Source organism: Rhincodon typus, chromosome 10, assembly GCF_021869965.1.
Source record: "Rhincodon typus isolate 14 chromosome 10, sRhiTyp1.1, whole genome shotgun sequence".
In the NCBI taxonomy this organism is placed as follows: domain Eukaryota; kingdom Metazoa; phylum Chordata; class Chondrichthyes; order Orectolobiformes; family Rhincodontidae; genus Rhincodon; species Rhincodon typus.
Window position 1 is genome coordinate 64,266,463 of NC_063341.1, and position 72,089 is coordinate 64,338,551.

A 72,089-nucleotide genomic window follows, 5' to 3' on the forward strand; every position below is an offset into this window, starting at 1 on the left:
TGGAGTCACATGTAAGCCAGACCAGGTAAAGATGACAATTTCCTTCCTTAAATGACATTAGTGAGCCAGATGGGTTTTTCCTGACAATCAACAGTAGATTCTTAATCCCAGATATTCTTTTTTGTTGAATTCAGATTCCACCATTTGTCTTGGCAGGATTTGAACCCAGAACATTAGCTCAGTTAGTGATAATACCACTAGGCCATTGGCTCCCCTTAAATGTTTGCATAAATGCTAGGGTCTTCTGGATATTTAGTATAAGGTGCATATTCTCTTATATGCCTTTGTGAATGCATCAACAATGGTTTGGAGCTGGGCCTCCGAGTGTGTGCACATGCAAGTGTCTTCAAAATATTGTCACTAAATGGACTGAGGTTCAGTAGGGGGCCTTGGTTCTGGGCTCAAGGTGGTGCAAGTTGAACAGTTTCTTGCTGTAGATTAGCCACACACCAGTAGAAAGCTTCACGAATAGGGGGTGGAGTGTTGTGGCAAGTAAGGTGGAATAACATAAGAACTGAAAGATCATGGTCAAGGCAGGGTCACAGTAATGAGAGATGGCAAGAACTGCATGTGCTGGAGTCAGAGACAACAGTGTGGAGCTGGAGGAAAACAGCAGGCCAGGCAGCATCAGAGGTACAAGAAAGTTGATGTTTCGGGTCAGAACCCTGCTTCAGAAATGGGGAGGGACAAGGGAACTGGGAAGTAAATAGAGAGAATAGGGGTGGGGCTGGGGAAGATAGGTGTGATGGGATAGGCGAGTGCAGGTAGGGAGTGGTGGGGATTGGTCAGTGGGAATGGGAGGGGTGGATAAGTGGGAGAAATTATGACCCCACTCCTGACCACCAAACCATCATCTTTCAGACCATTCATAACTTTGTCACCTCAGGTTGCCTCCCACCCACAGCCTCCTACCTCATCGTTCTCCAAACCCACACCACCCATTTCTACCTCCTTCCCAAAATCCACAAACCTGACTGCCCTAGCCAACCCATTGTCTCTGCCTGCTCCTGCCCCACTGAACTCATTTCTGCTTACCTTGACTCTGTTGTTCCCCCCCACCCCCGGTCCAGGAATTCCCCATCTATGTCCGGTCCACCACCCATGCCCTCCATCTCCTCCAAGACTTCCAATTCCTTGACATTTCATCTTCACTGTGGACATTCAATTCCTGTACACTTGTATCCCCCATGCAGAAGCCTAAAAGCCCTCCACTTCTTCCTCTCCCACAGGCCCAACTAGTCCCCCTTCACCAACACCCTCATCCACTTAAAAGAACTTGTCATTACCCTAAATAACTTCTCTTTTAACTCCTCCTACTTTCTACAGATTATGAGGGTGGCCATGGGCACCCACATGGGCCCAAGCTATGCCTGCCACTTCACAGGATACGTGGAACAGTCCCTTTTCCACTATTAGACAGGCATTATCCCCCACTTCTTCCTCCACTACATCAATGACTGTATTGGCCCTGCCTCGTGCTCCCACGAGGAGCTTGCACAGTTCATCAATTTTATTAACACCTTTCAACCCAATCTCAAATTCACCTCGATCATCTTTGATATCTCCCTCTCCTTCCTGAACCTTTCCATCTCCATTTCCATCTCTGGCGACTGACTCAAAATCAGTCTTTTTTTTCTGAAGGGTCTAGGCCCGAAACGTCAGCTTTCCTGCTTCTCTGATGCTCCTTGGCCTGCTGTATTCATCCAGCTCTACACCTTGTTATCTCTATTTCAAGCCCACTGACTCCCATAGCCACCTGGACTACACCTCCTCTCCCCTACTCCCTACTCCCTACTCCCAATTCCTCCGCCTCCGGCGCATCTGCTTCCAAGATGGAACGTTCCACTGCCTACTCTTCCCCAGCCCCAGCCCCACCCCTCCTATTTATTTCCCAACTCCCGTTGCCCCATCTCCATTTCTGAAGGGCCCCGACCCGAAACGCCTCCTCTGATGCTATCTGGCCTCTCATGTTCCTCCAGCTCCGTACTGTGTTGTCAGGGTCACCTCTGATAAGCAGCCACTTACAGGGGCGGGGCTAAGGGGTGGAGTTCGGGAGGGGGCGTGTCGGACCGTGACGTTGTAGGGGCGGGGCATGGATGTCCATCGGATAGCGGTCAGACTGGGGATTCAGATGTTACGGAAGGAGGCGGAACCAATGGTTGACGTTAGGGAAGGGGTGGACGCAGGTCGGGTGACTTTAAGGGAGGGGGCGTTTCCAGGGAACGGGGCGTTGGGGAAGGGGTGGATCCAGGGACGGGGCGTTCGGGGAGTGGGGCGGGCCCGGAGGGTAACTTTGTGGAAGTGCTCGGATCTAGGAAGACAACGTTAGGAAGGGGGCGGATCCAGGGGGCGACATTGGGCAAGGCTCGGCCCGGGGCGTGTGACGTCGGGGGGAAGGAGGCGGACCCAGGTGGTGTGACGTTGGAGAAGGGTGGGGATCCAGTGTTATGTGACATTGGAGAAGGGGGTGGATCTATAGTGGTGTGACGTTGGGGGGGAGGGGCGTGGCTCTCGTCTGTTGAGGCGGTTCGTGCCGGTCCTGAGGGTCGTCTCCGCCATGTCGGACTGTGGAATGCAGATGGAGGGCGGCAAGCAGCTATTTGCTCAGGCTTCAGCTGTCTCCATTCACACCGGGAATATCGTCAACTGGAGCCGGCTAAAGAAGAAATGCCCAACCTCGCCGAGCGAGGAGGTGAGGTACCTTAGCTCACGGGGGGTATCCCTCTCTGGTCTGTGCTGCTGTCAGCTCCTCGCAGGCCCTGGCCCGAACTTTAACCTGGTACTCTGAGTGTTCTGAGGAAGAGTCACTGGACCTGAAACGTTAAACATGATTTATTTTCTTCACAGATGCTCCCAGACCTGCTGAGCTTTTCCAGCAAGTTCTGTTTTTGTTCCTGGCACTCACTCACTCTGTCGTTTGCAGTTACAGGATTGTATTCGGGAGACTCTGGAGAAATGGTGCTCTCAAGTCAGCCCCGAGCTGCTGAAGGTGAGTGAGCCTTGACTTTATAATACCCAGTACCGAATCATACAGCACGCAAACAGACCCTTCGGTCCAACTCGTCCCCAACGACCAAACATCCCAATCGGAACGTAGTCCCATTTGCCAGCATTTAGTCTAAATCCCTGTGAACCTTTCCTATTCGTGTACCTATCCAGATGCCTTTTAAATGTTGTAGTTGAACTAGACTCCTCCAGTTCCTCTGGCAGCACATTCCATGCATGCATCACCCTCTACATTAAAAAGTTGCACCTTAGGTCCTTTTTAAATCTTACCCCTCTCCCCTTAAACCTGTACCCTCTAGTTTTGGACTTCCCCACCCTGGGGAAAAGACCTTGTCTATTTGCCCTATTCATGCCCCTCATGATTTCATAAACCTCTATAAGGCCACCCCTCAGCCTCTGATCTTGCAGGGAAAGAAGTCCCAGCCTAATCAGCATCTCCCTATAGCTCAAACCCTCCAGTACCAGCATCATCCTTGTAGGTCTTTTCTGCGCCCTCTCAAGTTTAATATCTAACCTATAGAAGGGTAACCAGAACTGTGTGCAGTATTCCAAAAGTGGCCTCACCAATGTTCTGTACAGCTGCAACATGATGTCCCAATGCCTATACTAAATGTTCTGACCTGCTTCTGAAAAGAGGTGGTCACTGAAATAGCTCCTTGCAGAACATGATCCAGGACGAAACGAAGCTATCGTATCTTCTTGTAGATGAAGGGTCCTGACACAGAACGTCGACTTTCCTGCTCCTCTGATGCTACCTGACCTGGTATGTTCCTCCAGCTTCACACTGTATCTTGTTGTATCTGTCTTTTGAAAGGACAATCCAGTTAGATCCACTCATGGTCATTTTAACTCAGGTGTAAGTACCTATTTCAAAGAGGTTGCACTTGGGATTCGTTAGGTCAGTGGTCTCCAACCTATTTAAACATGATTACTTTTTGAATTTAAGTGCAACTCAAAATCACAGCAAAGAAGACATAAAATAAAGTGTATATTTTTATGTAGCTTATATAAATCTAAAACCAAGCATATAGAGTTATTCATTTTGTCCTCTACTCAACAAATTTGAGTGACACCTGTGACATTATCTGCCAGTTCTTTGAAGTTTGAGACATGTACAGTTCATCAAATGGGTATCCAAGAGGCAGGTGTTATGTGTGGTCTTTGTTGACTTCATTTGAGAGAATGTTGTTTCAAGAAGAACTTGAAGTCAAAGTAAGCCTTCTTTCAAAGCACACAGTAGGAGTGGATATTTTTCTCTTTGAGTCTGCCACAATCTGACTTTTGGTTCAATGTAATTTTGCATACTAATTATCTCCTTACCAACTCCACTACTTTGTAAATCAAATGCTAAATAAATTTTGCAGCCAGCCAGCCAACCAACTAATATCTACTTGAAGGAATAGATATGAGGCAAACATGACTATTTGTTTCATCAAATCTAATTCCCCAGTGAACTTGCTCAGGCATGCACGGAAGTTTTCTGGATAGAGCCATTCTATTGTCTGATTTCTTTTCTAGTACTCTCTACAGACTCAAAGTTGGAGTAGTTTCTTGTTTTGATTTGGAGGACCACACTCCATTTCAGTTGGAATGCATTCATAGTACTGGGCATATGTGCTCAGTTGATCCTTTCCCTGCTGTTTACAGTTCAGTTCACTCATTTTTGACGTAAGAAATCCAAAGTTGAGCAACATTGTCTGTCAGCTCACTTAAAAACTTCATTCCTTGTTTTAAGAACAGTGATAATTTTAGGCATCAGATTTAAAGATCGTTGCAGGACCTTCTCTTGACTTAATTCCCTGTATTGATGTGAGGTTAATTCACCATTTGTAGCATCGAGTTCATTGAGTGAGGATTTAAATAAAGAATGCTGAAGGGCTTTGTCCCGAATCAAGTTTACCATCTTTAATTTCATTACATGAGAGATCCATAAATTCACTCACCAATGCTAGCTGATGAATTATACTGTGGTAATTGACAAAAGAGGGAAATTCAGGGCCAGTTCAATAAAACCTGCTATTGTGCCAAACATGATTGTTGCAACATCAGTCTGGAGCTATGCCTCTGGAACATCCAGAATGTTGCTGGCTGCTTTCAATTGTGGAGGCAAGGGAGGTCACTTCTGCTGTCACGATTTGTTTCCCAGGCTGTTTTGGCTTTCTTTACTCAGATATTGGATGTGGGGCTCAGCAGCATTCCCTGTAACTTTTCCTTATCTTGTATGGACCTATTAGATTAGCAACTGAAGAGAACAACCTATAGATCTAGCGTGGAATGGACTTGCTGAGATGTTTTTGCAGCGAGTCCACATGGATGCGATAGGCTGAATAGTGGCTTGTGTGTCTAATCTGTAATATACTGGTTTTGCACATGAGTTTGTAGAATATTTCATATTTGTTTGTTTGCAGTGCCACTGCAAAACTTACTTTATTCTGCAGCAATAGTCCATCTGAACCAAACTGAGACATGATTTAAAGTCTGATAAGAGCTTTGGGGCTTCTGGGAGTGGAAGTTATGCAACAGTGTGGTGATTGATGTGTGCATCGGATGGAAAGACAGGCATGCAGTGAGATCAGCTGCCTGCAATCAACCAGTCAATCATAATAATTGTGTTGGAAACCATAGTTTTAGTAAACTAGCCGAAGACGTAGTTCCTGAGTTGTCAGCTGTGACTAGGTTGGTAGCACCTGCTTTTGCCAGAAGGTTGTCGAAAGTTTCACTCCAAATGAAGGCTGACATTCCAGTATAATACTGAAAAAGTTGGAGGTGCTGTCAAGTTAAAAGCTTTTTGAAGTCTTAGTGTTCTGATGTACAGTTAATCTCCCCTGTGAGGTGTCATTACTGTGCACCCTTTTCAAAACTTTTTGTCTGTGACATTCAGGCGGCAGTAGAGGTAGGTTTGTAAATTTGAACAAATTGTCTGGATCCTCTGCTTATTGCAACCTGAAAAACAAGTCTTGGAATTGTTCACTTGTTGCAAAAGAGCCTAATCTTTCTCCTTCCATTCAGATTTTTAAACCAAATAGTGATTGGCAAAGCAAACCTGATTTTTACTTTTTTTTTATTTCCTCTGTAGTGTGGCCCTGCAGCCCCTTTTATTCACAGCCTCAAGCTGCCCGAAATTAGCTAATTTTGAATGTAGTAGCATTTAATTGCTGTGTTCTGCTATATCCCAATTGTTCACCAGTGCGATGAATAATTAATCATTGGTGTTTATATCCAAATATTGCAATAGTTGTGGATTATTTTCCATTGCCTTGCATGTTTTGGCATCTATATTTGTGAATTGACTGGAGAAATGATGTTAAGTGAGTTATAATCTTGTTAAAACCAGTTGTATTTTTCAGCACTTTTTTGTCTTTTTTTTTCTCCTTTTTACTTTTGCTGGTCATACTTGATGCAAATGATACATTCTTCGTAAAATTTGCTGTGTTGTCAAAATGGATTTGAAGTTATAAATGTGCAAGATACAACTGGGAAAATATAGTTTATATCCAGTAAGACAACTTGCTCTAGGAATTTCTTTAGTTTACTGGCAACGGCAGTACTCATTGCCAGTCCCTAGTTGTCCAATACAAGTTCTTCAACCACTGCAGTCTGCGCAATGAAAGTACAGCCATGCAGAGTACTGTGGGGGGAAATGTTCCAGGATTTTGACCCAATGACCATGAAAGAACATGAATAAAATTCTAATAAAAATAGGGCTATTAGCACATGTGGAGAGAGAAATGGACCATAGAACTTTTCTGATGAAAGATCACAGACCTGGAACATTAACTGCGATTTTCTCTACACAGACACTACCAGGTTTGCGGAGCATTTATAGCATTTTCTGTTCTTACTTCATATTTCTAAAAGGCAAAATACTGGCAATACTAAAACTTTCCAGTTCACGTCAGTGTGCAAATTGGAGGGGAATGTTTTGATGGTGCTGTTCCCATGTGCCTGTTACTCTCATTCTAGTCAGTAAATGTTTTTGGATAATCCTTGGTGAGTTTTTGTGGCGAATATTGTCATGCACATACATTTTGCTGTGGTGAATCAGTGATTGATGCAGTGCCAAAAGTATTGTGTTCTTTGTTTTGTACTATTCTGCAGAGATATAATGTACTGAATAACTGTGTGAAACAGGATTTGTTTCGAGCTTTGTTGGTTCAGTGTGGCTTAGACTGAAGTACCAATGCATATATCTTTTTCCAGGTGTCTAGGTTGTGGCACTACCTTAATCCCCTTAGTGTTGCGCTTTTGTAAAAAACAGATCTAGGGAAATATTACTCAAATTCTACAGAAATAAATCAGACACGTATTCATGTGAGTGTATCAAGGAACCTGACAAGGTTTCGATTTGAAACTCCAGTTTGTAATGGGCATTGATTCCACTGCTCTAGTTGAGATTGAATATATTCAATTGCATGGATATATTCATACAAAATAATGCTGCATTGATTTCATTTCATGTTTGTACATATAGATTCTGCTCACTTTTCAAAAAGTGCGCGGTTTGTGCAAAATTTAATGCATATTGCTCGCTGCATGCAACTTCTTAAATCAAGTTGAATTTCTTGGTTTAGCTGCATCATTTTGAGGTGAAAATTTAAAAAAAAAACTGTCATGTGCTGAAGGACCTGTCAGTGTCAGTTTACATAAAAAAAGAACAGAATCTTTGATCCAAGGATGAACTGTGAACCTGAGATGGGTCTGCTGAGTTGCTTAGATGGTGAGAGTATGGTGCAGAATAACACCTTCTCTAACACCTTACCTGGAATTGTATGGCTCCACTTGACTTTGTAGGAATTGCACTATGGAGATGGAAATATGCATATTTATGTAGATATCTATGTTCTTGTGTAAGTAGCTGCAATGTATGTCCTTTACCTGTTCCAGGAAGAAAAGATTGCAAGGACTTTGATCAGTTTATCATCTTTAGTGGTCATGTCTTTGTATCAGCAATAATATTAATTCCTGGGTGAGTCTAATTTCGCAATTTCAATTCCTCCCTTCTTGGTTTGTTGCAGGAACCACCTGCTACTCTGGAATGTACCATAACTCAGGATGTGGACTCCATAAGCCCCGAGGAGAGAGAGGAATTAAAAGTGTCAGGTAATGAAGCAGAGCCTAATATTTAAAGGAGGTTTGAGAAGCACAGATCAGTGGCTCAGAATGCCGAGATCCTGCTGAGTTCAACATGTGAATTTTTAAAAATTCCATTTCCTTTGTCACAGCCAACCAGATTAAGAGGCTGCCAGGTGGTCAAGTCTGCAATATAAAACAACAACAACAATTCCCAGCAATCAAGAAGAATAAGAATCAGTGGGCAGTGCTTGTTCTGAAGAAGAGATTGTGGGAGTGTTGGGAAATGGTGCAACTTTTTGGGAGTCTGGAGGGTGGGCGAGCACTCCTCATGAATTCTGATCATTTCTGAGAAAGCCTTTATTTACTTGATCTGGCAGCTGCACTCTTCCTTTAGATATCTCGGGTCCTGGGAAATTCAATCCATTGTCAATAGATTTGATTTCTATTTTGATGAAAGGATTGCAGCCTCATTTGTATATTAAAATAATAACACCTCTCCAGAGCAAGTTACTCAAAGCCATTGCAGTTAAACTGGAATTGAGCATGTTCATGATAGGATGGGTCCGGTTGCATCATTTTCTTTACCAATTAATTCCATTTCATTCCCTCCCTGACCTTGTGTGTTTCTCTCATGCTCTGTTTCTCACCCCGTCTCTCTACCTTCCTTGGTTCTTTTTTTTCTTTCATTAGACTGTTCCATCTAAAAAAAAAAAAAAAAAAAAAAAAATTGGCACAGATGAGCCTGCCAGATTCCTTAAATAACATAAGGAGTCATTGAGGGAAGAACTTCGGCAGTGACTGTATTTATTCCAATTGTGATCTATTCCTATTCTGATACTATTCACGCATTAGAAGGGAAGCTAGATTTTCACATGAGGGTGAAATGAACAGTAAGATGTACTGACAGATGTGGTGGAATGAGATGTGTGTGGAACATAAACACGAACACATTGCTGCTGGATAGAATGGTATGATCTGTGCAATTTGAGAGAAATACATGACACCTACATCTCAGTGCTTCCTTTCTCTGCCTGGCTTTTCTTATGTTACATGTGGTCACTGCAAGTCTGGTTGATCATCCTTCATATCAACTTTTTTTTTCTGGCTTTGGTGGGTGATTTTACAGCTGACTGCCCTACCTCTTGCTAACCCTTCCCATTTAACGTACAGGCTGGGGACCGGCATAGATACACGTAGGCTTGTCTACGCCATTCACTGGGTTCTTCTGTGTCAAACGAGCCATGGAGTGGGAACATCTGGCTGAGAGGCAGAAACATTTATTGCCCTTCCAGTGTTAATCCTAAACTTACGTTCCTCGTTACTAATTTGCTGACTGGTAGCAACTTTTCATTTAAAGTATTTACTCTCAAGCCTTATAATAATTTTTTTAACTCTTGATTTTGATTCCCCCTCGTCTTCCCTGATCCAAGTAATGCAGTTCTAGTTTTTTTCAAGCATCATTGTCTATATTTTGCTTATCTAGTGAATCTGTTTCTATGAACTGATTACTACAGTGCCCAATCCCATAAGCCAATGGATTCATCATTGTTTTAATACTCAATATCTCTGATTCAATACTCTTTTCCATTTCATGATTTACAGCTTTCAGTAGCATCTACATCCTTGAATTTCTGTTCATTTTGTTTAGGTTTTTAATACCATGGGTATATTTGTATTAATTGTTCTTTTCAATAAAATTTAACATTCTGCTACCCTTGCATTGAAAATGTAGTTTACTTGTCCCAAGTTGCAATTAATAATAGATTCTGACTTCCACTGTCCCAAATAGTAAAATAAACACAGACCATTTCATCTATAACAGAAATAGAACATGAAAAACTAAGTATTACATGTTAAGCAGATGCTTAGCAAAGCTGTGGCCTATATATCTTTTTGCAATTAAAGTATTTTGAATCCAGTTCTTTACTGTTTTGTTGCTGATGTGTTCATTCTAAGTATCTTTAGTACTTTTGTTTGTTATCTCCAATCTTTCATAACTTGTTTATTTAAGTTTATCAGAAACCTTATCTGTCACATCAGTCAATCTCTCAATATTTTTTATATACAGCAAAGCTTTTTCTCAGTGACCCTGACTCCTCGGGTATCAAGGATGCTGTGAAGAAAGGTAAATGCTAAAACAGATTTTCTTGTTTTGCTCTTCAGCATCCTTAATTATATTTGCATTCATTTTAAACATATATTCAGTAATTTAGAAACAATCTAATGAGCTACAATATTGCTGAGTATTTATTCAAATGCCTTGCTCAATGCTATTAGTTATGTTTTTAGGCAATATTTGTGGGCTCTTTGCTGTAGATGGGACTGCTCATGCGCATGTAAGCTGAGAGCAGCTTTCCCTGTTCTGTTGGCTAATATCCAGATTGAATTTCACTTTTACAAAGAAATTTGAAAACTTACCATGGCTATTTCAATGTAAACAATTAATTACACAATGCAAGCATATTGTGTGGCCTAAATTTATTGACGTGAAGGAATATCTTTTTGAATAACATACAAACTTCTGAATGGCCATTTGGTCTACCATGAGTTCGGATGGTTATATGCTTTTTAACCTTTAAGCACTGAATTAATTGGGCGTTCTATGAATGGAATATTACACTGGCCTTGTCATGATGCCGTGATAAGTGAACCAAATTAGAAGATATGTTTGAGAAACTTTGTCACTTGTGTTCTGGTCTGCTCCGTTCATTGTTTGTTTGAGTTTGATGTTGGAAGGAAGTCCAGGGGAGCACCTATATCCAGACAAGGAGCTTCAACTTTAATATTAACAATATTTTCTAAAAATGGTGTAAACCATGTATTGGTAATTTTTTTTAAAATTAGAATTATTGTTATGGAAGAGGTTAAAATAATGTGCAAGTCAATTGAGAGGAATTTCCTGTGTAATCATTCAATAATATTCCACAAACTGGATCATCAGTATGTGTGTTAATCATGGTGCATCAACAGTGATTTTAAAGGTGCTTATATAAATGGAATTTCTCATTCAAATGTGTCTCTTCATTTGCTGTACATTCTTAATTGTCTCTTCCCACTGTGAATTTAAAAAAAAAAAAAAAATGCTGTAACTACTTAGCAGGCATGACAGCGTCTGTGGGGGGAGAAAATCTTTCCAGAATACGACCTTTCAATTAGGACTGGGAAAATTTAGAGATGTAGTAGGGTTTAAGCAAATGCGTGATGAGGAAAAGAACAAAAGAGATGTATTTTTGAGTTGAGTAGTTTTATAAGTGCTCTTGGGGGGATAAAAAAAAGCTGCTTAGCTTGAATCTTTTTATTTTTGAGTGCAGCTTTATGGTTTTCAGGGGCTCCATTTTCTATTTGCCAATTTATGATTGAAGAGCTCCCATGAGCTGAAATTGGCCAGATATTCTATTTTGTGATGTTGCGCCCCCAACTGAAATGAAGGAGGAATAGATTTGCTGGTGTTTGATCATGCCACTGCTCTTTCACCTGATGGACTAGGCATAAGTGTAGGACGAGTTTGAGAAGGGACTCCTTTTCTTTTCCATCCTCCATTGGCTGGAACACCACTACATTCAACAATATTTTAATAGCCTTAAACCCAGTTCTCATTGAGCTAGGGGCACACCAGACGTACCAGTATATCTGCAGATTGTCAACCTCAGTTTGACTGTCATGTTGTGCCAATTGTTAGTCATTTTATTTGGAATAGTGTATCCCCAAATCAGCAAAAATAACATTTTTTTTTTCCCTTGTGTAATTTTTCTTTGACGTTGCACAAGGTTTCTGTGGCCATTGAAAGCATTAACAACATGCTGAACTGTTTTTCAGTGCCTATTCAACTAAGCATCAGAAAAATGCTGTGAAACTGAAATGAGTATTTCAGAAGTAATTGAAGTAACATCTCTGGCAACATCTCTGTGTTGTAACATCTAAGACAACCTGCAGCGTCTTCGCTGCATAGCTTCCCAGGAGCTTAAGACTTTCTTCATTAACATTTGGTTATGTCCTCCTGCAGCTTCCAAAGATCAAAGCTGCTGCTGTTGAGGGAGTTATTCAACTAGCAATGAGAAGAGAATTTAATCTTATGTCATCGGACACAGCCCTCTTTTGAATACATGATGCAACAATACAGCAACCCCTTCCCACAAAAAATAAAATTTGAAGGCTGAAGCTGCCAGTCCCAGTTTCCCCCAACAAGTAGTTTCTGTCCCAGCAATGAGGCAACAAAATTTCATTTTCAATGATTCTCTCACGTCAAAGTATGCTGCACTTGGCCTTGATAACCTGTGTACAATTTAACACATTGACTGCTGTCCATCAAAATTGGAGATACTAGAACAAAGGTAGTTTTCAAAGTAGAAAAACATGCATGGAGATACATGTGAAACCGTGAAAACATACTTGTTACTCCTTTCCCAGCCACTCCTCTCGCCATCTCAGAGATTGATGACAGTGCAGCTGAAAGTGACCTGCATGGCACCAGCCAGAATAGCTGCCCTTTGATTTCCAATTATAGGTTCCCTCCCTCCTGACCTTATTATTCCTGTGTTCATAGATTCTGTCGCTGGAGTGGAGTCAGTGGAGCAGTGAGCATAAGAGAGGCGATCTGAGATTGCAGTAACAACCAGCCTCCACACAGATTTTAATCTCAGGGTGGGATTTTCCATGCCCATTTTGATTTCTCATGGACTATCTGTAATTTAAGTGAATTTGCTTGTTTATTGAAACCTGACAGGGTGGAAGGAAGAGGTTGAATGAAGTAAGCATTGATGGTACAGTGGTATTAGAAAGAGAAATAGAGATGTTGGCAAATCTGCTGAGTATTTCCAGCATTTTCAGTTTTATTTCAGATTTCCAGCACCTGTAGTATTTGTTCTTTTCTGGGATCATCAGTATATTCATTTGTCTATATGGCTTTTAAATATTTGTCTGACATTTTGTCTGTAATATTATTCTGTACTAACGCAGTACAGTTACCTATTGCAAATATAGATGTTGTTTGTGTTTGGCACAGCCACTAAACCTAGCACAGGAATATTCAATTCCCAAATGGTTGTGTTGATGCTGAGGTCATTCCAAATGATGTTTTCTGGTATCCTTAAATTATTAAATTAATAGAGGCTGGTATTCTATCACCAAGTCACCCTTTATTTACTTGTACATAGTACTTGACACTGGTCTGGCTTCCGCAGAACCAGCTCTGAGTGAACAGAACCTCTGACATTTCTATTTATATCAGTTAGCCAGGGCTCCCTGAATTGAGCTGTTCACTTAGTCCGGGAACTCGTATTTTAAGGTCCACCTGGCTGATCTTGTTACAATCGCTGCATAGTCTGAGAGCATTTTCTATAAATAACAATTTGGTAGTATAACTGGGAGTAAATGTAAACCATTTGTCTAATTGAGTTATCTCAAATGCAGGGTCTTTTGAAAAAGTTTATACTGAAGGACACAATTCTTTTAGGATAGAGCCACTGCTAATAGGTAACATTATAACAGATATTGATTCCTAATATATAATTTCAGCAGATTACAAGGACAAGGCTATCTAGCTCTTGTACTTATCAATTTCTGTGTATTTATAAATGGTTTATTTTGCTTGTTCCTGTAATATTTACTTGTCATAGCTATCTTTTTTGAATGGCTTGACTGCGATTTTCTTAGTTTCTAGGGGTTTGCACTCCTTTCTTGTTTAGAAGTTAGCCCTCAATTAACCTTCTATTCATAGTCAAAACTTCCAGCATCTTTACCCAGGGATCTTATTCCCTCTCCAGAGATCAGTGCTAATGTAAATTTATTTATAAATAAAGCACACTTCCTCGAAAGTTTATTCTACTGAAAAGATTTCTCAAATGTTACTTTTTTTGAAGTGATCAGCTTTTGAGTAGGAGAAAAAAGTACTAATTAACATTAAAGATTTAAATTATGCCCAAGAAATAACCTGAATTTTGTATTTAATGCAGCTTGTTCAGCACTTGCAGTGTCACAGCTGGACTCTGTGATTATTGCTCCACCTCCACTTGAAGATGGCGCTAGCCTTTCTCTCTCGCACCTGCAGCCATATTGGGAAGAGCTGGAAACTCTTGTTCAAAGTCAGAGCATTGTAGCAATTGGTACATCTGATTTGGATAAAGTACTTTTAGAGCAACTCTATCAGTGGGCTCAGGTAATAGGTTGAGATATTCTCAGATAAAGTTCTATCCAGTGTTTCCTTTACACTGATTGGATGTGTAGCCATACAGTAATGTGGAATGTGCTGCACTGTGCAATAAACAGGCCATGCACAACAAGGAAAAATTAAAGTGAATATTGGTTCTGTGTATAGATGTGAATGACAGAATATCAAATGATTGAGCAGGTTCAAGGGACTGAATGGCCTACTCTTCATCCATATATTTGCATGTATGAAAGCTAATAGATTTGCTGTTTTTTAATTGTATTGCTTTTGGTTTTTAGAAACAGCCCTCTGGCTATGTTCTTCCTGCTTTTATGACTGTGCTTGACATTAAAATTGTACAAAATGAATACACTGTATTGAATTAGGGAAACTGGTCATGTTTCCTCATTCTTTTTCCTGTCCGGTGATCCCTGCTGGAAGTGTCCACACAAATCCTGATCAATGATAGAATCAGCTTGTCTCAATTCTCCCAGATTTAAGCCTTAATCTAAGTGGACATATTGATTTCAATTGGGGTACCAGTGAATGAGCTGCCACTGACCTCAAAGTGTCCCATACCATACAACAGGAGGAAAAAGTGGTCAAGATTCGTTCCTGCTCAGGATAGCCATCCAGTGCTTTGTGCTGGAAAATTTCTTCACAGATAAGATCAAACGTGTCCATGATATGTCCAAATGGAAAACTTCTCCAGCATGAGCCCAATGAAAGAATGACAGTTCCTAACAAGAAATGGTTTGGAATTGTTTCACCTTTTAGAAAGGGGAGAGTAGAGATTGATGTACAAAAATACTACCTGTTTGTGTTTTGGTTTTTTATGAATGTTGTACTTTTCTGATCTTTACTGCTGTGTTTTGATTATAATTGTAGCCAGTGCAACTCAATGGAGAACAGTTTAGTACACTGAAATGTAAATTTCAGTGTGTTTATCTAGTGTTCATCTTGTTTTCCTTCATGTATAGGTGAAACCTAGCAGCAACCAGGTAAATTTAGCTTCCTGTTGTGTGATGCCACCGGAGCTTACTGCCTTCGCTAAAGAATATGACATCCAGTTACTGACTCACAGTGATCCTAAAGGTGAGATGCTGTACAAGAATCTTTGTAATAAATTGTGAGAGAAATGGGGACTGGCTGTAGCTTGACCTTGAGGTGTGGAGTTCTGCTGGATAATTTCTCTCTCCACTGCTGTTTCTTCTGTTCTGAGGTTGTTAATACTGGAGAGATGTATTTCTTCTGGTATCCCCTAGATTTGGCTAAATAATCATGTGTGAGCCTTGCACTGTCTCAGTGGAGCATTGAGTATCAGGAGCATCACAGCTGAGCCCAGACCTTTTTGTAGCAGGCATTGAGATGTATAAAGCAGGAATCCTGTCAGAATATTCTTTGTGTGTTGGACTGCACATTCTAGTGCTTCAGGTGCATTTTAAAATGCATGCTGCGAAGAAAGAATTCAGTTTTCCTGATGTCCCAGCCAAAGCCACAAAAACAAACACATCATTTACTGCATCCTGTTGATGGAATATTGCTGTGCACAATAACAGGCTCACCACCTCCTTTTCAAGGGCGATTGCTACATGAGTGCTAGTCATGTTAAGAGCAATAGCCGCCATGTTACTCTGAAATGTAGTGATTTAATTATTTGTAAATCAAGCAGTTTGCATTGTTTTTAATTCTTTAAAATTTTTTTATTAAATGTCCCATTTCTGTCTTCTTCAAGAACTGATACCCATGTTAAGTTTCCAAGAAGCTGTGATAGCCAGCATTCAAGACAATCTGGCATATGAATGGATAACGAAGTGGGTTCTGCGCTATTCAGTAATTGTTAAAAGCAGAGGAATTATTAAGTCCAAGGGCTACCTGGTATATGCTAAAAGAATTCGTTATTAGGATCATCTTTGAGAGACCAACTGATTGGAAATGCACTTTTATTACACAATTTATGTATGATATGCAAAAGGAAGAAATCTTAGAAGCTGCACTATTGACCAAATGCCTTTTGATCCTTTTTGATGATTTATTACTGGGTCCAAGATGAATTTCAGAAAGGAATAAGTTCTGATTTGAAAAGTTTGCATTGTAAAACCAGATTGTGTTTTGTGTACTGCAGTGTTTCCACTTGTTGATTTAACTGGCAGTTCTGTTAAATTCCTTTTCTTTTCTTTTTAAGTATTTTTGGTTTAAAAATATACATATTGAAGATTTGCATTCACTTTTTGTAGTTCATTTTTTGGGGGAACAAGATGTGCATACTTGTTCAAAAGACACTAACAAATAATAACCCTAGATGGGTGCACATTTGTGGTCCATAACTTACCTGGACAAGCCTTTGGCTGAATCCTTGTTAAGTTACATGCACTTGGCAAATGTCAGAGTCGTTTCTATTTATACAGCTAAACCTTTTCCATTTCCAAATAGTTTTCATTGAAGTAATTCTCCCAAGTACTGACACCATGCTGTGGTGTCTAACATTATGAAATTTAAGGTTATAGTAACATTTTAAGAAAAAAAAGTTTTTTTTTTTTTGAAGATTTGCTGCTGTGTATCAAGAAAAACCTTGATGTACAGTCTACTGGTATTTGTGATGGAGTGAAACATTTCCAACTCTCCCACCAACCTGTCATTTTGCACTCTCCTCAGAACAGCTAAGAAGAATGTGTTTGAATGTTGAATTTCAGTGGCATGTAGAGAATAGACAAATGGACTCAGGTGAAATAAGTCCACAGAATAACAGCAGCACAGTGTTATTGGTTTTCAGCAAATCATCAACTTTGTGTATTTAATAAATGTCACTGGATTACTAATGTTTATTTAATTTGTAAATTAAGACATTGTATTGGTTTAATATGTGGGAACATGCCATCATAAAACATTCCCTGCCATGTAGCAGTCATTTGATAGTTGCTGAGTGCATTGTCTAGGTTGGCTGAGGTGAACATAATGAAGCAGTGGAGAAAAGTGCAAAGTTGGTTATCAAGCGATATACTAAGTAGGATAGAACAGTTACAGCAGGGGATCCACTAAAGGCTCCTTTTTGGGTTAAGTGCAGCATTGCTGTCCACTTGTTTTTGGTGAGATGGTGACCGTATAATGTGCTGTCATTCTGTATGCATGAGAGAATGTGATTTGGGGAGCAGGAGCTTTGAAGAAAATCCATTCAATTAAACCACAAAGTAACATTCAACCTACATCTTCATCTACTGGCTGTTTTTGAAGAAAGTCTTGACCATAAATCATGGGGATACCAGTCTGGAGCATGATCCTTAGCAAATCTTGATTGAAATTGTAACTTGGAGCCCCTTTTGGCTATAACTTATTGTTTTTTAAGTATCAACTTTGTGCTTAACATGTTTAGGCTGAAGTACTGTATAAGCTTGAATGTATAGTAGTTCTAATGAAATTATACATATCTGGAAATAGTGAATTTATGATAAAATGTTATATTTTGTTTACTTGGCTATGTAATGGATTTGAGGTGATTTGCACATTAAAAGTGTGAACTAAATGCTTCTGATTCTATGTTTTGCATTATGTTCAGAAGCTGACATTTTTAAAGGAACCTTTGTATGCTAGCTGCTAATTTTAAGGGTTTTACCATATGTTTTCCATGTGACTGATTAACAACAAGTGGGGTTTTCACTTATCTGATCTGGAGATTGTGGAACAGGCTTTACAATTAGATATACTCAATCATCAGTACTTGAGCCACCTGAACTTTCCAAAATATATTGCAGAGACAAAATGGCAGTCTGTCATGTAGCATAAGGCATCTTGGTGGGATTTAAAACATAAATTGCTTTTCCCCATTTGTTCATAGGCAAAGTTCTGTACAGTTATAGGTATGATGGCAAATTGAAATTCCGGTATTCTGATAACTGTAATACACAGCACTTCCAATTAAAAGCATCAGAGTTAGAACTAGTAAAGATTCATGTTTGAAATATAAATGGACATCTCTTGTTTGGGTCAGTAAACCCACTGAGACGTGACTTGATAGAAACAAACAAACTACTATATAACAGATAAATACAGAACTTCAAAGTATGCCCAAGATTCTTCACCAACGAACAGATTAAAAATTGTGAAAAAAGTTTTGTGAAGATGTCAGAAAGAACTGCTCTTATATTCCAAACCTCTTGAAATAAGGGCTAACATTTATTCCTTCCTGATTACCTGCTGTACCTGTGTGCTAGATTTGTTTTATGCACAAGTACCCCCAAGTCCCATTGTCCTGCAGCTTTCTCCATTTTAAATAATCTATTTGTACTTTCTCCCTTCCAAAATGAATGACTTTACATTTTCCCACATAATATATTTCCTTTACCAATGTTTTGCCAACTTACTTAATCTATCAATATCTCTTTCAATTGTTTGTATCCCCCTCGCAAACTGCCTTTCCACCTCTTTCACTGTCCTCCGCAAACTTGGCTAGAGTAGGTTCACTCCCTCCAAGTCATCAATATATATTGTAAATAATTGTGGTTCCAGCACTGATCCCTGTGGAACCCCACTGATTACAGGTTGCCAACCTGAAAACGAACGCTTTATTCCCTACTTGCTGTTTCCTGCCCATGAGTTGCCAATAATGTAGTTTGAACATTGTGGGGGGTCATACCTTATGACAACATTTTGTGAGGTCTGTTTGAACACCTTCCAGAAGTCCAAACACAACACATCAACTGGTTCCCCTCTATCCACTTTGGTTGAGACTTCCTCGAAAAACTCAGAATAGTCAGATGTTATTTCTCTTTCATGAGGCATGCTGACTCTACTTGATTAGTTGAGTTGCCAAATGTTCTGCTATTACTACTTTGATAATCGATTCCAATATTGTTCCAACAATAGATGTTAGGCATGTTGGCTTATAGTTTACCTGTTTATTGCCTCTCTTTTTGAATAGGTGTTTTGTAATCAAAGGATGTTTGGAAAATTACAACCAATGCATCTACGATCTCTGCAGCTGCCCCTTTTAGTCTCGTTCGTTTTTCTCATACTACTTTTAATGATGGTGATTGGTACTTAATTCCTCCCCCATATTCTTTTAATATTAATGGATTGTTCACGGTTTTAAAAAAACCGATGCAAAATATTAACTCCTATGCCATTTCCTTGCATAACCCCACCAAATGAATGTCGAGTCCATGTGCAACAAAGATGGATTTAATCAGCAGACCTAAACGTGACCTACCCGTTAATTATCCGTTCTGAACCGTCACCCAGATTATTACTGTATTACACTGTTACATATTTTATACCAATTAAAAATCAAATTGTTACAAATCTGATCCAAGAACAAATAAAAGGAAGGAGACTGCGTCAAACCAATCCGCCTGCAGGAGAGAAGTGCCAGTCTACCTTTGTGCCACCTCTTTGCAGAGGCTGAAGTCCATATTCATACAGAGAGCCGCAGTGTGGCCTGGAGAATGCTGCAATATTAAATGGAAAGGTTTGAAGCACGTTTATTAACCCGAGTGACCAACGTCAAGATTATGTATAATTTACATCTGTGAACGCTACTCATCCTTCCCGGGGCTGCTGTGCTGAGGCAGTGCGGACTGTTTGAACTCGGTACGAAGCGGACGCGATGCGAAAGTGGTGTCGGCCGGTTCGAGGCAGCACCGGGCGGAAGTGTCTGGGGGAAAGTCTCGGTGGAGCACCAGGCGGAAGTGGTGCGTGCCGGGCCGGCGGGATGGTGCAGACCAGGAGCGGACGGCGGACCCATACCGGGAAGGTATAACATCCCTGGGGGGAGAGGCCGGCGGGCAAGGAGTGTCTGACGTGGGGAGAGGAACGATGGATACGGGACTGGGGCGGGGGGAGGTGTTAAAGCGCCTCTTTCCCGGGACACGTGGAGAAGCTTGGCGGGGTGGGGGGAGAGAAGACCTGGTCAGTGACTGAGGCGAGAGGCCCTCTCGTTGTGGGTGAGGGGCAGAGTAATGATGAGAGAGTTCAGGGGTGTGGAAATACAGACTGAAATCACTATGGGATAAGTTGTGCGATGCAGAGGCTAAAGGAGGAAAAGGGCGGAACACTTTGTCAGAGAATTTTAAAGGAAGGGGCTGAGAGGGTTGGAAGCAAAGGGAAACCTTCAGGACGAGAGGAGTAGGGCAGATAGAGAGATATGTGACCCGGTGGTGAGGAGAGCCAGAGCTGACATGAACATATGAATTAGGAGCAGTAGTTGGCCATTTGACCTGCTGCGCTGTTCAGTTAAACAATGGTTGATTTTATTTGTGTTTTGATTTCCGCATTTCTGACTACCACCTTTCTGTCTACAACCTTTGATCCCTTGTCTAACAAGAATCCATCTAGCTCTGCCTTAAAAACATTTAATGACCCTGCCTTTTGTGTGTTCCAAAGTCATATAATCCAGTGAGAGAGAAAAAAATCTCCTGGTCTCAGTCCTGAAAGGACATCCCCTAATATTTAAACAGTGTCCTTTAGTTTTGGACTCATCCAAAAGAGGTAACAGCCCGTCACGTCCACCTTGTCAGCACTGTTGAGTATATCTTGTATATCTTGCTGTATTTGCATTCTAACATTTTGTGTCTCGTGCATTAGAATACCTGTAACCCTCAGCACCTTAGAATTTTGCAGTTGTTCTCTGTTTAAGTAATACATTGCTTTGTTATTCTTCCTGCCAAAATGAACAACTTCATATTTTTTCAACATTATGTTGCATGTCCCAGATTTTTGCCCACTCACTCAATCTACTGTATCTGTCCTCAATCTCCTTGCGTCTTCTTCGCTACACACTTTCCTACCTATTTTAAAACTTTTCTGCTGGTGCACACCTCCATCTCATTCACAACTACGTTTATAACTTTCCAGCTCTTCCAGTATAATACACCTACATGACATATTCTGTTTAGTCATCTCTGTTTCTGAGGAATCAACCTGCATTTATCTAGTCTTTCCTTGTAAATAAAACTGTAGTTCAGGCAATATCTTTGTGAATTCTGTACCTCTGTACAATCATTTCTTTCCTCTAGTGCAGTGATTAGAAGTGCAGGCACTGCTCTGATTGTGGTCTAAGCAATGGTTTATTCAGTTCTAATAAAACCTCCCAGCTCTTATTCTGTACTTTTGCTAATAAAGGCAAGTTTTGCATACGCTTTCTTTATCACCTTTATTCTTCCTGTCCATCCACTTTCTGAATGTGCACTCTAAGATCCCTCTGTTTCTGTATCCTCCTTAGTACCCAGTTATTCACTGTGTATTCTCTTCATTATCATGTCATACTTTGTCCAGATTGAATTCCATTTGCCACTGTCCTGCTCATGGCCATGTCCAGTAACTGGGATCAGGCAAGGCTCTTTTCTATATTTGTTGCAACAACACTGCTCTATATTCCTGAAGCTTCCCATTGGTGTGCAGCTAATCTACAGGGCAAACAGGAAACTGTTCAGCCTGCGTCACATGAGTCCAGAACCAAGAACATGCTGATGTCAAGCTGTGGTGTGCAGGCAGCACTTGCAGGTGTGCGCACACAGATCAAACTCCAAACCATCAAACAGCCAGTCTCAGACACATATGAGAAAAGGAGCCTTAGATTAAATATCCTGAAGACAAAAGTCCTCTACCAGCATGTTTCCACCATGCAACACTGCTCCACAGCTAACAAGATCTAGCCAAGTTACTAGACGATATGTATTAATTCTCATACCTTTGGATCCTCCTCTCAGGACAGAAATTGTTGAAATTTCAGATTGTCTCCTGTGTGTAACTTTTGATCATCTGAGTAACCGAGTATTTGGTGACAAAGCTGATAGCAAGCTCATGGTCCACAGAGCAGTAGAGTTACCAGGTCTCCTGTATGCATCAGTGACAGACAAGTACAGCAGACATGTCAAATCCCTTGAGAAATATTACCGGCAATACATCTGCAGAATGCTGCAAACTCACTGGCAGGATAGACACTGCAATGTCAGTGACCTATCTCAGGCCAACAACCCCAGTATCGAGGCACTGGTTACTGAGTTGGGCTGGTAATATTATCTAGATGACTAACACAGGACTACCAAAAACATGCTATCTATTCCGAACTTCGCAGTGGCAAGCAGGTACAAGTAAGGCAGGAGAAAACTGCAAGGATATACTCTCAGACTCGCTTTTTTAAAAAGTCATTATCCTGCCAACTCATGGGAATCATTTACCCCAAAACTGCCGGTGTTACAGAAGAAACATCTGTGAAGGAGCCAACCATTTTGGCTTTCTTTGACAAGCCCAGCTGGAGGTCAACCACAAATAGTAGGAGTTTGAGAAAATCTAAGCATTCCATCCACTCCCGCACCGCTTTGTACACCACCTGCCTCACTAGTGGTAGGATGGGAAGATCCAGCATTGGACTGTTTAGTCACCTCAGGCATCTCAACACCTGAGTGGATGAAAAAAATCCTCTTTCCTGAAGGACTGTCTAAGAAGGAAGGAGCAGAATCCATTGAAAACTTCCAGCAGTCTACAGCTTTCTTCTTCTTATCAACCACATGGCCAATCTCTATCATTCACAAACTCATTAATCATAATTCCTTCATTCAAGTCCAAATTGTTGGTATATACCACAAAACGCAAGGAACCTGGTCCTGAGAGTCCTGTGGAACCCCACTGCAAACACCTTTTGACTCATAAACATCTGTCGACCATTACTGTTTGCTTCCAGCGTCTGAGCCAATTTTAGATATAATTTATTGCTTTGTTTTACATTCCATGGGCTTTCACTTTCAGAACTGGCCTGTCATGTCAGACCTTATCAAAAGCTTTGTCAAAATTCATATAGACTACATCAAATTCATTAATCTCATTGACACTCCTTGTTATCTCCATGAAAAGTTTAGTTATGCTTGTTAATCATGACTTTCCCATTGCAATGACAGCTGACTGACTGATCTCCATTTAGAAATACATGGATTAATCTTATCCCTCAATCTTTTCCAGTAATTTTCCCAAAATCATGGTTAGGCTGACTAACTTATGCTTACTCAGTCTATCACTCTTTAAACAACAGATGGACATCAGCCGACTTAGTGTTTTGGCACCTGGAGCCAGAGAAGGCTGGAAAATGATGGACAGTTTCTTCTATTTCTTTTAATTCCCTTAACAACCTCGAGAGGCCAAATAGCCTACTCCTTTCCAACTCCTTATGGTCTTAATCCAGGCAGTGTTTTGTCTGGGCATAGGCATTTATTCATTTTCAGATTTTTAAATCCTTTATTACTTCGTTTCTCACTATATCAACTCTGTCTAATATTTCACACTTCTGAATTGCAAGGTCTTCGTTATCCCTCTCTTTGTGAAAACCGATGCAAGGTATTCTTTGAGACCCCACTCAATACTTTCCATCTAATCACCCTTTGGGTCTGCAATAGATTGGACTCTTCCTTCAGTTAACGCTTGCTGTTAATTTATTTGTATTTTTAAAAAAGACTCAGGTCTTCCTTGATTTTACTTACCAATATTTTTCCATGGCTCCTTTTAACGAAACCCTCACTATTGCACACCTGTATCTTTTCCTTGAACAGCAGATGAAAAACTTTTACACTCTGTACCTAATGTTGCAATAATTGTTTCAGAATCTGACTACCCAACGGTCAATCCACAGGTGTATAACCTTGTACGGTAACAACCCCACCAAACATTAAATCAATTGCTGCACAAAGCAAGGGTCATGAATTGAAGAAGAGTTACACTTTTGTTAATTAATTTCTTTCTTTAATGAGGGAAGACACTGGCCACTTTAAACCAATACACCCTGATTGTTGACCTCTCTGGAACACGGATCCTTCCTATTCAGAATAAAAACCAATAGAACTGCGGATGCTGTAAATCAGGAACAAAAACAAAGTTGCTGGAGAATCTGAGATAACAAGGTGTAGTGCTGGATGAACACAGCAGGCCACAGCATCAGAGGAGCAGGAAAGCTGCCATTTCGGGTCTAGACCCTTCTTCCTACTATCTCTGCTGGAAAAGCTCAGCAGGTCTGGCAGCATCTGTGAAAGAGAAAACAAACTGAGTTCTGGGGAAGGGTCACCGGACCCAAAACATTAACTGTGTATTTTCTCCTTCACAGATGCTGCCAGACCTGCTGAGCTTTTCCAGCAACTTTATTTTTGTTCCTTCCTATTCAGTCTATTCAGTCTCCTCCTAATTTTGTCCAACTCAATTAAATTTTCCCTCAACCTCCTGTATTCCCAAGAAAACAACTGGTCTTCCCTCTTAGCTAAAGACTTTCCAATCCTAGCAGCACTCTTGTAAACCTCCACTGTGTCATGAAGTGTGATTGCATCCTTCCTATAATGTTATCAGAACTGTATTCTAGCTGCACGTTAATTAATATTTTATGCAGTCTAGTTTAACCTTCCCGCTCTTATATTCTATGCTGTGGTTAATAAATGCAGGTATCCCATATGCCTCTTTAATCTGCTTTTCTACCTGACCTGCTTCCTTCAGGGATATGTGGAAGCAAGCCAAGTTGCCCTGTATCTACACTTCTCATTGTCTCATTATTTTTTATGTTTTCCCCTGCCTTGCTTGCCTTCCCCAAATGCTCATTGATTCACTGCCAGAAAGGCACCAATCCTTGATGTGAATGGCGTGATATTCTTGTTCTGAAAACAGCTTTTTGGTCATTTCATTCTGAGAGGAGTGACCATTTTGTTAGTTTAGTTCTTTGCTATTCAGTTTTCTGATCGATGATCTGGCTCATACAACCTAATAATAACAGTTTCAGCAGTTACACTTTCAGCTTTAACAGCAAGACTCATTATTCACTCAATCACATGAAAATGGTGTCTCTGGCAAGATACAAAAATGTTTATAATGAAGGAAAGTTCCAGAAATAGTGCAAATGAAAATTATTACCGAAGCATGTTTATAATAAATCAACTTCCAGCTTTACTGTAAAAGTCAATAAATACACTTATGCTTGTCTTTTTTTATTTAGGAGGCAGAATCTAGACTAAGAACACCAGTTAGTCAAAGAAAGACAAGGAGCAGCAGAGTTGAACCTCTGAGAGAGGTTACAGAATCTCGACCTGAAGGACCAGAAAATGTTGGAGAGAAACAGATCATCGAAACTGCATTGCAGCCTTGTCCAGAGCAGCCAATAGAACAGTGTGATAAGTTGGATGTAAATGACCAATGTTCAGAAAGGGCTGTTGGAGAAAATAATGCTGCAACAGAAGAGGAAAAGCTAAGCAGAACAGAGACGTATGAAATTAATCTGATTGAAATAGTTGATGAAGAGACGAGCGTTGAGGAACGAGAGGATAGAGAGAAAAATTTAAATAATAAAACCCAAAGTGCAACTCCACCCATTATCAGTTTGCAGCTTAGCAGTGATGAAGACAAAGATGTCTTGGAGGATGGTGGCAGTGACACATTTTTGGAAAAATCCAGTATAAATGTTACATCCAAACCTAATCTTTCCTCTGAAACCTCTGCCATTACTTGTGACACAGCAGGAGGCCCTTTGGCAAAGGGTAACAACCTGTTTGTGATTGACAAACGACCAGGAGCAGATCAGGATAAACAATATTACTTAGACTTGAGTGAAAAGGAGGAGAATGATGAAAGTGAAGAAGAAAAGGAGGAGAGTGGTGAAAGTGGAGATGATGCTGGTGAGAGAGACGAAAAGTCAGAGGAAGACGATGATGACTTTTTTGATGAAGATGAACACGGTGATGCTTTGAAGAAAAAGTCTAATTTGTAAGTAAAGCAGTAGTTTTGCAAACTCATTTATAAAGTATGTTTTCAAAACAATCCATGCTGGAGATACTCGGCAGATCAGTTAGCGTCTGGGGAGATAAACCAAGTCAATAGTTCAGTTTTCTTTTATTCACCCAGAGGATGTGGGCTTCAGTGACTGGACCAGCAATTATTGCCCATCCTTAATTGAAATTGAGAAGGTGGTGCTGAGTTTCTGTCTTCAACCACTGCAGTCAATTTGGTATAGGAACATCTACCACACTGTTAGGGAGGGAGGGAGTTCCAGAATTTTGACCCAGCAAGAGTGGCGGAAAGACAACGTATTTCCAAGTTGGTGGTGAGTGGCTTGAAGGGGAATTTGCAGGGGGCAGTGTTTCAACATAACTGCTGCTTCTGTCCTTTGAGTTGATGGTGGTCATTTGTATGGAAGGTGCTGTTTCAGGCACCTTGATTGATTTCCGCAGCACATCTTGTAGATGGTACAGACTGTGCTGCAGTGCGTTGGTTATGGAGGGAATGAATGTTTGTTTGTGGTTGTGGTATCAATCAGCATTCCCTTTTTTGTTCTCTCCCTGGACCTTTCCAGTCCATGCTCATCAGTGACTACAGGAACCTGAAGTCAGTGCTGTAATCCACATTGGAACACTGATTTCCATGTGCAGAATGTCAAAGTGCTGTTCATACAGCCACACAGCTTGGAGAGAATGTTGGTACCAGCAAGCACTCTTCTTTGTCCTGAATGATGTCAAGCTTCTCAAGTGTTGTTGGAGCTGCGGTCATCCAGGCAAAATTCCATCACACTCCTGACTTGCACCTTGTAGATAGTGGACAGACTCTGCTGCAGGAGTCCTAGACTTTTAACTGTTCTTATAACCACAGTATTTGTTTGGTTAGTCTGTTTCAGTTTCTGGTTAATGGTAACCCCAAGACATTGACAATGGGAGATTCAATTGTGCTAATTCCATTGAATATCATGGGGTGATGCTTAGATTCTCTTCTGTTAGAGATAAAAATTGATTGATATTTCAGTGAAGTGAACCTTACTTGCCATTTGGCAGCCCAAACCGGGATGATCAGGTCTTGCTGCATTTGGACCTGGACTGCTTCAGTATCTAAGGTGTCACAAATGATGCTCAACATTGCGCAGTTATCAGTAAACATCCCAAGTCATCAGCGAACATTCCCACTTGCGACCCAATGATAGAAAGAAGGTCACTGATAAGAGAGCTGAAAATATTTGGTCCTACGACACTACCCTGAGAACTCCTGCAGATATGTCCTGGGGCTGAGATGACTGAATTCCAGCGATCACAACCATCTTCTTTTGTACTGAGTATGACCCTAAGCAGCAGAGTTTTCCCCTTATTCCCATTGACTCCACAGTTACTGGGGCCACTTGATGCTGCACTTGGTCAAATGTGGCCTCAATGTCAAGGGAAGTCACTCACATCTCCCCACTGGGGCTGCGGAGTTGTTTCGTCCATTATTTTCCTCTCTTTTCAACAATTTTCTTCAGGCTGAGAGGGTCAGGCACTGACAACCAAATACCAGTTACATGCCCCTGTTTGAGCGCACTGGACAATGGTCTTTGAGAGAGGGTGGAAGTAAACGCAGCCACACTGAATCCTCTCCTCATTCTTTGTCCATTTATGGGATGAGAAATATGAACTCTGTTTGCCTTCTGCATAACTAACTGGTTACTTGTAGCGCTCCTGCTGACAATCTGAAAAACGGCACAATTGTTTAGTATTTTTTCAAACCAAGTTCTCTTTAGTTTCAGCAAACACATCTATCAAGGCCTGAAAGTTCTGGCTTTGAACACAAAGGTGACATTCATAATCTAAATGCAATTTTCCCTTCAATACACTATTCAATGCCAAGAAACTATTTATGTTTCTTTGGATGTTATTTCCTCTGGTCAATTTACTGGCAGATATGAAGGAAACACACCACATGACTAGAAAAAAACTTGAAAGAATTGTGGATGCTGGAAATCAGGGGAAAAAAAAAGCAAAATGGCTGGCAAAATTCAGCTGGTCTGGCAACATCTGTGGAGAGAAAGCAGAGTTAGGTCCAGTGATGACTCTTCAGAACTGGACCTGATTTCTCTCCACCAATGCTGCCAGACCTACTGAGTTTTTCCAGCAATTTCTGCTTTTGTTACATGACAAGACAATTGACTACAGGGAAAAGGTGACGTAGGTACCATAGCCAGAGAAAATACGAGTGAATGGTACTAAATGCTCAGTGGCAGAGAAGGGGCACCACCTGTACATTCACTAACGTTTTTGAAAGTTCTTTCATGGGATATGAGCACTGCTGCAACATTTGTAGTCCATCCCAAATTACCTGAGAGGTGCTGGTGATTAGCTGCCTTCTTGAATCACTGAGGCCTACCTGGTACAGAGTACCTCTACAGTGCTTTTGGGAGTTCTGGAATTTTGATTGTACAATATTGAAGGAACAGCATTATAATTCCACGTGAGGATGGTGAGTGACTTGGAGGGGAACCTGCAGGTGACGGTGCTCCAATGCATCTGCTGCCTTTGTCCTTCTAGAGGCACAGATGTGTTGGTGCTGGAGGAAGTAAATGTCCAAGCTGTCGGTCAAACAGGTCGCTTTTCCCTAAATGGTGTAAAGCTGCTTCAATGTCTGTGTGCATCCACTCATCTAGGTAAGAGTAAAGTATTCCATCACAGTCCTGAATGCATCATGAATGAGAGGCAACTTTATTGAAACATTAGATTCTTAGGAAGCTTGACAGATTAGATGCTGAGAGATTGTATATTCAAGGCAGAGGTTTTTAATCAGTAAGGGGATCAAAGGTCATGGTGATTTTTAAAAGTTCATTCACAGAATGTGGGTATCACTGGTTAATCTAGCATTTAATGCCCATCTCTAAATGCCCAGGGGGCAGTTAAGTGTTAATCACATTGTTGTGGTTCTGGAGTCATGTAGGTAGACGAAGTAAGCCCAGCAGTTTCCTTCCTAAGGGACATTAGTGAAGCAGATGGTGATTTTATTTTTCTGAATAATCAACAGCAGTGTCACAGTTAGACTCCTATTTCCAGATTTTTATTGAATTCAAATCTGCCATGGTGGGATTTGAAACTGGGTTCCCAGAACATTATCTGGGTCTCTCGATTAATAGCTGAGGACTATCCGATCAGCCATGACCTTATTGAATGGCAGAGGAGACTCAATCAGCCAAATGGCCTACTCCTGCTGTTACCTTTTATAGTTTTGCCTTGTGGGTGAGTCCAGGACCAGAGGTTATACTCTCAGATCAAGCAGTCGTCCATCTAAATCAGAGAAGAGGAGGAATTTCTTCTGAAGTTTGCAAATCTGTGGAATCCTTTACTGCAAATGGGTGTAGTCCTGTGTTGGTTAAGTATATTCAAGATGTAGAGGTGTTGGTGTTGGACTGGGGTGGACAAAGTCAGAAGTCACACGACACTAGGTTATTGTCCAACAGGTTTATTTGAAATCACAAGCTTTTGGAGTGTTGCTCCTTCATCAGGCGATAGCTTACTTTATTCTTTAATATTAATCCGTTATATTCAGCATTAATGGCTAAAATCTGTGTTGAAATGATTTAATTTTCACAGCTGAGCTTCTAATGGATAACTTGGTCAATTGATATAATTTCTTTTATATTCCAGAATCAAATTGTCAAGCAAAATTGATCCAGGACTTGATCTGACAGAACTAGGTGGTCTGTACATAAGCTTCGATCCTGACAAACAAGGCCCTAATTCAAAAGCCTTTAAAAAATTAAAGGAGCAAAAGGAAAGTGATGAGGTAAGATGCTGGATACTTTTAGAGCTGTATCCAATCCTTGGTTTAATATTAACTCACTGTTGGCAGTGAGGCGACAGCAAGTTAGGTGTATGTTTTTTTTCATTTTTCTGTGTCAAACTAGGCAAGCAGGGGCAATGTATTTTTGCATACGCTCTCTTTTTGATCAAGATCCGTGTCCGGAGAGAGCCCTTTGGCCTGTGCAACACAGTTATGAAGTATTTTAATGGTTTCAGGTCTTGTCACTGTTTAGAGCAATTTGAACTGACGATTTAGGTAATTACACAGGAAGAACATCTGTTGGATGTGAACATGTTGGTTGAAATGCATCTTATTTTCCATTTATGGATGTAAAATAAAAGGTGTTCAAGCGGGGAGAGGGGTGGGTGCAGAATTTGAGGTCAGAAGTCCAGATTCTTGAAAATTACAAGTAAGCATCTAGCATAGAAACAGACCATTCTGCCGAATAAGCCTGTGCTAATGTTTTTGTTCCACTCAAGCATCTTCCCACACTATTTAACTCATGCTACCAACACAACCTATTCTCTTCCCATATGTGTGTTCAACTTGCTTCCTCTTAAATATCTATGTAATATGGTACAAAGACGAGGGGACGCATTTAAGGTTTTCGGCCTATATTTTACAACACCTAAGGGAGCAAAAGTTCAGAGTAGATCAGTTGTTGCTGTGGATCGGGTGACCAAGGTTGAACATATTAAGGTGGAGAGTGATGTTGGCAGGTTTGATAGAGGAGGAAAGGTGATGAGGCACCACGATTTCTGAAGATGTGACAACATGGCTGAGTTGGTTAAAGATGGAAATTAAAGACTGAAAACCTTAAATCAGTGTTCCTTCTAATTTCCCTTTGCAATGTGTGACCTGTTTATTGCACTTAGCACATCTGTATCTTAAAGAAGCTGCATACCATAATGGGCCCGTTTCTGTGAGCTTCATGCTTATCCCTTCTGCATTGTTCTTGGAGCTACATACTCACACAGCTTGGACAGAATGCTGCCTTAAGCCATTACGTACTGATGTAGGAAGCACTTGCAGTCTTGAGCATTGCTCACTCTTTCCTCCCATAATGTTGGCTCAATTATCCAGCTCAGATGATCCAGGATTGCTGAACTAGTGGGAGGCTCTAGTGGTACAGTGGTAGTGTCCCTATCTCTGAGCCAGAAGGCCTAAGTTCAAGTCCCACCTGCTCTACTGGGCTCCTGTAATACATCTGAACAAAAATTCATTCTGATTAAAAATATCTAATTACGGGATTAGTAATCTAGAGGCCAAGCAAAATGTTCTGGAGACCCGAGTTTACATTCCATCACAACAACTGTAGAATTTAAATACAGTTAATTCAGTAAATCTGAAACAAAAGCTAGTATCATAATAATGATCCTGTAACTACCGGATTCTCTCAAAAACCCATATGATTCACTAATGTTATACACGAAGGCAATTTTTGCAGAAAGTATGGGACAAGGCAGTAAAGCCGTGATGCCAGAGTTGTAAAGAGTACAGGAGCAGAGGACCTAGGGGTGTATATACGTGAGCACAGTTCTTTGAAGGTGGCAGGACGTATTGAGAGTATGGTTGGCAAAGGATTTGTATTTATGCCTATTTTTTATTTTAATCATTCATGGGATGTGGGCATTGCTGAATTTATTGCCCATCCCTAACTGCCCTTGAAGAAGGTGCTGCTGTCTTGGTTTACTGCAGTCCAAGTGGTGTGGGGATGCTCACTGTGCTGTTAAGGGGAAGGAGTTTTCAGGGAATTTGACCCAGCAACACTGAAGGAACAGCGATCGATTTCCAAGCCATTATCACAAGTGGCTTTGAGAGGGACTGGCAGGTGGCAGTGTTTCCATGTATCTGCTGACTACGTCCTTGTGAAACAATTGTGGGTTTGGAAAATGCTGTGTAAGGACTCTTGGTGAGTTGTTGTGCATCTTGCAGATGGTGCACATGTTGTCACTGTGCTTCGGTGGTGGAGAGAGTGAATGTTGGGGTGCCAACCAAGCCTGCTGCTTTATCTTGGATAAAACATAAGAACATAACGTAAGAACCAGGAGCAGGAGTAGACCATCTGGCCCCTCGAGCCTGCTCCGCCATTCAATAAGATCATGGTTAATCTTTTCACGAACTCAGCTCCACTTATCCGCCTGCTAACCATAACCCTTAATTCCTTTACTGTTCAAAAATCTATCTATCTTTGCCTTAAAACCATTCAGCGACATAGTTTGAACTGCTCACTGGGCAGGGAGTTCCAGAGATTCACAAGTCTGGGTGAAGAAGTTCCTCCTCAACTCAGTCCTAAATCTGCTCCCCCATTAATTTGAGGCTGTGCGCTCTAGTTTTAGTTTTACCCGCCAGTGGAAACAACCTCCCTCCTTCTATTTTTATCTATTCCTTTCATAATTTTATATGTTTCTGTAAGATCCCCCTTCATTCTTCTAAATTCCAATGAGTATAGTCCCATTCGACTCAACCTCTCTTCATAAGCCAACACTCTCAACTCCGGAGTTGTCCTGGTGATAGTATCAAGCTTCTTCAGTATTGTCAGGTTAAATAGAGGCATTGAGTATAAAAGCAGTGAAGTCATGCTAAACCTTCAAAAAGCTCTGGTTCAACCCCAACAAGACTTCTGGTCACCACAATCGAGAATGAATGTGAGAAAGAATGAAGAGGAGATATACCAGAATGGTTCCAAGGTTGAGGTATTTTAGCTATAGGTTTACGTTGGAGAAAATGGGTTGTCCTCCTTGGACAAAGAAAATTGAGGAGATTGACAACGTACAAAATCCTGGCAGGTTTTAGATAAGGTAGACCAGGAAAAGGTGTTCCCGTTAGCTGATGGTACAAGGTGAGGTGGCTCAGATTTAAGAATTTGGGCATAAGATGAAGGGGGAATTTGGAGAAGAACATTTTTTACATAGCAAGTGACAATGACCTGGAACTCACTGCCCACAAAGTGTCACTTTGTTGTCAAGAAGGCTGTCTACTACCTGGAGAATTGGGGATAAGCAGTAAACACTGGCCCTGCCAACAATTCCCACATCCCAAGACTGAATTTTCTCAAATTTAATCTTTCAAGTCCAGTGACTCTTGGTTTACATTATTCTAATGAAGGGTCACTGGTCTTGAAACATCATTTCCGTCAACAGATGCTGTTAGACCTGCTGTTTTTCTCCGGCACTGTCTGTGTATGTTACCTTTAAGCCAGTCAGGATCCTTTAGTTATTTTTACCTTTGATGGAAAAATTATTTTGTCCAATTCGAGCCATTGTTTGAAGCAATGACAGAAATGGCACCGATTTTGATGTTTAGATAACAGCTAAATGAAGTGAATTAATTTCCATAGTTGAGCCAGAGTTGTTATACATAATAGAGGGGTGGTTTGGGCATGGTAACAACTTGTATGGGTGCAGTGAGACTTGAGGGATTGGCTAATACCAATATATCATTAACATGCTTCAGTTCAAGTATTCACCCTCTTATCACATGGTACCCTTTATTAGAAAGGTACGTGTGCGGTCAGAATGAGGCTCAGTTGTGTTAACAGCACATCTCATCCAGCCTCCATAAATGCCAATGCTCTGTGCCTAGAGCCAAAAATGACCATTTTAACAAAGTACAAGAAGAGGTAGAACCAATGGGAAGAATCTCTGCTCTTTTCAGGAAAGAAGAGGAAACGTTACTTTTCTTTCTAATGCTGTCTATCTGTCTAAACTGGACATTAAGGTATGCACTAGGGATCATACCACCTTTTGGCTGGAGCAGCAATTAGAGCTAAATAATGCCATTTTGTGTTTGATGGTCAAATAAATAATAGCATTTTCTGGATGAATAGTTTTATAATTTGATGGTTTTTTTCCTTAGCTGTTGGCAAATACCATCCTGACACCAGAATTTGAAAAACTGGATCGTGTTCCACCTTTAAAAGAGTCTATTCGTCATCTGAAGAAAAAACGCAGGGTAGGTAAGGCAACTGTTGCGTTAGTGATTAATATGTAGCCATCACTTGTTCATTCTGTCTCTCTCTGATAACATTGCATTAAGGAACAAGCTTAAACCCCTACTTAAAGAGCTATTGTGGTGAAGTGATAGTGTCCCTATCTCTGAAACAGGAGGCCTAGGTTCAAGTCCTGCCTGCACACTACCAGCAGTGTGCAGTGGCATCTCTGACCAGGTTGATTAGAATAAAAATCCAAACCTCAAATTAATGCAAACATGTCCCTGTAGATTTTTTAAAATTCATACAACGGATGAGGGCATTGCTGGCTAGGCCAGCATTTATTGCCCAGAGAGTAGTTCAGAGTCAACCACGTTGCTGTGGGTCTGGAGTCGCACTTCGGCCAGACGAGGTAAGGATGGCAGTTTCCTTCTCTAAAGGACATAAGTGAACCAGATAGGTTTTGCTGACAATCGACAATGGATTCATGGTCATCATTAAATTACTAATTCCAGATATTTTATTGAATTCAAATTTCACCATCAGCTGTGGCGGGATTTGACCCTGTGTCCTCAAAATGTTATCTGGGTCTCTGGAATAACAGTCCAGCGATAATACCATTCGGCCATCACCTCCCCATGTTATGCCTTTAATAGCCTGTCTTTATTTCAGTCTTTATTTTGCTCATTTAGAAAGAGCGTGCACAGACAGCGGGCGATGGCTGGTACAACATGAAAGCTCCTGACCTAACTGACGAGTTGAAGAATGACCTGAAGGCACTAAAAATGAGGGCTGCAATCAACCCCAAGCGTTTCTACAAGAAGAATGATCGTGAAGGCTTCCCTAAATATTTCCAGGTACGTATTAGCAGATAAGCACAGCTATATAATGCGATTCATTTGGAACTTCTGTCTTTATCAGTATAGCCAGGTTGTAATATGCGGCAATGATTAAAGTTGCTTTTGCACAATATATCAAAGTACTTCGACTTCTAAATCGACAGGCAGTGTGGAAGTTCTACAGCAACACATTATTATCATTCTACCCACTGACTCAGTTTGAGAAGACATTACACTGGGAGAAGCAAAATTAGTTTTGGATAAATGATCTCTTCAATGCTGAGCTACCTATAAGAATGGAATACAGAGAGGAACAGCGTGTACCATGATGCTGGACATTGAGCCTAAGATTACCTACAGTGCACCACATTGTAAACATTAATGCTGGGCACTGAAGTAAAGTGTCCCACACAGTTGAGAAGCAACTGATTATGCTGAAAATAAGGGCTGTAATTACAATATTAGCTACAATATAGGAAATTAAAATCAAGATTTCAAATTTGATAACGTGCTGCCTTGGGGTAAAGTCACTTCCAGATACTGGAGCTGAGCCGTAGACACCAGGCAGATCTGAGATATGATCCTTATTAGGTAAAAAGGTCTAATTTTAGCACAGTGTCAACATTATAATTGCCATCAGAATTCCTGGTCTAGAGAGGAGGGGAAAGTTAGTCATGCTTCCTGTGTCTGGTAATTAGCCAATGACTATTCTGAAAAAGTTTACACAGATATGTAGATCGGCCAGAATTGGTAGGAATACTTTCATAGTCTTTATCCGGCTTTTCGATGATCTCTGTCTCAAGCTCCTTCTGTGACAAAGCATTTCAAACTCCAAAAATATCTGTAAAAAGAGATTTTGTAAAACTTACTATATCCTCCTTATTTTAAATTGAAGGCTCTCAACTAGAGGCAATAGTTTCCCTGACCAAATCCCCAATGTGAGCAACACACAAATTAACCTGAGATAGCAAGAACTGCAAATGCTGGAATCAGAGATAACACAGTGTGGAGCTGGAAGAACACAGCAGGCCAGGCAGCATCAGAGGAACAGGAAAGCTGAAGTTTTGGGTCAGGACCCTTCTTCAGAAAGTAACAAATTAACACAAAATGATGCAAATTAACCTGTTGTTTCTGTCCAGTTTCTACCTGTGCTGCTACTTGTGGAGAGCAATATCAGAGGTGATTCCTTTATTCCCTGCCCCCCTCCCAAATGATAGAAGTTGCTGAGAACAAAGCTGAGATCAATCAAAACAAATTTTAATTTAGAAAAAATGTAACATGAATACATTAACTCTGGTGTTGATATTTTTCATTTAAAGAGTTCAAGCATATTTCTAGATGCTGTTAATTCATGCAGGATTCATTTTTGCTCCAACAGAGTGAATTCTTTAAACTTAGTTTCCAGTGTATTATTACTCTCATCCATCTTTCTTTTGTAGGTTGGTACAATTCTGGACAATCCAGTAGACTTCTATCATTCTCGTATTCCGAAGAAAGAAAGAAAACGAACAATGGTGGAGGAGCTTCTGGCAGATGCTGAATTCCGACGGTATGCTTTTTTGTTTACATAGGACCAGGGGTCATTCAGTCTTCTCTCTTGGAAAAAAAAATGCCCAGTAGAGGTCTTTGAAATTAAGTATGGTTTTGATGGAGTGGATATGGAGAGAATATTTCTTCTTATGGTAAAAGCATGATTAATATTAATATGACCCAAGATAGCCATCAAACTGTCAAATAGAGAATCCAGAAATAAGCTCTTTACTCAGACTGTGGTGGTGAGTATGTGGAAGTTGCTGTAAGAGGATATGGTTAAAATGAATAGTTTAAAGGGAAGCTAGACAAGCAAATGAATGAGATGGGAATAAAGGGTTATAAAGATAAATTTAAATAAGGAAAGATGAACACCAGCATCAATGAGTTAAGACAAATGATCTGGTTCTGTGCCATCTTCCTTGAGTAATGTTAGGAATTCTGGTATAAAGACCAAAAATGCTATAATACTAACCAAGTCAAGCAGCATTGTTGGATGGAGAAACAGAGTTAATGTGTCGTGTTGATGACCTTTCTTCAGAATGCGGTACTTCCTCACTTTCAAATTCAAATCCCCTTGTGATAAAGGCCAACATTCAATTAACCTTCTTACCTACCATTTATTTACTAGCCTTTATGTTTCCTTGTGTGGACATCTCAATCCCTCTGCTTCACCAACTTATTAAGATTATTATACCAATAATATTAATTGTAAAGAAAATATACCAATTTCCTTTTACCAAAATGTACCTTTTTAGATCCATAGCCCATGAAATCATCCTTCCCCACATTGAATTCTGTGACACAAGACTAAATGAGTGGACAGAATTATGTTCCTTTGTAAGTTTCTGTTCCAATCTGCACATATTTAAAGTGCCTCCTAAATCAGAGTCATTGGCAAGATTGGACATATGAACCTCCACTCAGCCATGTGTTTAGTATATCTTTTACAGATCCCTGGGGAACAACATTTGTAACAACCCACTCATTGGAGAGCTTTTCTTGCTGTCTCTGAACTCCCAACAAATTACAAATCCGTATTACAAGGTTACTTCTGATTCTGTCCACTCCCATTTTTACAATTTTTTTAATGTGGAACCTAATCAACTGCCTTCAGGAAGTTCGTATGGACAGCATCAACACGTAGATGAAAACTGTGGATGCTGGAAATCAGAAATGAAAACAGAAATTGCTGGAAAAGCTCAGCAGGTCTGGCAGCATCTGTGGAGAGAAAGCAGAATTAATGTTTTAGGTCCAGTTATTCTCCTTCAGAACAGTTCTGAGGAAGAGTCACTGGACCTGAAATGTTATCTCTGATTTCTCTCCATAGATGCTGGCAGATGTGCTGAGCTTTTCCAGCAATTTCTGTTTTTCTAAATATAGGTAAATCCCTAGAATGTTAGTGACATTCGAGGTAAATTGACTAGGTTAGTGAGGTGTTAGCCAGTTTTGAAAATAATTTTGATCCTCAACTCTACTTCCTTGCCTTTTTCCCATAAGTCCTTCATGCCTTTGCTGATTAAAAATCTGTCTATCTCTGCCTTGAATATGCTTAATGACCTAGCCTCAACAGCCCTCTATAGTAAAGAATTTCACAGGTTCGCTACCATCTGAGAGAGGAAATTCCTCCTCATCTCGTCTTACTAGGTGAAGGTTATTATGAGATTATACCCTACCACAAGGGAAACAACCTCCCAGTATCTACCCTGTCAAGTCCCTAACGATCTTGAATGTTTTAATGAGGTTATCTCAGATTCTTCTAACCTCCAATGAGTAAAGACACAACCTCCTCATAAGACTGTTCCTGTATGTCTGGTATCAGTCTAGTAAACCTTTTCTGGACTGCCTCCAATGCTGAAATATTTTTCCCAAAATTGTTCACAGTATTCCAGTTGTGGCCTGACTGGTGCCTTGTATAATTTTAGCAAAGTGTCCCTACTTTTCTACTCTGTTCCCTTTGAAATAAAGGCCAACCATCCATTTACGTTCCCTATTACCTGCTAATCTTGGATGCCAGCTTTTTGTGATTTAGACATGAGGACTCCAAAATCCCTCTGTTCTGTAGCTTTCTGCAGTCTTTCTCCATTTCAGTTAGATTCAACTCCTCTATTCTTCTTACCAAAACGAATAACCTCATATGCCACATTATATTCCACCTGCCAAGTTCCTGCCCATTCACTTAGCCTGTTTTCCTGTACAGACTGTTTGTCTCATTCTCACTTGTTGTCACTTGTCTGAAACTAGTTGTCTGAGTGTCACAACCTGATCATATTTCCCAAAGTGTTAAAAATCTGCCCACGTTTCCTGGCAAGAAACAGTTCGTGGATCGTGCTACCCAGTGAGTCAGGGTCAAGGGGTGCACTTTCTGGCGAGTTGTGATCGGGGGACATGCTTCCTGGCCATAGTCCCAGCTAGTGGCACTTGTAGATTGTCTGGACTCTTTCTGTTCTGGGCTCTCAGGTTGATTGCTACTGCAAGCCTTTCCCTTGAGCTGAGAATTCTCTTTGTAGTAGCTGCCTCTCAGAGTCCTTCCTGGGGAATTCTGGTTGTAAATTGGGGTTTTACAGAACTGTACTGATTAAATTTGAAATGGTCGCTATGTTAAACTTCTGACAAATTAGCTATAAAACACTGTTTTATGCTGTTAATCCATGTTGGTGTTTCTTCCAGTCTCCTGCATTTGTGTTTAAAGTATAGATGTCACTTTAAGTACCCATTATGTTGTCCAAAGAGGAGTCAAATTTAAAATGTTTTGGTTGCTATTGAGATAACATGCCAGTCTTATTTTTGAATTGTCGTGTAACTCCCAGCTGCAATTGGTATATGCTTTATATTATCTAAACTGTCAAATTAGCATACTTTGTAAAATATATAATATTATATTACTATTTGTATTTATAATGATTTAATAAGTCTTGCGTAGCTGGAGAACTGGCTTACTTACAAATGTATTATCATGTATTTTAATCAAAAATATTATCAGTAAAAATGATTGCAAATTGTGTTTGTCTTGTTTCAGGTATAACAAGAAAAAGTATCAGCAGATCATTGCAGAAAAAGCAGCTCTTGCTGCAGGCAAAAAGAATCGCAAGAAGAAAAAGTTTAAGAACTAAATTCTGAAGCAAGACTGAACCAAATGCCTTGTACTGGATAATCTTCCAGTCTCAAATTGTTACAGCACAGAAGAAGACTGTTTGACTCATCAAGTCAATACTTTGAGCAATCCAGTCAGCTCCTGGTTTATTCTCATGGTCCAGAAAATCTATTTCCTTCAAGTGCCTGTCCATTTCCCATTGAAATCATTCTTCATCTGTACTTTCACAACCCCAGTAAGCATAGAGTTCTCGGTCAGAAATACTCACTGCTTAAAATAATTCTTTTTCACGTCTTTCCTGCTTCTCTTGTCCATCTCCTTAAGTCGTTCCCCAGAGCCACAACTAATGTATTTAAGAAGTGATAGAACTGTAACCAACTTCCTTTTCCACCGAGATTCATAAATGCAAGCTGGCTTATTCGGCTAAATGCAGTTTAGGAGATAAAAGAGCTGTTCAGCTGTGCTGAGATAAGTACCATGAAAGATATTTCATCTTCAATAAGCCAGTATATTTAAGCAGTTTTTTAAATCAAATCACAGTTATTTATGAGTTCATAAAAGTGACAAACGTACATTTGTGTTCAGTAGATATTGAATGCAAGAATAGGATTCTCTGCAATATTTACAGACTTACCCTGGACTTTGTCTGTGTGACAGGCAATTGCAGTTTTTGTGCTAAGAAGGAATTTCTTACAGAATTGGGCTTGAATTAAAAATTATTTATTATACTATATGATGCACCCTCTGAAATTCATAAAGGTTAAATGTGATGTTCCCAGGGCTATAATGGAAAATACTTCCTAATTTATATATTGAATTATGTCTAGTTTTAACTAATTGAGAATTCACCCACTAGAAGAAATAATATACCCACAAGTTTCATGAAGTGGGCTCTTAATTTCTCTGATCATTCATGCAAAAAGATTTTTTCTTTCTTTCTCTCGTACTTGTGTTATACAAGCAAAATAAAAATGTCAGAATGTTATCAAGTTGCAGTCTTTGAGAAATGAAAATTCATGTGATCTTCAATTTACTCAATTCAAAGTTGTAGACTTGTAATTTCTTGTTTAATTAGTCTTTTGATTTATTAACATTACTTCATTCATCCTATTGGATTATTTTATTCTTTTTGAGCATAATCTATCAAGTTCACTAGAGTAAACTGGATTTGTTTAAGAATATAGAACAGTAGGGATTTAAAAAATGTTTTGTAAGTTTTTTTTTCAGTACAATATCATAAGCTTGATATATACAAATGAAATTGATGACCCATTCCTTTCTGTGGCCAGATTTATCCACTTTCTAGCAGTGAAAATCCATTTTTGAAAAACACAAATGAAGATGTTTACAGTACAGACATGAAAATAGTGACATCAATAAATTTAGACTGAATAGGAATGCTTGATCTTGCAAACATTCCTTTGTCACAGAGGAGCATTGTATTTCAGAAAATACATTCCTTTTAAAGGCTTCAAACTACAGGGATCTCTTGTGGCCAATCCCCTCTCAAACAGATGTACCATTTTGGATAGTGTTGGGGGTGGGTGGGGAGGGGTTGGCCTCTCAGGGAAAAGCAGCAATAGCCATGTTTGTGGCATCGTGGTGGCTCTACTGCACAGCAGTGGAGGAAAAAGACTGGGAAAGCTTTACTAATAGAGAACTCCATCGTAAGGGGAGCTAACAGGCAGTTCTGTGGCAGCAAACGAGACTCTCGAATGTGATGTTGCCTCCCCAGTGCCAGAGTCAGGGATGTCTCAGAGCAGCTGCAGGGAATTCTAAAAGGGAGAGTGAGCAGCCAGCTCTCATGGTACATATTGATACTAAAAACATGGGTAAAAAACGAAATGAGGTCCTACAACAGGAATTTAGAGAACTGGGTAGTTGATTAAAATCATAGAATCCCTATGATTCCCTAAAGTGAAAAGACTACTATGGTTGTAATCTCCAGATTACTTTCAGTGCCACACGCTACTGAATATCTGTCTAGGAAGATAGGTCAGATGAATATGTGGCTAAAGGAATGGTGCAGGAGGGACGGCTTTGGATGTTTGGATCACTGGGACAGTTTCTGGGGAGATGTGACATGTCCCAGCACCTGAACCAGAATAGGTCCAATATCCTTGCTGGGATAGGCTTATGCTACTGGGGAGGTATTAAACTGATCTGGCAGGGGGTTGGGGCAGTTAGTAGATGTAAAGTCGGGAGCAAGCTCCAATCAGATACATCAGGAATGCCAGGACAGTCCAGTAGGCAGAGAAAACATGGGCAGGATAAGGCACACATGGGAGGTCTAGAAAGCTAAATTGTACCTATTTTAATGTAAGGAACTTGACTGGCAAGGCAGATGAATTTATAGCAATGATTGGCATGTGGGAATATGATATTGTTGCAATCACGGTCAAGGTTGAAGCAAGGATAGGACTGGCTCCTCAATATCCCAAGGTATAGAAGTTTCAGGCACAATAGTTGGGGTGGGGATCAGAAGTTAAGACAGGTGGGGGCATTACATTAATGGTAAAGGAAACTATCACTGCAGAAATGAGGGAGGACATCCTAGAAGAGTCTTCAAATGAGGCATTCTTAGTCGCACTTAGAAATAAAAATGGGGAGATTACCTTGTTAGGATTATGCCACAGTCAGGCAGATAGAGGAGCAGATAAGTTGGCAAATCATAGAAAGGTGTAAGAGAAACGGTTATAGTTGTAGGGAATTTCAACTTTGCTAATATTAACTGGGATCATCTTAGTGTGAAAGGATTAGATGGGGTAGAATTTTTAAAGTGCATCCAGGTGAGTTTTTTTTTGTGCTAGCTACAGATGGGGCAGCATTAAACCTAATCCTAGATCGAAGCCAGTTAAGTGGTCAAAGTTTCAAGTGGGTGACCGTTTTGGGGATAGTGACCATAACTCTGCAAGTTTCAAAATCATATGGAAAGGGATAAGGATAGCACAGCAGTTAAGTATCAAAACTGGGGCAAGGCCAATTTTCCATATCATTAGACAGGATCTGGCGAAAAAGCCTGGGAGCAGCTACTTGCAGGCAAGTCTACGTTTGGTACATGGGAGTCTTTTTAAAAAAAGTAGTATAGTGAGAATTCAGGGCCAGCGTTTTCCTCTAAGAATGAAGGGCAAGGGCAGCAAGTCATGGGAATCCTGGATGTGAAGGGATATTGAGAGTTTGGTAAAGAAAAAGAAGGAAATATATATCAGGTGCAGTGCATTAAAAACAGGGGAGGCCCTTCAAAAGGAAAGGGATTGTGGGAGGTTGCTAAAAAAGAAAATTAGGATGGTAAAGAGAGGCCACAAAATTTCTTTGAAGGGTGGGATCAAGGAAAACTCCAAGGCTTTTTACAAATATATTAAGAGTAAGAGGATTATTAGGAAAAGCGTGGGACCTATTAGAGACTGTAGAGGCAACCTGTGCTTGGAGCCAGTGGATATGGGTGAGTTCATAAATGAATACTTCTCATTTATATTCACAAAAGAGAAAGACACTGTAGCCAGGGATGTCAGCTGACATGATGAGGTTCTAGAATAAGATAAATTAGTAAAGAGGAGATATAAACTGTTTTAACAAGCATACAGGTGCATAAATCCCCAGGGCCTGATGAGGTGTACCCCAGGCTGCTATGAGAAGAGGGGAGGAGATTGCTAGAGCCCTGGCGGAGATATATTTAATACTTCACTGGCCACAGATGAAGTGCCAGATGACTGGAGGATGACAGATGTGGTTCCTTTGTTGAAGAAAGGTAGCCGGGATAGGCCATGTAATTACAGGCCAATTAGTCTGATGTCAGTGGTAGGGAAATTATTGGAAACAAAGTTTGGAGATGACAAATCAATACTTGGAAAGGCAGGGATAGTCAGCATGAATTTGTAAAAGGGATATCCGATATGACTAATTGACTTTCTTGAAAAGGTGACTAAATGTATTGATGAAGGTAGTGCAGTTTGCCTGGACATCGGTACGGCCTTTGACAACGTCCCACATGGAAGGGTGATCCAAAAGGTAAGAGTGCATGGGAGCCAAGTCTAATTTTGAAAAGTGGATCTAAAATTGGCCTACAAATAGGAGACAAAAGAGTGATGTTGGAGGGTTGTTTTTGTAATTGGAAGCCTGTGACCAATGGTGCACTGCAGGGATCGATGTTGTGACCCTTCCTTTTTCATATGTACGTTAATGACTAGGATGTGAATATAGGTTTAATTATTAAGTTTGCAGCTGACACAAAAATTGATGGTGTTGCTGATAGTGAGGAGAATGGTCTCAGGTTACAGCCTGATATTGATCAGCTAATAAATTGGGTAGAGCAATGGCAGATGGAGTTTAATCCTGTTAAGTGCAAGGCATGCATTTTGGGAGTTCTAATAAGGGAAGGATATACACAATGATTGGTAGGTCCCTGGGGAATAATGAGGACCTAAGGGACCTTAGTGTACAAGTCCACAGGTGCCCACTTCATGCTGTCAAGGTGATAACACAGGTAGATAGGGTGGTGAAGATGTCTTTTGCCTCCACTGCCTTCACTGACCAGAGTGTAGAATATAGGAGCAAGAAGATCTTGTTACAACTTCATAAAATATTGGTTAGGCCACAGGTGGAATACTGTGGGCAGCTCTGACTCCCATTGGAGAGGGTGCAGAGGATATTCACCAGGATATCGCCTGGGATGAAAAGTCTCAGTTATGAGGAGAGACTAGGACAGGCTGGCTTTGTTTTCCTTGGAGCAGAGGAGGCTGATTGAGATATACAACATTATGAGAGGTATAGACAGTAGATCATGAGAATCACTTCCCCGAGACCAGAGAGCATTAGTTTAAGGTGAGGAGTAAGGGGTTTAGAGGAGATCTGAACAAAAAATCACTCAGATGGTAGATATATGGAAGGTGCTACCTGAGAGGTTGGTAGAGGCAAGTACTCATGCAACATTTAAAAAGCCTCTGAGTACTTAGAATGCCGAGGCAAAGTAGGCTATGGACTAAGTGCAGGCAAATGGGATTAGATTAGTTTGATGTTGGTTGTTATAGACATGGTGGGCCAAAAGGTCTGTTTCTATCCTGTAATGACTCTACAGTTGATCCTCACCATCATGAACCTCCAAGGGCCAGGAGTATAAATTGGTTTATCAGGGTACTCATTGTAGCAGGGTTGAGATTTGCTACATTAGAAATCACAGACATTACCTATTTAAGTTGATAATTTTATTCTGCTATTTCAAAAAACCAGTATAAATTGATTCGTAATGTTTGTTCTATCCTTTTAGCTAGTCTGAACAGATTCTAAATTCCAATTATTTCACACGGCTGCAATCGCCTTTTTGAACATATCCACTGTAAGAATGCTTCTATGCTTTTTATGTCCTTGTCACCCGAGGTTTTCTCAGGCAGTCCCAGACTCGAACATGCTTGTATCAAGGTTTGACTGTATTAGTTTCTTGTTAAGTTATTTCTGAAGTTCCCATTCCTCTCATCACATTCATGTGTCATATTCCTAACAGACTCCTTTTGACTATCATTTTCTGCAGACCATCCAACATGTTTAAAACAAATCACAGCACGTATTTTAGACACCGTGTAAAGAACTTTGTTTGGAGAATACCCAACCTGAAGTTTTTTTAAAATATAAATACACTTTCTACACACTCAATCTCCAGCAATAGGAACTAACTATACCAAGATTTGAAGCAAAGAATTAATGTGCTGGTCACGGATGTGGATTACCTGGAGCATTGGTAGAGGGAGGGAGGCTGCAGTAAGGCAGGGAAAAATCTGCTTTCAGTTTCAGCACTTCCTCCACAAGTAGCAGAGTTGATTATCTCAGTCAACTCAAAAGTTTGCAATAGTGCTCTTTGCTGAGAAGATTGTGGTGTACAGTTTTCCTTTATGGTCCAGTTTATCAATGGTTTTAAATCTTGTTTACAGAATTAAAAACAATCTCTTGCTTACCATCTTAACATGTTGTCATGTTGCAGTTATCCCTTCCTGCTATTGCAGCTTCTGAGTAGATGGTGGTAGATAGCTGAATATTGCAGATAGGCATTTTATCAGGCAATTATTGAGTATGTGACATACAGTTTGCACTGCAATAACTTGCCATTCAATTGTCCTCAGCTTAAATTTCATCATTTTACGCTGCACAAATGTCTCTTCCTCAATAATGGAAGAGCCCAACACATTATGAAAAAGGAAAAACCGAAAGAACTGCGGATGCTGTAAATCAGAAGTTGCTGGAAAAGCTCAGCAGATCTGGCAGCATCTGTGGAGAAAAATCAGAGTTAACGTTTCGGGTCCGGTGATGTCGCCTGTTCTGAGGAAGGGTCACTGGACCCAAAACGTTAACTCTGATTTTTCTTCACATCGTGAGAAAGTGGTGGATGTGGATACAATTACAACGTTTAAAAGACATTTGGATAAGTACATGAATAGTAAAGGTTTTTGAGGCATATGGGCCAGGAGCATGTAGATGGGACTAGTTTAGTTTGGGATTATGTTCAGCATGGACTGGTTGGACCAAAGGGTCTGTTTGAGCCATGCAGCATAGAAACAGGCCCTTCGGCCCACAGGGTTATGGGATGGTGGTTTACAAGGACGTACAGTTCAAGGGTTGCTTTTTAAAGTGACAACTGATGGAAGTGATTTAAAGGAAAGAGGGTCATTAGGGACAACCCTGAAGAGAGAAAACCATTCACAATATAAAATAACATGGGAGTCAGGAGGGGAAATTGGGTGATTAGCAGTTCAGTGGGAACAGGAACAAGGTAACAGGAGGGGAATTTCATAAGCAAGTTGAACTCAATATGGCCATGAGAGGTGATAGAAGCAAAACTAAAGAAAGATGTGAGCTAGGGTGGGGTGAGGGGAGTATTAAAGGAAATTTTAGTCACGTAATCTAGTAGAAGGAAGGAACATAGTAGAATCAAGTTGTGTCGGGCACTGGCAAGTTATCTTGATTCAGACAAGATAACCTGCATATAATAAAATAAGTAATTAAGATAACCTGCATGTTTGGCACCTTAGTTAAAAGGAAAGCACATTAAATTGATCAGGCCTCGGACAAAAAATAACTGGAAGAATATATGACTGAATTTTGTGTCCCCTACGTCAGACATCCAGTTCATACTGGCTTGTGGGCGTTTTTAAACACTGGAAGTACTGCAGAGAAGTATCATAAGGATGATTTCTGCTGTCTAAGCTTTGAGGGAAGATGGGATAAACTTTGGCTTTTTGGCTTGGAGAGGAGACATCTGAGATGTGATTTACAAGATAGTTAAGAGGATGGGTGCGGTGAATATTACTTAAACTGTAAGGGTAGGACAAGAAAACACAGAGCCAAGCTGATGAAGAACACATTTCAGATTAATATCAATAAATCCTTCTTTAAAACAAAATTAACTTCCAGGAAAAGTCATGGCAATGAAAATAATAGAGCGATTTCTCTCCAAAAAAATACTTTATTCATAAAACGTATTTTAAAAGTCCAGTACAAAACATGTCCACTTGAAATTTACAGAATTTACAATAAAATTAAATTTGTCTCCTTACAGAATGTTCCAATCCTTTTTGTCTCAATATAAACAACAGTAAGTGGTGGGTAACTATTTGAGAAAATTCTGAAGGCGAGTATTAATACCCACTTGGAAAGGTATGGGTTAATTAGGGATAGTCAGCGTGGCTTTATCAGAGGGAGGTTATGGCAAATTTATTAGAAATTTTCAAAAATGTGATCAAGTGTGTGAATGAGGGAAGTTCGGTTGATATAGTTCATATGGATTTTAGCAAAGCTTTTGACAAGGTCCCACATGGAAAACTGATTGTGAAGGTGGAATTGAGGGAAATTTGGTGAGATGGATCAGAAACTGGCTTAGTAATAGGACACAAAGGGTAGTGGTAGAAGGCTGTTTGAGTGACTGGAGTCCAGTGTCCAATGGTGTGCCACAGGGATCAGTACTGGGACCCTTATTGTTTGTTATATACATAAGCGATATAGATGAAATTGTGGAGGGAATGTTAAGCAAATTTGCAGATGACACCAAGATTATTAGGGTCATTAATAGTGAAGAAAATGGTTTTGGACTACTGGAAGATATAGATGGTTTGGTCATATGGGCAGACCAGTGGCAGATGGTATTTATCCCTGATAAGTGTGAGGTGATGCACTTTGGAAGAAGAAACAAGATGAGGGAGTATTTAATGAATGACAGGACATTGGGTAGCTTAGAGAAACAGAGAGATCTTGGGGTAATTATTCACAGATCCCTGAAGTCAGCAGTGCACATGAATAGGATGGTTTAGAACGCATATGGGACACTTGCTTTCATCAGTCATGGCATAGAGTATAAGAGCAAGGAGGTAATGTTGGAGTTATACAGTTGATCAGGCTGTGATCGACTGGAGTGCTGTGCGCAGTTCTAGTCACCTCACTACAGGAAGGATGTGATAGCACTGGAGGGGTACAGAGGCAGTTCACCAGGATGTGCCTGGGATAGAGAAATTGAACTTTAAGGAGTGACTTAGGAAGTTTTGGATTGTTTTCTTTAGAGCAAAGAAGACTGAGAGGAGGACATGATTGAGGTGAATAAGATTATGAAAGGTTTGGACAGGTTCGATAGACAACAGCTATTTCCCTTGATTGAGCGTTCAATCACAAGTGGGCATAGTTTTAGGGTAAGGGGCGGGAGATTTAGAGGAGATTTGGGAAAACAACTTTTTCACTCAGTGGGTAGTGGGAACCTACACTGCCTGGGAAGGTAGTGGAGGCTGGAAACTTTAAAAAAAATTGGATGAACACTTGAAATATTATAACATTCAAGGATATGGGACAAGTGCAGAAAATTGGGGATTAGCGCACATTTAGTAGTAGTTATGTGGGAGTAGACTTGATGGGCCAAAAGGCCTTTTTTCTGCGCAGTATGAATCTATGACTCGATCCAGTTCAGGAATACACCCTGAGGGCGAAACACTTCAAATTGGAAATTACTGAAAGTGCAAGGGAAATAAAACTTCACTGTTTACACCATGTTCCAATGTGGTGCCTGTGTAATTTCAATAAACTGAATTGTCTAATACACAGTGTTCGCAAAACTTGCAGCTGAAGGGTTCCTTTTCCGAGAAGCAATTGGATATTTAATAGAGATTTTAGGGCTGTTTCACTTGATGGGCTGAGATGAGCGGAATAAACTCTGTCACCAGTCCAGGAAGTGGAATTTGGATACGGTCCAATTTCCGGAGAGAAATCATTATTTGTTTCCTAAGGGCATGTGCATCAAAGTAGGTGATGGATCCGCAGCGAAACCAGATTTACAACGTGCAGTGCGTACACGTGAAATATCCACGTTGTACAGATTTATTGCAAAACTGGCGAGAGTAAAACTTGTAAAAGAGAAGGTTTTGTGTTTTACAAAGTCACAAGGCAAAGTAGCGAGTTTAGGATCCGCTTGGTGACTACTGAAAACGGTCACCGTCTCCAACAGGAAGGGCAGCGGAGATTTCGCTAACTCCCTTCATTTTAAACGGGGCGAAGGGCTGTTTCATTTTGTTCTTGTTTCTTCGCACGGCCCAACTTTCGGGCTGCCGTTTGCCTTCGGATCCGTAACAAGCAATAACCTTCAGGGAATACCGAAGCGACTGTCGGTTTCTAGTACTCGGTCCCGGTTTGAGGTGGAAACAAAGTTTTTTTTTTCCCCCCGGCGGTTTTAAAACTAAAGGGACGACTCCGCCGGGACTCGAACCCGGAACCTTTGAATGCCTCGCAGCTTTAACTAGAAGTCCAATGCGCTATCCATTGCGCCACGGAGCCACCTGTTGGATTGGTCCCGAAGCTCAATGTGACACCAAACTGCAGCGAAGTTTCATTCTTTACAGTTTCAATGTGATATCACAAAACATTGTAACATTCTGACTGTATCACTGTTCGATTTACTTTGCAACGTGGTACAGTCAGCTGACGCCAGGAGTTGCATTTCATTTAAGAAGTCCCTTTTTCTCTGTCTGCAGCTTTAGCTCAAAAAATTATGGGAAAGAGAAACAAAAGGCTGGTTGGAATTGCAATCCCACTGATAGTCTGCATCAGAGAACTTCCCCTTGAATCAAGATTTTGATCTGATTTGATTTATTGTTGTCACGTGTACCTAAGTACAGTGAAAAGTTCTGTTTTGCGAGCAGTAAAGGGAGATGTAACAAACAAGGGACATAGGGTGCTTATACAGAGTGAGGTAAACAAGGTTACAACCGCACAGGACACGCGCAGAAGTAGGGTCAACATTAGATTGAAATTAGAGAGGTCCATTCAGCAGTCTAATAACAACAGGGAAGAAGCTGTTCTTGAAAACTAAAAGAACTGTAGATGCTGTAAATCAGAAACAAAAACAGAAAGTTGCTGCAAAAGCAGAACTGAGGAAGATCACCAGACCCGAAACGTTAACTCTGATTTCTCTTCCCAGATGCTGCTGGACCTGCAGAGCTTTTCCAGTAATTTCTGAAGCTGTTCTTGAACCTATTGGTGTGTGTGTCTGTATCTTCTGCCTGACAGAAGAGGTTGGAAGAGAGTATTACAAATCAATTTCTGAAGAAGGGTCCCGACCTGAAACGTCAGCTTTCCTGCTCCTCTGATGCTGCCTGGCCTGCTGTGTTCCTCCAGCTCCATACTATGTTATTACAAATCAAGCCTTGTATTGTCAAGGTTGCTCTTTTCTCCTCTGCATGTGCTGTGCAGGGTCTGAGCCCACTCTCATTTCTCACATAAGAACATAAGAAATAGGAGCAGGTGTTGGCCATCTGGCCCCTCGAGCCTGCTCCGCCATTCAATAAGATCATGGCTAATCTTTTCATGGACTCAGCTCCATTTACCCGCCCACTCACTATAATCCTTCATTCCCTTACTGTTCAAAAATCTGTCTGTCGTTGTCTTAAAAACATTCAATAACGTAGCCTGAACTGCTTCACTGGGCAGGGAATTCCACAGATTCACAACCCTTTAGGTGAAGAAGTTCTTCCTCAACTCAATCCAAAATCTGCTCCCCCTTATTTTGAGGCTATTCCCACTGGTTCTAGTTTCACCCATCAAAGGGAACAACCTCCTTGCTTCTATCTTTATCTACTCCCTTCATAATTTTATATGTTTCTATAAGATCCCATCCACCCTCCATTCTTCAAAATTCCAATTAATTTACATACTTCAATCCAAACTTAACATGCTTTGAAGAAGACTCACTGGATCTGAAACATTAATGCTACTTTCTCTCCATTGATGCTGCTAGACCTGCTGAGTTTTCCCAGCAATTTCTGATTTTGTTTCAGATTTCTTGTATCTGCAGTTTTTTTTTAACATATTATGGACTGCACTACATGAGGCAAAAGAAAAATGAAATTGACCAAAGTGTAATGATTTTTTTATCTAACCTCCACTTTGATTCTTTTGTGATGATGAGAAATTGCTTCTCTGGTCTGGACAGAAACAATCTGTCTTGGACATTGCTAAAAGGAGACTTGCACTCATGAGAACCAGGGACGAAGAAACAAGCTTGAAAAAGAGATTTGGGTTGTTCCGGTGCACGAACCACAGAAGGTTATTATGCTGGTACAGCATAAATCAGGAAAGCTGACGTAATGATATGGTTTATTGCAAAGGGAATTAAATGCAAGAGAAAGAAGGTTATGCTTCAGTTACACAGAACACTGGCGAGACTGCATTTGGAGTACTGAGTACAGTAGTGGTTACTGTATTTATGGAAAGATGTTAATGCATTGGAAGCAGTTCTGAGAAGGTTTACTAATCCAAAAACAGAAATTGCTGGACAAATTCAGCAGGTCTGGCAACATCAGTAGGGAGAAAGCAAAGATAGCAGTTTGAGTCTGGTGACTCTTCATCAGAACTGGACTAGTCCAGACCAGACTAGACTAGACTTTACTGGATTAATACTTGGAATGATCAGATTGCCTTATGAGGAAAGGCTAGACAATCTAGGCCTGTATCCTCTGGGACTTGTAGAATGTTTAAATTATTTTAAGGCAGGGGTAGATTGATTGTTGTTTAGGAAGGGGTGAAAGATCATCAGGAGTTGTTTAGTGGTTAGCACTGCTGCCTCACAGGAACAGGGTTTGATTCCACCCTTGGGCAACTGCTTGTGTGCATTTCTGCCAGGTGCTCTGGTTTCCTCCCACAGTCCGATGATGTGCAAGCTAGGTGGATTGGACATACTAAATTACCTATAGTGTTCAGGGAAGTGTAGGTTAGGTGCATTAGCCGTGGGAAATACAGGGATAGAGTGTGGGTGGGTGGGGCTGGGAGGAAGTCATGTCTGACAAATCTTCTAGAGTTTCTCAAAGAGGTAATCAAGAGGATGGATGAGGGTAGATCAGTGGACATTGTCTATATGGACTTTAGTAAGGCCTTTGACAAGGTCCCACATGGCAGTGTAGTCATGAAGGTTAGGTCGCGTTGGATCCAGGGAGAGCTCGCTAATTGGATTCAAAATTGGCTCGATGGTAGGAAGCAGAGGCTGATGGTTGAAGGTTGTTTCTGTGACTATTGGTGTGCCACAGGGGTCAGTGCTGGGACCTTTGTTATTTGTTATTTACATAAATGATCTGGATGTGAATGTACAAGGCATGATTAGTAAGTTTGTGGATGATACAAAATTAGGAGGTATCATTGATAGCGAAGAAGGTTATCAAAAATTACAGAGGGATCTTGATCACATGGGGAAGTGGGCTGAGGATCGGCAAATGCAATTCAATACAGATAAGTGTGAGGTGTTGGATTTTGGAAAGTCAATCCAAGGTATGGCTGTTACAGTAATTGTAAGGTCATGAGGAGTGTTGTGGAACTGAGGGACCCAGGAGTACAGGTACCTAGTTTGTTGAAAGTGGTGTCACAGGTAGACAGGGTGGTGAAGGAGGCATTTAGCATGCTGGCCTTCATCGGTTGAGGCATTCAGTATAGAAGTTGGGATGTTATGTTACAGTTATATAAGTCATTGGTGAGGCTGCACTTTGAGTATTGTGTATAGTTTTGGTAACCCTGTTACAGGAAAGACATAGTTAAGCAGGAAAGTGTGCAAAGAAGATTTGCAAGGATGTTGCCAGGACTAGTAGGCCTGAGTTATAGGGAGAGGTTGGCCAGGATAGGACTTTATTCCTTGGAAGGTAGGAGAATGAGGGGTGACCTTATTGAAATGTATAAAATCATGAGGGGCATAGATAGGATGAATACATATAGTCTTTTTTCCAGGGATGGGGAGTTTTAAACTAGAGGGTATAGGTTTAAGGTGAGAGGGGAAAGAATTAAGAATGATCTGAGGGGCAACTTCTTCACGGAGAGAGTGGTGCATATGTGAAATGGGCTGCCAGAGAAAGTGGTTGAGGCAGGTACAATAGCAACATTTGGATAGGTACATGAATGAGAAGGGTTTAGAGGAATATGGACTAAATGGAGGCAATTGAAACTAGCTGAGTGGGCACCATAGTCAGCATGGACCAGTTTGGGCTGAAGGGCCTGTTTCCACATTGTATTACTCTATGACTCTGTGACTGTTTGGAGGGTCAGTGTGGACTTTTTGGGCCGAATGGCCTGTTTCCACACAGTAGGGATTCTATGGAAGGGATAAGCAGGAATGTAGATTTGATGTTAAAACCAAATCAGCCATGATCTTATTGAAGGGTGAGACAGGCTCAAAAGGCTAAGTGGCCTACTCTTTTTCTTTATGTGTATGTTTAGCAATGTTTATGTTCTGTACTATCAAATCTGTTTTTGTTTACCTTCTTACTATAATACTTCTTCATTCTATATCCAGTCACCCCTCTCAGATACTGGAGGGAGAAAATTTCTGAAGTCTCTTGTCACAACTGTAACCATAAAAATCCTGCTGTCCTTTATCTTCTGTTGACACACTAAATCTGAGGGGGTCTTCCATTTCAAACAAATAAAAAGACTCCTGGTTTCAGTGAGTATTTATAGGACTAAGATGGGGCCAGCATCTTAATATGTTCAAACAATTCACTAGCAAGAGGAGTTGGGAAGGATATAAAAAATAACATTCATTAGAAAATAGAGAAAACAATCATTAATTTTAAGACTTGCATTTACATAATGCCTTTCATAACATCCCAAAACATTTTATAGCCAATCAAGTACTTTTTGACAAGTTGTCATTGTTGTAATGGAAACACATTGGCCAAATTACACACAACAAGCTCCAGAAATAACGGTGACCAGGTAATCTGTCTTGAGTGATTTGGAAACAGTAAGGACTGCAGATGCTGGAAGCTAGAGTCAATAAATGTGGAGCTGGAAAAGCACAGTGGGTCAGTCAGCATCTGAGGAGCAGGGAAGTCAACGTTTGACATTGTCTTGAGTGATGTTGGGTCAGGGACAGTAGCTAAAATATCAGGGAGCTCTCCCCTGCTATTCATTTTCAAAATTAAGCCATGGAATATTTTACATGCACCTGGGATGGCAGACGGCGCATCAGTTTCACATCTCCACCAAAGGACAGCACCTCCAGCAGTGCAGCACTACCCCTGTACCTGTATCAGCTTACGTTTTGTACCCACACCTCCCAAAGTAGGACATGAACTCACTACTACTTAATTCAAAAATAGAAGTGCTGCTCATGCAACTTGGCACGTAAAGTTAATATTCGATTTACTATTTTGGTTTTACTTATAGAGGTGGAGTCAATAAAATACCACAAATTATAGGATTGCCACCTAAATGGATTTGATAATAAAAGTAGTTTGTTTTACAATTAAATGATGCTGATCATGAGATGTAAGAGAACAGGTAGTGGTAATATCACTGGGCTAATAATCCAGAGGAGCAGTAAAGGTTCAAATTCCACTGTGAGTTAGAGTTGGAATTTAAAATACTGATTACCATTTGTAATAAACTACAATTAATTGATTGTTGTTAAAAACCTATATAGTTCACTAATGACCTTTTAGGGAAGGAAATCTACCATTTTCACACGGTCTGGCCACATATGACTGAAGGCCTGCAGTTATGGATGGGTGACAAATGCTGGCCTTGCCTGCAACACTCACATCTCCATGAAAGAATTTTTAAAAATGAATTTGATCCATTGAGCCTGCTTCGCCTCTCAATAAATCAAATCTATCTAACTCAGCTCTCAATATTTATGTCGCAGCCTCCAGCATCCACTGCTCAATGTGGAAGAAATTTCCAAAGACTAATGACTGCTTGAGGTAAGCAATCTCTCCTCACCTTGGTCTTATATGGGAAACACCTTATTGTGAAATTGTTTGCCCCTAGATTGACCTGCAAGTGAAACATCCTCAGTAAAAGCTTTTTATACGTTTCAATAAAATCACTACTCATTCTTGTTATTTTCATGAGTATAGGCCCAAGCTACTGAACCTCTCTTCATTATACAATCTCAGGGATTGAACTAATGAATCTTTAAAGGAATTTGATAAGCATGTGAGAGAGAGAAAGCAATATAACTATAAAAATGTACAATAATATTGTGCTCTTAACAACAAAATGACACAAAATGCTTCACATGAGCCTTATCGGATAAAATACTGACATACAAATGAGGAGATATTAGGACAGTTGACAATGCTTGATCAAAGAAGCGGGTTTGAGGAGCATCTTAAAGGATGAGAAAGATATAGAGAGTTAGAGGGTGTTTTAGAGAAGGAATTCTAAAGCTTAGGGCCCAGACAGGTAAAAGCATGGTTGTTAATGATGGACTAATTAAGACCAGGGATACTCAAGAGGCCAGAATGGGAGGACGCCAGATATCTCAGAGTATTGTAAGTATGGAGGAGATTACAGAGATAGGGAGGGTGAGTCCATGGAGGAAGATGAAAACAAGAATTTTAAAATTAAGAGACAACAAGGTGCAGGGCTGGATGAACACAGCAGGCCAAGCAGCATCATAGGAGCAGAGAGGCTGACGTTTCGGGCCTAGACCCTTCATCAGAAAAGGGGGAGGGGAAGGGGGTTTTGAAATAAATAGGGAGAGAGTGGGAGGCGGATAGAAGAGGGATAGAGGAGAGGATAGGTGGAGAGGAAACAAACAGGTCGAAGAGGCGGGGATGGGAATGGCTTGGCCTGCTGTGTTCATCCAGCCCTGCACCTTGTTGTCTCGGATTCTCCAGCATCTGCAGTTCCTACTATCTCTGATTCAATTTTAAAATTAAGACATTACTTAGCCAGGAGCCAATGTAGCACAGCAATGATGGGCTCGTTAGAATATGGAATAGATGAAGTTGATAGGATTAGGTGAAGAGGGGCAGGTGGAAGCTTGTGTGAAGCAGAAACCATTTAGGCCAAGTAGCCTTCTTCTTTCAGAGATAGTAAGAGCTGCCGATGCTGGACTCAGAGATAACACAGTGTGGAGCTGGATGAACACAACAGGCCAGGCAGCATCAGAGGGAGCAGGAAAGCTGATGTTTCGGGTCAGGACCCCTTCTTCAGAAATCTTATTCTTTGTTGTATGTGTTTATGCAATTCTATGTATTTAATTGATATTTTCTACTGCATAACAAACATCTTTATGCTTTAAAAAATAAAGTTTAATGAGACAAAAACAGAGATTGTTGGAAAAACTCAGCAGGTCTGGAGATCTGTGGAGAGAAATCAGTTCACATTGTGGGTCCAGTGACCCTTCTTCAGAATTGATGGAAGCTAGGAAAAAGTTGGTTTTTATGCAAAATATACGGTGGGGTCAGGGGTTAAGGAGTAAATGATGGGTAAAGATTTAGATTTTTAGATTTATTTATTTGTTACATGTACTAAGTATAAGAATAGATAAGTACAGTGAAAAGTGCACAAAGTGGCCATTCACTGGTGTCCATTTGGTTACAAAAATCAGAATTAAAAGATTTAGCAGAGCCAAAAGGTAAGCAAGAGGGTAGAGAAAGCATGGGGAAAGGTGCTTAAGCCCTGAAATAGTTGAATTTGATATTGAGTTCAGAAGGCTATAGAGTTCCCAAGTGGAAAATGAGGTCCTGTTCTTCCAGCTTGCACCGAGCTTCACTGGAACACTGCAGCAAGCCTGAGACAGAGATGTTTGTCAGAAAACATGGTGGTGTGTTGAGTCAATAAATGTGAAGCTAGAAAAGCACAGCATGTCAGATAGCATCCAAGACAATGTTTCGGGTTGAAACCCTTCGGCAGGACTGGGGACGGGGAGGGGGAGGGGAGCCCAGAAATAAATAGAAGGAGTGAGGTGGGGCTGGGGGGAGGGGAGGTGAGATGGAGATAGGTGGATGCAGGGAGGGGGTTATTGTGGTTGGTCAGTGGGAAGGGTGGAGCAGATAGATGAGTAGGAAGATGGACAGGTTGGGGAGGAGAGATTTTGAAGCTGGTGAAGTCAATATTCAGACCATTGGGCTGTAAGCTCCCAAGGCGAAATATCAGGTGTTGTTCCTCCAGTTTACGTTTGGCCTCACTCTGACAGTGGAGGAGGCCAAGGGTGGACGTGTCGCCAGGAGAGCAGGAGGGGGAGTTAAAGTGGATGGTAACCGGAAGGTCAGGTTGGTTGGTGTGTGCAGAGCACAGACCCTTCGCAAACTGGTCCCTGAGTCTGCGTTTGGTCTCCCCGATATACAGGAGACCGCATCGGGAGTAAAGGATTTCATTGTAGGAGACGGAAATGTCAGAGGATGATGCATTGTATTCGGAGGTTGGTGGGGTAGTATGAGAACTCTATCCTTATTGTTGTTGTGGGGAAAGGACTTGAGGGCAGAAGCACGGGAAACGGGGGAGATGTGGTTGAGGGAATCCTTACTAACAGAGGAGGGAAAACTACGGTCTCTAAAGTGGGAAGTCCTGGAGTAGAACGCCTCATCCTGGGAGTGGATGCAGCGGAGGCAGAGGAATTGTGAATATGGGATAGAATTTTCGCAGGATGGTGGGTGAGAGGATGGGTAGTCGAGATAATTGCGGGAGTCACTGGGTTTGAAGTGGATGTCAGTTACCAGAGATGGAGACTGAGAGGTCCAGGAAGGGGAGGGAGATGTTGGAAATGGTCCAGGTGAATTTGAGGGTGGGGTGGAAGGTGTTGGCGAATTTGATGAATAGTTTGAGCTCCTCGCGGGGGCACAAGGCAGCACCGATGCAGTCATCAATGTAGCAGAGAAAAAGGTGAGGGATGGTCCGGTGTATTTGTGGAAGAGGGACTGTTCCATAAATCCTACAAAGAGGCAGGCATAGCTTGGGCCCATGTGGGTAACCATAGCCTCCCCTTTGGTTTGTAGGAAGTGGGAGGAATCAAAGGAAAAATTGTTGAGGGTGAAGACCAGTTCTGCCAAACGAATGAGAGTGTCAGTGGAAGGGGACTGGGTGGGCCTATGGGAGAGGAAGAAGCAGAGGGTTTTTAGGCCATCCTTTTGAGGGATACGGGTGTATAGGGACTGAATGTCCATAATGAAATGAAATTGGGGAATTGAAAGTTTTGGAAAAGGTGGAGGACGCGGGTTGTCACCTGAATGTAGATGGGGAGTTCCTGGACCAATTGGGGAAAGAATGGAGTTGAGGTAAGAGGAGATGAACTCAGTGGGGCAGGAGCAGGCAGAGACAATGGGTTGACCGGGGCAATCGGGTTTATGGATCTTTCTGCTAATGATCTTGTCAAGCTGTATAGACTTCCAAGTTCCGGGTATAATTCTTCTTCTGTACTAAATTAGCTAATTTCAGCCTGGTCTCTCAGTTGGATCTGATAAGAGTGATATCTAGTGACCTCTGCTGGAAAGCCCATGCCTGTACAGATTTGAGGTGCCAGCAGAGCTGGGTTCGTCTCTCGAATTGGATGAACTCATGGCTGCATATATAGTGACACCAATATTCCCACCAGGAGCCCACTCTGCTGTGAGGGGCTGGAATTGAGTTTATTCACATAATTTGTACTGTGTTATTCTGACCATCCTCGCCTCACTGCAGTTTTCTGAAGAAAAAGCCAATCTGTGCATGCTTTATCCTCACTGCATTTCACCCCACAAGGCTGCAGATGGCAGCAACGAGCTGCCAAACGTATCCGAGTCTCTTCAGTGCGGGGCACTTTGTGAGCTGGAGCGTTACTCACTCTCCCTCTGTCCTTTAGAGCGGCAAGTGATTGAGGTGGGTTCCTTCAGATAGCTGAATGATGTAAATTATGTTCTTCGCTAGAGGTCCGGCGTAAAATTGCTCTCCTTGGCGCTGAGAAGGCTGACAGCAGCATCAAAGCCACCACAAAATGCTCAAGGTGAAAAGACAAATGGACCTCCCAAAGTTTTAGAAATCACCTCTAGAGCAGTGAAAGCACATCCGCAGACAATGCAAACATTGTGAGCTAACAACCTTTCACCCAGGAAAAGAAGCAAATGCTATAGTTCAGTATTTAAAGGATTCAGTTTTACAGTTCTGCCACCGTATTCTCGCCTTGTTGAGTCTGGCAAGTTTCAGACTTCCAGGAAACCTGCAAAACGCCACTTAAAGCCAAAATGCAGGGTTAAATACAGCGGCAGTGTCCTGATCACAAGGCTAGCCAGTTTGAGTTCAAATCCCACCTGGCCTGTGAAGTGTTTTGAAACACGCCTGAACAGGTTGGCTAGAATAACCGCAGGATTAAAATCGTGAGTCGTTTGGGGTTTTTTTTGGAGATTTAAATTACTTATGGCACAGCGGTTTCTCACGTGTTTAGAAATAAATGTAAGTAAAAGCAAAATACTGCAGGTGCTGGAAATGTGAAACAGAGAGAAGGCTGGAGGAACTCAGCAGGTCTGGCAGCGTTTGTGGAGAGAGAAACAGAGTTAATGTTTTGAGTCCAGAAGAACAGTTCTTCAGCTCTGAAGAAGGGTTGTACTGGATTTGAACCGTTAACAGTTTTCCTCTCTCCGCAAATGATGGCAGATCTGCTAAGTTTCTCCAGCCTGTTTTGGGTTTGCCCCAGTTAAATGTCGTGGTTGGGGGCTCCCTGGACCCTAGCACAACCTGCCCTACACAGGTTAGAATTCCTCTCAGAATATTCATCACAAAACCATGACTAGGAGGTAGAAAGTGTAGCACATTCCAAAATGTCCTTTCAGATCTGTGGGTGTATGGATACCACTTACTTGTTTAGGATTGTGTGCCAGTTCAGCAACAACACAACACGCTTACAAAAAAGATGAATTGGAAATTGTTTCAGCATTTCCAGGAGCAAACTGTAAAATTAATTCAATTAAATCAACAAATGACATTCCCACAAATACTTCTAAAACTTGGATCTGCAGCTCCCTGGGCTTCTTACACATTTTTCAGAGGGTCTGCAATATAATTGGAAATGTGAACCAGGAGCTGGGAGCAGGGTGTAGAACGGACTGGGTTTCTCACCAAGGGAGAGGGGATGGTGTCCAGGGAGAGACTGATGGTAGCAAGTAGCAAGCTGAGTGGTATGGTGGCTCAGTGGTTAGCACTGCTACCTCACAGTACCAGGGGCCTGGGTTCAATTCCACCCTCAGGTGACTGTCTGTGTGGAGTTTGCATGTTCTCCCTGTGTCTGTGTGGGTTTTCTCCCACAGTTCAAAGAAGTACAGATTAGGTGGATTGGCTATGGTATATTTGGGATTACAGAGACGGGGTGGATCTGTTTGGGATGCTTTAAGGAGGGTTGGTGTGGGCTGAATGGCCTGCTTCCACACTGTAGGGATTCTAAGCAAGAAGCCCCATCTCACTGATATTTGTAACTATCCCTGTTTCCTCAAATGTGTTCTGAAACCATTCTTTAAATGCAGCACATTCATGTGATGAGTATTATATAGTATCTTGATTTAGTTCAGGACTCCATGTTTATTAATGCATTTGAAAAGGATTAATATCAACTAAATAAGATTGACAATCACTGCTGCAGAGGTCATGTTCCAGGCAGCACTATCCAATCACAGTGTAGTGTGAACTGTTTGGGAATATCTTTACAAATGAACCAACTCTCGTGCTGATGCTAGCTTGATTCAGCTCACAACGTAAGCACTGATTTTCATTATAGCCTATCATTATGGTTATCAACAACAACTTGCATTTAAAAATCACCTTTAATGTGGTATAACAGCCCAAGGCACTTCACAAGAGTGTTATGAAACAAAAATTAGAGCTGAATCTCTACAGGACACATGGTCAGACCTAGACCTAATAAGTAGGCTTTAAGAAGTTTCTGAAAGGAGGCCAAGCAAGAGTTTGACTTTCTCTGAATCAAGCAACTGAGAAATCCACACAGATAGAGTTCCTTTTGAACTGATATGTGTGCACTCTCTCCATAATGGATTCTATACAGAACAGGAGAGGGAGAGCAGTCCTGCCCAACTCCAGATTTGATCAGAAAGTTTCTGGAAGACCATCCACTCAGTGAAAAATGCTCCTTGGTTTGCCTAAAACACAAAGAGTTGTTCTCAATTGAGTAATGCAGTCCAGTACATTTCAAGGTACAGGAGGATGTGCTGAGGGAAGTGGCCACAGTTGCTGACTAAGGCCTTTCAGCCACAGTACACTGAGGGGGTGCAAACCTCAGGGTGTGAGCCTTAATAAAACTACACACTTCTCCTCATCAACAACTCTGCTGGAACTATCCCTGTTGTTCCCTGAGGGATGGTCCTATAATCAAACAGGAACCAGGTCAGTTTGCTATCGATTGAAGCCATAGGCTACTTCTTTAAGCCTGCCTTCAATGTTTGGACTGCTCTTTCCCCTAGACCATTGGATGGTGGATGGTACGGAGCTGTCTGAACATGCCGAATTCCATTCGACTTTAGGAAATACTCAAAATCCCTAATGGGAAATGATGTCCCATTGTCCGTGACCAATACTTCCGGGAGTCCATGTATTGTGAACAATGCTCAAAGCTTCTCAATCATCATCCCCGAGTTTGTATGTGCACAGTACATGGGCTCTGACCAGCCAGCTCAGAGCCGGTCCCTAGAATGAGGAGACTCTGTAAATCTCCTGTTTATATCTGTCAGCCAGGGTTCCCTGATTGACTGATTGGGATTGTTAACCTGTGCCAATCAGATCCAGCTGGCCCTTGTTCCAATCTCTATAGTTGAACTTTTGCAAATTCTGTAATATTCAAGTTGAAATGTTTTGTGAAGTACTTCTTACAATTATAATGAATAAGGTCTATTTTTGGCAGGGAAACTGTCTGTGCTGTCTCCCCATAGAAGGACAGTCTACTTACCACAGCTCAGTGTACAAAGATGTAGACCACAAATGCCAAGGTCTAAATGCCCCTATAGGTGTGAAATGTTCGAGCCAAAGTGCTTGCCAGCACAGTGCTCTGTAGCTTGTCTAACATGAACATATTATTCCAAAGGTTTGTAGAGTTACCTGGAGCAAAGTACAAAAAACTCCTAGTTCAAGTGATAGCCCAGTCAGTCTTTAACAGTGTATGGGATTTCTGCAGATTTATCTGGCTCTGATATCTAGTTGCTACTTCTGTCTCTGAATGCAATTTACGTCTGGGTTTCCATTATCACATCAACCCAAATAAGATAAATTATTTAGTGTCCTTCCACCCTTGGGGATAGTGATATATGTTGTGATTAATAATTAGACAAGCGACAAGAATGAGATTATTCCCTCACTAAGTAAACCACAGACATACCAAGACCTCTGAATTAGACAGACAGAAAGGCATAAATCCCTGTAATATGTAAGAGTATATTGCCACTTCTAATCTGTCTACACAGTAGCTTCATGTTATACCTTTTCATTCCCACCAGATGGAGTACATATCAGAGTTCACAAACATGGAAGAGATAGTAGCCGATGCAAGAGAATCTGAGATAACAAAGTGTGGAGCTGGATGAACACCGCAGGCCAACCAGCATCAGAGGAGCAGGAAAGCTGACATTTTGAGTCTGGACCCTTCTTCAGAAATAGGGGAGGGGAAGGGGATTATGAAATAAATGGAGAGAGAGGGGGAGGCGGAAGGAAGATGGATAGAGGAGAAGACAGGTGGAGAGGAAACAGACAGGTCAAAGAAGCGGGGATGGAGCCAGTAAAGGTGAGTGTAAGTGGGGAGGTAGGGAGGGGATAGGTCAGTCCAGGGAAGACAGACAGGTCAAGGAGACGGGATGAGGTTAGTAGGTAGGAGATGGGGGTGGGGGTTGAGGTGGGAGGAGTGGATACGTGGGAGAAAGGGCATCAGGTTAGGGAGGGGGGGACGAGCTGGGCTGGTTTTGGGATGCGGTTGGGGAAGGGGAGATTTTGAAGCTTGTGAAGTCCACATCGATACCATTGGGATGCAGGGTTCCCAAGCGAAATATGAGGTGCTGTTCCTGCAACCTTCGGGTGACATCGTTGTGGCACTGCAGGAGGCCCAGGATGGACATGTCGTCTGAGGAGTGGGAGGGGGAGTTGAAATGGTTCGCGACTGGGAGGTGCAGTTATTTGTTATGAGCCGAGCGTAGGTGTTCCGCAAAGTGGTCTCCAAGCCTCTGCTTGGTTTCCCCGATGTGGACAAGGGAGTCACGGAGAGAGTGGTCCCTCCGGAAAGCAGATAAGGGTGGGGAGGGAAAAATGTCTTTGCAAGTGGGGTCAGATTGCAGATGGCGGAAGTGCCGGAGGATGATCCGTTGGATCTGGAGGTTGCTGGGGTGGTACGTGAGGACCAGGGGGATTCTATTTTGGTTGTTATTGTGGGGAGGGGGTGTGAGGGATGAGTTGCGGAAAACGCGAGAGATGCAGTTGAGGGCATTTCGGTCCTTGAAAAATGAGGACATCTAGGATGTCTGTAAGTGGAATGCCTCATCTTGGGAGCAGATGCGACGGAGGTGGAGGAATTGGGAGCAGGGGATCGCATTCTTGCAGGAAGGTGGGTGAGAGGAGGTGTAGTCCAGGTAGCTGTGGGAGTCAGTAGGCTTGAAATAGACGTTAGTTTTGAGGTGGTTACCAGAGATGGAGACGGAGAGGTCCAGGAAGGAGAGGGAGGTATCGGAGATGGTCCAGGTGAACTTGAGGTTGGGGGTGAAAGGTGTTAGTAAAGTTGATGAAATGTTCAAGCTCCTCGTGGGAGCACGAGGCAGCGCCGATGCAGTCATCGATGTAGCAGAGGAAGAGGTGGGGGATAGTGCTAGTGTAACAGCGGAAAAGGGACTTTTCCACATATCCTATAAAGAGGCAGGCATAGCTTGGGCCCATGCGGGTGCCCATGGCCACCCCCTTAGTCTGTAGGCTTGATTCTCATGGACAACTGCATAGACCTCTGCCACACTGAATTTGCAATATGCCAAAACAGCAGAAGATAATCTCGGCCTGCACCACCAATTCACTAAAACTACTCCTTATAGTGTTTGGAGGGGTCCAACATTGTAGAAATTCTTTCTTTAACCATCATTTCCAGACTTGACAATAGCTTGCATTTTTAGAGCGCCTTTCAGGTCGAGAACACCCCAAAGCAATATCCACAAAAAAGATAGGTGTGGAATCAGGAAGGGTGAGGTTAGAGGTTACTAAAGGCTGGCTCTAAAAGAGTGGTTTTGAGGGTTTTCTTTTGAAGAGGATAGCAAGGTAATTGAGGGATAGGAAGGGAATGTGAGAGAGTGGTGCTGAGCTGATTCAAGGCCTGAGGTGAAGGCAGGGTTTTTGAAGAAGGGCTGATGTTTGCTACCTAAACAGTGAATTTGAATCAATGCTGCAAACTTTTCTGTCCATATCTTCATTGCTGTTAACTGAGTGACTTTAATTCTAAATCAAGTTAATGAAATCTCTTTAACTAAACATCATCTACTTATATGTGCTGCACAATCTGCCTATGTGAATGCTCAGTTACATAGTTTACTTCTTGCACAGTCTAGGACAGAAGTTTAACATTATTGTACCCGTTTTCTGGTTGTAAAACAAGCGCAAAAACAACAAATGTAGTGCTGAGACATCCCTGCCGGTCTGTATGTTGTGATGAACTGTGGATTTACCAAAAACCTAATATTTGTGAGACAACACTTTCAACCAAAATGAAACGAATGAATGAATAATTTTTTTGGCGCTGAGAAGAATTATACCAGACTTGAAACTTTGACTGTTTATCTCGCCACAGATGCTGCCAGACCTGCTGAGTTTCTCCAACATACTCTGCGTTTGTTTCAAATTTCCCGTATTCCCTGGTTTTCTGCCTTTAAATGAAAGTAATGCTGGTTTTGTACCATTTACTGGAAGGGGAAGTAATTTGATTTCCTGGCTATGACTTTCTAGCCAAGTTGCTATGGAGATTAGAGCTGGATAGTTTTAAAAAAAGATAAACATAAACTATTGAGCTTCACTGAGTACATTTTTTTATTATTATTCGCTTTGGAATGTGGGTGTCACTGCCTGGCCAGTGTTTATTGCCTGGCTGTAGTTGCCCTTGAGAAGGTGGTGGTGAGCTGCCTTCTTGAACTGCTGCAGTCCACCTACTGTAGGTTGACCCACAATGCCCTCAGGGAAGGAATTCTAGGATTTTTACCCAACAACAGTGAAGGAACGGGAACATATTTCCAGATCAGAATGGTGAGTGGTTTGATGGGGAACTTGTAGTTGATGGGGTTCCGATGTATCTGCTGCCCTTGTCCTTCTAGATGAAAGTGATTGTGGGTTTGGAAGGTGCTGTCTGAGGATCTTTGGTGAATTTCTGCATCTTGTAGATAATACACACTGCTGCTGATGAGTGTCACTGGTGGAAGGAATGGATGTTTGCACATGTGGTGCCAATCAAACAGGCCGCTTTGTCCTGGATGGTTTCAAGCTCCTTGAGTGTTTTTGGAGCTACACCCAACCAGGCAAGTGAGGGGTATTCCATCACACTCCTGACTTGTGCCTTGTACGTGGTGGACTTCCTGAATTTCACAATCAAATCATCCAGACAAAGTTTGCCCTCTCAGCCTTATAGTGCCATGATTATAAAGTGGGATGTAGGACTCACATGACATAAGTGTGATGTTGAGTTAATCTTGAACATGGGAATGAATGGGGATACCCCATAAATTTCATGGAGAATGATTAGTATACCATAAGACCACAAGATATAGGCGTAGCAGTAGGTTGTTCAGCCCATTGATTTTTATCTGCCATTCAGTGTCAACATAGCTGATCTGATAATTCTTAACTCCATTTTCCAGCCTTTTCCCCATAACACTTGATTCCCTTACTGATTATAATTCTGTCTATCTCAGTCTTGAGTACACATAATGCCCTTCCTCAAAGTTCTCTGTGGTGAAGATTTTCACAGATTGGCTACCCTCTGAGAGAAGAAATTCTAAATTATCCCTGTCCTTACTGGGTGATTGTGTCCTCTGTGCCTAGACCCTTCCACAAGAAGAAGCAACCTTTCTGCACCTATTCTGTCAAGTTTCCTAAGAATCTTGTATATTTCAATAAGGTCACCTCTCATTCTTCAAAACTTCAATGGGCCCACACCCAATCTACTCAACCTCTCCTCATCAGACAGTCCCTGCATACCCAGTAAACCTTCTCTGGATTGCCTGAAATGCCAATATATCTTTCCTTGGATAAGGGGACAAAAACTGTTTGGCATTCTTCCCCTGGACAGGTTCCCTTTCAACCTTTTTAGCAGGGGATATGGTGACCATGGTGCTCTGTATAATTCAGCTCACTGGGCTCACTATTTCCTCCTGGCTGGGGAATCTTGCATATGAGAACATAGTCTCAGGTTAAGTATTGATCATGACTAAGATGGGAAAGACCTCTTCTTTCAGAGATTTGTCAAGTCTTAGGAATTCTCAACCCCAGAGGGTTGTGAATGCTCCATCATTGAGTATATTTATGGCTGAGACAGGCAGATTCCTGGTCTCTCACGGAATTGAGTGATATGGGAATTGGGCAGGAAAGTGGAGTTGAGATCCAGGATCATCTATGATCACACTGAGTTCCAGAGCAGCCTCAAGAGGCTTTATGGTGTCTTCTTCCTATTTCTTTCACCCCTTTGTGCTTAAGGAACATTACCACCAATGCTAAGCGCCCCTCTAAATCACATAGCATCCCAAAGCGGGCATACATGATCATTCCTTTATCGTTGCTGGATTAAAATGCTGCAAGTCTTAGTAGGAATGCCTTGATCTCACTGACTAAGACAAGGAGTTAATACCTTCAGAGGATAGAGAGGGGTTAAAGCTCAGGGAAAGAATGTGATTGATGTGAAGCAGCATTGGAAATAGGCGTTCGGAAAATTCGATAGGGCTTAATTATCTTTTCTCTTAAATATAACAATCAATGCTGGTATTTCAGTGTGTACAATCCCTGCGTAACAGCAGAATAGACAATGGGTTGACCTTACCATGCTTTAAAGGCACACAAAGGAATATGCACAGTACAATAGTTTCTATGTGGTAAAGAATTTCTTGAGGATATTAAATAGTGCTTTATTTGAATTCGAGCTTTTTATCACCTTGTATGGATCTCCCTTGGGATCTGGGGACTGACCTTCCAGTCCATCCTTCAGCTGAGATGGATAGACAGTATATAAGACAGTGATGGATCTTACACTAATTCTGAGATGTCATTTTTAAGGTAGCAAAGAAACGTTTCACCATTAAATATGATCCATGTCTGAAAAGGCAACAATGAACTTTTAAACTCGATCCTTCCCCGGAGCTTTGAGGGGATTGTCTCGAGCTGTGTATTTGCCCGAGTTTCTTTGATTGCACTTTGCTGCCAGCCCTTGTGTGACAGGTTCTCAGAGGTGATGGAGATGATTCCTGACAATGGTTTCCATGCCGGGTGAAATGCGAGCAGAACATTGTCTAAGCAAAGTTCTCATGGTCAGCTCATCAATAAACTTCACTCTCCAGGTTCCACAAAGAGTGTTACTGGAAACCATAGATCTCTCTTTTATGAGGCAGTGCTTTCAAGAGGGGAGAAATAAAATTATGTATAAAGTCTGTCACTTAATTTGTTCCGTAATGACCATTAATTCTTTTTATTCTGGAATCACAGAAAATTAAATTAAAGCCTCTCATCATCTTGAAAGTCATTATTTGGTCACTTCTGTTCCAAGGAAAACAAACTTAACTTTCCCAGCCTCTCCCTTCAGAAGTTTTTTGTTTCTAATGCCATTGGAATATTTTTCTGCTCTTTTTCTGAGAGGTACTGGCTATTGGGACGCAGTAGCCCAAGGGTCATCCAAGTGACACCATTTCATTTGTAAAATCCAGCATAGGTGTTGACAGGCTGTTCAGCTGTGAACAGGATCCTTGTGGATCCAACTTCCCCAGACATGTATTTTTCAGCAGGTTCACTGGACAGTATTCCCAGTGGCATTCCTGGTTCATGCATTTCTGCTCCACAGACTGCAGGTACAAAGGCAAACAGCAGCCCAGGCTCAAATCAGTGAACTCACACTGAGCAGTGAATAAGGCTGGGACAGCCTGGATTGACATAACATTGTCAGATGCAAGGCTGTGTGTTATTCCTCTGTCAGCTATCCAAGCCATCTTTCAATTCTGTTGGAGCGTCTATTGAAAATGAGTCTGAAACTAAAGATACACATCCTTTTAAGTGTGAGCCTTTGTTCCCTGGACTTTAACAGACTTAAATGAGTTATGTTGGGCAACCAGCAGTAAATGGCGATGTGTCTCCTTTGATTTATATATTGAATTGATATCAATCCATCCATCACACAATGATCGCTACTGCTTGGTAATGTTCTGCATATAACTTGTGCTGTAATACATTTGCCTTTAGTAATAGCTGCTGAATTGAGCAAATAGAATTTATGGGACAAAACTGCACTGTTAACATACAAATGTTTCAATATGTTAGTAGTGAATTACACAATTTATTTTAAATGAATTTGGTGTGAACATTAATTTTTGTTTGCTTTTGATTCTATTTGTCTATTCTTAAAAGGATGAACTCCTTTTCAACAGGAGATTGCCTGTTTTTCTCAATACAGGCAGCTGTTCCATTCTGGAGTCCATTTGTAAGTTGAATTGTACACAATTCACAGCACAATGCAGGAATAATGTAAAGCAGCTGTTTGTAAGTTGGGTCTTTAAAATTTCACCCCATGCGGGAAGGCATCTGTGACAATGAACAGTTGTAAATTGGATGTTTATAAATCGAGAACCCAGTGTTGTATATGGTAGTGGTTCTAAAAGAGTTAGCATTGAAAAATGCGTTAAGCTGCACCCAATTTGATAATGCCATGCAATCTTTGTGTAGAGTATCAGGCAATTTTGCATGAGATCACCTTAGAGACAGAGTTGTCTTTTCTGGTTACTGATAGTCTCGGTAATTATGCCTAACTCATCAATGTAACTTGTACCTATTACATCATTCCATAAATTACCTCTTGTTATACATGACAAGTGCCCCTTCTTGTTAAGACTCTCCAGTGGTCTGTCATCTGCTAATCAGACAGCTGCTTAGACACAACATTGAAAGGGGCAGCACTATACATCAACCAGCCAGATCCCAACATGACAGAAATCCATTCTCCAAAATCACCAAACCTAAACAATAATGTTCTAATTTTGTCATTTATTATGAAGGAAAGCAGGTAATTACCATCTTCCTTTAAAAGATAAGTATTTTACTCAAAACTGTACTTAACAAAAGAGAGAATTGCATTTATATGATGCCTTTCACAATCTCATGATGCCTCAAACAATGAAGTGCAATCTCAACTGTAATATGTAGGGGTGGCACAGCAGCTCAGTGGTTAGCACTGCTGCCTCACAGTGCCAGGAGCCTGGGTTTGATTCCACCCTCGGGCAACTGCCTGTGTGGAGTTTGCACATTCTCCCCGTGTCTGCGTGGGTTTCCTCCGGGTGCTCCGGTTTCCTCCCATAGTCCAAAGATGTGCAGGCAAGGTGGATTGGCCATGGGAAATTGTCCATAGGAATCAGGGATGTGTAGAATAGGGGGATGGGTCTGGGTGGGATGCTCTGAAGGTTGGTGTGGACTTGTTGGGCTGAAGGGCCTGTTTCCACACTGTAGGAATTCTATGATTCTAAAGAATAGCATAGAGGATAATATGTACCATGAGATGATTTGCACTTATCTTAGAGGGTAGCCAAGATTCCATTCCACTTTAACACCTTGTCTGAAAGATAGTATGGTTGTACATCCACAGTAATGTCGGCTTGGATTTCGACGCTCCAGTCCTGGTGTGAGAATTGAACCCACAAACCTCTGAGACTGCAGTACTACAAACTGAGCCACAACTGACAGAAGAATCACATTAATCAGCCCATCTGTACACTGGTGTGTCAATATGTATATACAGATATACTTTATACATGTATATGTGTGTGTGTATGCTAAGAGGAAGTGGAATGTTCATACCTGTATATATAATATATAAATGGATTAACTGTATTTACAAGAATGAAATATATCTACCAAGAAATGTTCTTGAAACAATTTAACTTGTATGACATTTATTTTGTTTATTAATCCTATGAAATTCACATACATACAAATGTTTACAATCGCTGGATTTATAACAAGTATGAGATTCAAATACATTAGGAGTGTTTCAACATGTTTGCAAGTGGCAGGGAAATTGTAAGTATTTGTTTGAAGCTAACTTGGAGCTGAATTGCAAAGGAAACAAATATTTTGGTTGCAACAACACAATTACTTTGCCTCTAGATCAGGGTGTTAAGATGAACCCAGCCTTGGCCCTAGGCATGGTCATCATCAAAGAATGCTTTCTGATGTGAAAGTATCAATTTTTCTTTGGTCACATATTTCAGCAGTTATCAGGTTTACCGATCCCACCTATAGTGACTTCATCTTACAATGTTACAGTCAGGTAAAGAAGCATTTCTGATAAATGATGTCTCCTCACATTCTATAGTCTGCTCCAAACAGGAGGAATGACATCAGAAGGACCGGCTTATATTTCAGTAATTACAATCGGTATTCATTCACACAGTTAACTGAAGTTTTCCTTCGATGCTTTCATCAAACTAGTTCAAGACAAATTGAAAGGTTTGCCTCAACATGTTTCTATATCCAATATACTCTTTCATAACAAAATGAACTATTAGCTTGCATGAAGATTGTGCCTGAATTTAGATGAAGTGCTTGAATACTGAGAAAAAGAGGAGATGGTGCTTTCGACCTGTAACAGAGCACTCTTCCATGCATGTATTACACAGCTAAACACCACAGCACAGAGACAGTCTGACTTACCTCAGATTTTCAGTGCTATAGAGTGGAAAATAAGACACTTAACTGTATACTTGATAGACTAAATAGAAGGATTTGATTTATTGCAGGTTGCTTCTTTTCAAGATTACTGACAAGTTTGTAATGGAAGGATTGCTTTACGATTTATGTCTTAAAACAATCATTGTTTATTTAGTTAAACTTAAGTGCCAACCTGCGTTGTGCTTCAGAAAGCCAAACTGTGATGGATAGACCTGCAGCTAATCTTTACACAGTTGTAAGCATTTAAATAGGTATTACAGAAATAAACCTCCTCACCAACAAGCACAGTTTCAGACCGTACCTATTTATAAGAACATAAAGTGAATCTCCAGTTAGTGCCTGCAATTTCCATACAATGAAAGACAATTAATATACAATTAGGAAGCAGTGGCTCAGTTGGTAGCATTTCCACCTCTAAGTCAGACAGTTGTGAGTTTAAGACCCACACTTGTGAACAACAATCTAGGCTACCACTCCATTGCAATAATGAAAATGCTCCATTGTTGTAACTTGCACCTTTCAAATGAAATGTTAAACCCAGATCATTTGAGTTGGATACAATAGATCCCAAGATACAATTTCATCTCTAAGTCCTGACTAATATTCATCCCTCGATCAACACCACAAAGAAAAAGATGTCTTGGTCATTTTCATATTGCTGTTTGTAGAAACTTTCTATCTACAAAATAAGCCTACCACATTACAACAGTGACTATATTTCAAAAATGTTTCATTACCTGCAGAGAGCTTTGGGAAGTGCTGAGTTTCAGAAAGGTGTTGTAAAAATGTGAGTATTTCTTTTTTTACCTGTCAGAGTTTGAAATTAGTGGAGGAATGAGAGTTATTGAACCAAAGAGAGGACATAGTGTGTTGGTGTGCTCACCCAAAAGATAATAAAAGTTATGCCTTAATAGATCACGACAATAAGTGGATTGTTATCACATTTCAGCAGTTCCAGTGGGCATCCAAGCAGATATTAAGATCTCTTGTGGCATAGTGGTAGTGTCCCTACCTCTGACCCGCAAGTCCCACATGCTCTAGTGGTGTGTCATAAAACACCTGAACAGGATATTCAGGGGGAATGAGTTTGTATACGCAATGGAGTTTAATTTGAATGGGGACAAGAAGGAAGATAAATACAGCTTTGATTTCTTATGAACAGCAGAACAATATTTGAGCACTACACTCCTGAGCCAATTTAGATGGACCAATAATTGTATTGTTTCAAAGTCACTAGACTGCCCGGATGGGTGCAGCTCCGACAATGTTAAAGACATTTACTGCCATCCAAGACAAAGCAGTCTGATTGATTGGCAACCACATCCTCGGATATTCACTCCTTTCACGACTGAGGTACAGCAGCATCAGCAATGTGGACCTCCTACAAGATGTACTGCAGTCCTCAACAGGGTCCCTTCAGAAGGACCTTCCAAACCAGTGACTTTTACAAAGTTGAACAACAGGGCAGTGGATTCACAAGAACACCACTATCTGCAAGTGCCCCTCTAAGTCACACACCATCCTGACTTGGAACTACATCACCATTTCTTCATTATCACGGTGTCAAAATCCCATGACAGTGTGGGTGTCTCTACACGAATGGCATAATGGTTCCATAATGGTTCAAGAAGGCAACTCGCCACCAACTTCTCCAGAGCAAGAAGGATGGGCAATCAATGATAGCCCTACCAATGTTGCCCACATCTCATGAATGAATAAAACAAATGCTCCTTTCTCAAGCACTGCAGATATAGGAATATAATATCATTCCATGGACACCTCTTTACCAGGCCAAAAGGTCCAGATTAC

The 72,089-nt window shown here is 41.2% G+C and overlaps 2 protein-coding genes and 1 non-coding gene across 3 annotated transcripts; 2 read left to right on the forward strand and 1 right to left on the reverse strand.

The window, feature by feature from the left end:
* The first annotated feature begins 2,499 nt into the window (after positions 1–2,499).
* On the forward strand, positions 2,500–17,744 carry gclm (glutamate-cysteine ligase, modifier subunit). Its single transcript, XM_020516607.2, has 7 exons — positions 2,500–2,692; positions 2,924–2,989; positions 8,022–8,106; positions 10,148–10,204; positions 14,031–14,233; positions 15,205–15,319; positions 15,960–17,744. The coding sequence occupies exons 1-7, from the start codon at positions 2,558–2,560 to the stop codon at positions 16,127–16,129; spliced, it is 831 nt and encodes a 276-aa protein (XP_020372196.1). The 5' UTR covers positions 2,500–2,557; the 3' UTR covers positions 16,130–17,744.
* A 1,618-nt stretch (positions 17,745–19,362) lies between these two features.
* Positions 19,363–40,144, forward strand: dnttip2 (deoxynucleotidyltransferase, terminal, interacting protein 2). Its single transcript, XM_020516605.2, has 7 exons — positions 19,363–19,970; positions 25,179–25,942; positions 29,605–29,743; positions 33,620–33,715; positions 34,385–34,549; positions 35,971–36,080; positions 39,081–40,144. Exons 1-7 carry the CDS (start codon positions 19,824–19,826, stop codon positions 39,172–39,174), a joined length of 1,515 nt encoding a protein of 504 aa, XP_020372194.1. The 5' UTR covers positions 19,363–19,823; the 3' UTR covers positions 39,175–40,144.
* Positions 40,145–48,861: 8,717 nt separating this feature from the next.
* On the reverse strand, positions 48,862–48,950 carry trnar-ucu. The gene is given in 2 exon segments: positions 48,862–48,897; positions 48,914–48,950. It is a non-coding gene; the product is annotated as a tRNA-Arg (tRNA).
* Positions 48,951–72,089: the final 23,139 nt, after the last annotated feature.

What these genes read in the sequence shown, in the direction of transcription:
- gclm (XM_020516607.2), top strand. Translation starts at nt 2,558, where the DNA reads ATGTCGGACTGTGGAATGCAGATGGAGGGCGGCAAGCAGCTATTTGCT. An exon ending in CAACCTCGCCGAGCGAGGAG is followed by an intron (nt 2,693 to 2,923) that starts GTGAGGTACCTT and finishes TGTCGTTTGCAG; the next exon opens with TTACAGGATTGTATTCGGGA. An exon ending in AACTCTATCAGTGGGCTCAG is followed by an intron (nt 14,234 to 15,204) that starts GTAATAGGTTGA and finishes CTTCATGTATAG; the next exon opens with GTGAAACCTAGCAGCAACCA.
- dnttip2 (XM_020516605.2), top strand. Translation starts at nt 19,824, where the DNA reads ATGCGAAAGTGGTGTCGGCCGGTTCGAGGCAGCACCGGGCGGAAGTGT. An exon ending in GGCGGACCCATACCGGGAAG is followed by an intron (nt 19,971 to 25,178) that starts GTATAACATCCC and finishes TTTTTTATTTAG; the next exon opens with GAGGCAGAATCTAGACTAAG. An exon ending in TTGAAGAAAAAGTCTAATTT is followed by an intron (nt 25,943 to 29,604) that starts GTAAGTAAAGCA and finishes TTTATATTCCAG; the next exon opens with AATCAAATTGTCAAGCAAAA.